Consider the following 51,134-nt stretch of genomic DNA (forward strand, 5'->3'; position numbering starts at 1 on the left):
AACCTGAGCCTGACTTTATTCCCAAGACAATCCCCAACACTATCTCCAACCATAACTCTGACGCTTACCCTTACATTAACCCTGATTCCAAGCCCAATACAGACTCCAACCTAAAACCTAACTCTATCCCTAACCCCACTAACCCAAATGACAACCCAAACCCAGGCACTGCCGACAAAAGTAACCCCAACACTAACGTCAACCAAATCCATGTTTATAATCCCATCTCTCTCACTAACTCCACCCCTAACCAAGACAACCCTAATGACAATGCTAACCCTGACTCTGAACCCAACACAAGCCGCAATGCTAACTCCAACCAAAGCCCTGGTTCAAACCTCAAGTTTAACCCTAACTCTGACTCGAACCCAAACCCCGACTCTAATTCCAACACTGACAATAACCCCAATACCAACCCTGACCCTGATACCAACTCTAGCCTCAAACCCACCAACCCAAATGACAACTCAAGCCCTGACACTAATGACAAAAGTAACCCCAACACTAACTTCAACCAAAACCCCGACAATAACCCTGACTCTAAGCCCAACACGGACTCCTACCCTAACCCTGAATGTAACCGCAAGCCCACCAACCCATTTGACAACCCACGCCCAGACACGGACACCAACAGTAACCCAAACAATGAAATCATCCAAAACCCGGTTTCTAACCCCAAATATATCACTAACATTAACTCCAAACCCACCCCTGACTCTGACCCCAATGCTCAACGCAGCACTGATTCCAATCCTATCCTTGATTCTTACCCCAACCCCAGTGACAAACCTGAGCCTGACTTCAAATCCGAGACAATCCCCAACACTAACTCCAACCATAACTCTGATGCTTACCCCTACATTAACCCTGATTCTAAGCCCAATACAGACTCCAACCCTGAAGCTGACTCGAACAGTAAACCCACTAACCCAAATAACAACCCAAGCCCAGACACTGGCGTCAAAAGTAACCCAAACACTAACTTCAACCAAATCCTTGATTACAACCCCATCTCTATCACTAACTCCATCCCTAACCAAGACAACCCTAATGACAAAGCTATTCCTGACTCTGAACCCAACACAAGCCGCAACACTAACTCCAACCAAAGCCCTGGTTCAAACGTCAAGTTTCACCCTAACTCTGACTTTAACCCAAACCCCGATTCTAATTCCAACACTGACAATAACCCCAATCCCAACCCTAGCCCTGATACCAACTCTAACCTCAAACTCACTAACCCAAAAGACAACTCAAGCCCTAATTCTAATGACAAAAGTAACCCTAACACTGACTTCAACCAAAACGCCGATAATAACCCTGACTCTAAGCCTAACACCGACTCCGACCCTAAGCCTGAATCTAACCGCGACCCCACCAACCCAATCGACAACCCACGCTCAGACACGGACACCAACAGTAACCCAAACTATGATATCATCCAAAACCCGGTTTCTAACCCCATATCTCTCCCTAACTTTAACTCCAAACCCATCCGTGACTCTGATCCAAATGCTCAACGCAGCACTGATTCCAACCCTAACCTTGATTATTACCCCAACCCCACTGGCAAACCTGAGCCTGACTTTATACCCAAGACAATCCCCAACACTAACTCCAACCAAAACTCTGACGCTTACACCTACATTAACTCTGATTCTAAGCCCAATACAGACTCCAACCCTAATCCTGACTCGATCCGTAACCCCACTAACCCAAATGACAACCCAAGCCCAGACACTGGCGACAAAAGTAACCCCAACACTAACGTCAACCAAATCGATGATTATAATCCCATCTCTCTCACTAACTCCACCCATAACCAAGACAACCCTAATGACAAAGCTATTCCTGACTCTGAACCCAACACAAACCGAAACAATAACTCCAACCAAAGCCCTGGTTCAAACCTCAAGTTTAACCCTAACTCTGACTCGAACCCAAACCCCGACTCTAATTCCAACACTGATAATAACCCCAATACCAACCCTGACCCTGATACCAACTCTAACCTCAAACTCACCAACCGAAATGACAACTCAAGCCCTGACATTAATGACAAAAGTAACCCCAACACTAACTTCAACCAAAACCCCGACAATAACCCTTACTCTAAGCCCAACACGGACTCCTACCCTAAGCCTGAATCTAACCGCGAACCCACCAACCCAATTGACAACCCACGCCCAGACACGGACACCAACAGTTACCCAAACTATGAAATCATCCAAAACCCGGTTTCTAACCCCAAATATATCCCTAACTTTAACTCCAAACCCATCCCTGACACTGACCCCAATGCTCAACGCAGCACTGATTCCAACCCTAACCTTGATTCTTACCCCAACACTACTGGCACACCTGAGCCTGATTTTATTCCCAAGACAATCCCCAACACTATCTCCAACCATAACTCTGACGCTTACCCTTACATTAACCCTGATTCCAAGCCCAATACAGACTCCAACCCTAAACCTAACTCTATCCCGAACCCCACTAACCCAAATGACAACCCAAACCCAGGCACTGGCGACAAAAGTAACCCCAACACTAACGTTAACCAAATCCATGATTATAATCCCATCTCTCTCACTAACTCCACCCCTAACCAAGACAACCCTAATGACAAAGCTATTCCTGACTCTGAACCCAACACAAACCGAAACACTAACTCCAACCAAAGCCCTGGTTCAAACCTCAAGTTTAACCCTAACTCTGACTCGAACCCAAACCCTGACTCTAATTCCAACACTGATAATAACCCCAATACCAACCCTGACCCTGATACCAACTCTAACCTCAAACCCACCAACCGAAATGACAACTCAAGCCCTGACACTAATGACAAAAGTAACCCCAACATTAACTTCAACCAAAACCCCGACAATAACCCTGACTCTAAGCCCAACACGGACTCCTACCCTAACCCTGAATGTAACCGCAACCCCACCAACCCATTTGACAACCCACGCCCAGACACGGACACCAACACTAACCCAAACAATGAAATCATCCAAAACACGGTTTCTAACCCCAAATCTATCACTAACTTTAACTCCAAACCCACCCCTGACTCTGACCCCAATGCTCAACGCAGCACTGATTCCAATCCTATCCTTGATTCTTACCCAAACCCCAGTGGCAAACCTGAGCCTGACTTCAAATCCGAGACAATCCCCAACACTAACTCCAACCATAACTCTGATGCTTACCCCTACATTAACCCTGATTCTAAGCCAAATACAGACTCCAACCCTAAAACTGACTCGATCAGTAAACCCACTAACCCAAATAACAACCCAAGCCCAGACACTGGCGGCAAAAGTAACCCAAACACTAACTTCAACCAAATCCTTGATTACAACCCAATCTCTATCACTAACTTCACCCCTAACCAAGACAACCCTAATGACAAAGCTATTCCTGACTCTGAACCCAACACAAGCCGCAACACTAACTCCAACCAAAGCCCTGGTTCAAACGTCAAGTTTAACCCTAACTCTGACTCTATCCCAAACCCCGACTCTAATTCCAACACTGACAATAACCCCAATCCCAACCCTAGCCCTGATACCAACTCTAACCTCAAACCCACCAACCCAAATGACAACTCAAGCCCTAATTCTAATGACAAAGGTAAGCCTAACACTGACTTCAACCAAAACTCCGACGATAACCGTGACTCTAAGCCCAACACCGACTCCTACCCTAACCCTGAATCTAACCGCGACCCCACCAACCCAATCGACAACCCACGCTCAGACACGGACACCAACAGTAACCCAAACTATGATATCATCCAAAACCCGGTTTCTAACCCCAAATCTCTCCCTAACTTTAACTCCAAACCCATCCCTGACTCTGATCCCAATGCTCAACGCAGCACTGATTCCAACCCTAACCTTGATTATATCCCCAACCCCACTGGCAAACCTGAGCCTGACTTTATACCCAAGACAATCCCCAACACTAACTCCAACCATAACTCTGACGCTTACACCTACATTAACCCTGATTCTAAGCCCAATACTGACTCCAACCCTAATCCTGACTCGATCCGTAACCCCACTAACCCAAATGACAACCCAAGCCCAGACACTGGCGACAAAATTAACCCCAACACTAACTTCAACCAAATCCCTTATTACTACCCCAACTCTATCACTAACTCCACCCCTAACCAAGACAACACTAATGACAAAGCTATCCCTGACTCTGAACCAAGCACAAGCCGCAACACTAACTCCAACCAAAGCCCTGGTTCAAAGCTCAAGTTTAACCCTACCTCTGACTATAACCCAAACCCCGACTCTAATTCCAACACTGACAAGAACTCCAAAACCAAGCCTAGCCCTGATACCAACTCTAACCCCAAAAACACCATCCCAAATGACAACTCAAGCCCTGACACCAATGACAAAAGTAACACCAACGTCAACCAAAACCCTGACAATAACCCTGACTCTAAGCGCAACACGGACTCCTACCCTAAGCCTGAATCTAAACGCGAACCCACCAACCCAATTGACAACCCACGCCCAGACACGGACACCAACAGTTACCCAAACTATGAAATCATCCAAAACCCGATTTCTAACCCCAAAAATATCCCTAACTTTAACTCCAAACCCATCCCTGACTCTGACCCCAACGCTCAACGCAGCACTGATTCCAATCCTAACCTTGCTTCTTACCCCAACACTGCTGGCAAACCTGAGCCTGACTTTATACCCAAGACAATCCCCAACACTAACTCCAACCATAATTCTGACGCTTACACCTACATTAACCCTGATTCTAAGCCCAATACTGACTCCAACCCTAATCCTGACTCGATCCGTAACCCCACTAACCCAAATGACAACCCAAGCCCAGACACTGGCGACAAAAGTTACCCCAACACTAACTTCAACCAAATCCCTGATCACTACCCCAACTCTATCACTAACTCCACCCCTAACCACGACAACGCTAATGACAAAGCTAACCCTGACTCTGAACCCAACACAAGCCACAACATTATCTCCAACAAAAGCCCTGGTTCAATCCTCAAGTCTAACCCTAACTCTGACTCTAACCCAAACCCCGACTCTAATTCCTACACTGTCAAGAACCCCAATACCAACCCTAGCCCTGATACCGACTCTAACCTCAAACCCACCAACCCAAATGACAACTCAAGCAGTGATACTAATGACAAAAGTAACCCCAACACTAACTTGAACCAAATCCCTGATTATAACCCCAACTCTATCACTAACTCCACCCCTAACCAAGACAACACTAATGACAAAGCTAACCCTGACTCTGAACCCAACACAAGCCGCAACACTAACTCCAACCAAAGCCCTGGTTCAAACCTCAAGTCTAACCCTACCTCTGACTCTAACCCAAACCCCGACTCTAATTACAACCCTGAAAAGAACTCCAATACCACGCCTAGCCCTGATACGAACTTTAACCTCAACCTCACCAACCCAAATGGCAACTCAAGCCCTGACACCAATGACAAAAGTAACACTAACGTCAACCAAAACCCCGACAAGAACCCTGACTCTAAGCCCAACACGGACTCCTTCCCTAACCCTGAATCTAACCGCAACCCTACCAAACCAAATGACAACCCACGCCCAGACACAGACACCAACAATAACCCAAATTATGAATTTATCCAAAACCCGGATTATAACCCCAAATCTATCGCTAACTTAAACTCCAAACCCATTCCTGACTCTGAACCCAATGCTCAACGCAGCACTGATTCCAACCCTAACCTTGATTCTTACCCCAACCCCACTGGCAAACCTGAGCCTGACTTTAGACCCAAGACAATCCCCAACACTAACTCCAACCATAATTCTGATGCTTACACCTACATTGACCCTGATTCTCAGCCCAAAACAGACTCCAACCCAAATCCTGACTCGATCCGTAAACCCACTAACCCAAATGACAACCCAAGCCCAGACACTGGCGACAAAAGTAACCCCAACACTAACTTCAACCAAAACCCTGATTTCTCAAGCCTTGGCATTAATGACAAAAGTAAACCCAACACTAACTTCAACCAAAACCCCGACAATAACCCTGACTCTAAGCCCAACACGGACTCTTACCCTAACCTTGAATCTAACCGCAACCCCACCAACCCAAATGCCAACCCACGCCCAGACACGGACACCAACAGTAACCCAAACTATGAATTTATCCAAAACCTGGTTTCTAACCCCAAATCTATCCCTAACTTTAACTGCAAACCCATCCCTGACTTTTACCCCAATGCTCAACGCAGTACCGATTCCAACCCTAATCTTGATTCTTACCCCAACCTCACTGGCAAACCTGAGCCTGACATTACACCCGAGACAATCCCCAACACTTACTCCAACTATAATTCTGACTCTTACCCCTACATTAACCCTGATTCTCAGCCCAACACAGACTCCAATCCTAAACCTGACTCTATCCGTAACCCCACCAACACAAATAAAAACCCAAGCCCAGACACTGGCGGCAAAAGTAACGCCAACACTAATTTCTACCAAATCCTTGATTACAACCCCAAATCTATCACTGACTCCACCCCTAACCAAGACAACCCTAATGACAAAGCTAACCCTCACTCTGAACCCAACACAAGCCGCAACATTGTCTCCAACCAAAGCCCTGGTTTAAACCTCAAGTTTAACCCTAACTCTGACTCTAACCCAAAACCTGACACTAATTCCCACACTGACAAGAACCCCAATACCAACCTTAGCCCTGATACCAACTCTAACCCCAAAAACACCATCCCAAATGACAACTCAAGCCCTGACACCAATGACAAAAGTAACACCAACGTCAACCAAAACCCTGACAATAACCCTGACTCTAAGCCCAACACGGACTCCTACCCTAACCCTGAATCTAACCGCAACGCCACCAACTCAATTGACAACCCACGCCCAGACACGCACCCCAACAGGAACCCAAACTATGAAATCATCCAAAACCCGGTTTCTAACCGAAAATCTATCCCTAATTTTAACTCCAAACCCATCCCTGACTCTGGCCCCAATGCTCAAGGCAGCACTGATTCCAACCCTATCCTTCATTCTTTTCCCAACCCCATTGGCAAACCTGAGCCTGACTTTATACCCGAAAGATTCCCCAACACTAACTCCAACGATAACTCTGACGCTTACCCCTACATTAACCCTGATAAGCCCAACACAGACTCCAACAGTATACCTGACTCGATTCGTAACCCCACTAACCCAATTAACAACCCAAGCCCAGACACTGGCGACAAAAGTAACCCCAACACTAACTTCAACCAAATCCCTGATTACTACCCCAACTCTCTCACTAACTCCACCCCTAACCAAGACAACACTAATGACAAAGCTAACCCTGACTCTGAACCCAACACAAGCCGCAACACTAACTCCAACCAAAGCCCTGGTTCAAACGTCAAGTTTAACCCTAACTCTGACTCTAACCCAAACCCCAACTCTAATTCCAACATTGACAATAACCCCAATACCATTCCTGACCCTGACACCAACTCTAACCTCAAACCCTCCAACACAAATGACAACTCAAGCCCTGACACTAATGACAAAAGTGACCCCAACACTAACTCCAACCAAAACCCCGACAATCACCCTGAGTCTAAGCCCAACAAGGGCTCCTACCCTAAACCTGTATCTAACCGTAACCCCACCAACCCATTTGACAACCCACGCCCAGACACGGACACCAACAGTAACCCAAACTATGAAATCATCCAAAACCCGGTTTCTAACCCAAAATCTATCCCTAACTTTAACTCCAAACCCATCCCTGACTCTGACCCCAATGCTCAACGCAGCACTGATTCCAACCCTATCCTTTATTCTTTCCCCAACCCCATTGGCAAACCTGAGCCTGACTTTATACCCGAGGCAATCCCCAACACTAACTCCAACCATAACTCTGACGCTTACCCCTACATTAACCCTGATTCTAAGCCCAACACAGACTCCAACCCTAAACCTGACTCGATCGGTAACCCCACTAACCCAAATAACAACCCAAGCCCAGACACTGGTGACAAAAGTAACCCCAACACTAACTTCAACCAAATCCTTGATTACAACCCCAACTCTATCACTAACTCCACCCCTAACCAAAGCAACCCTAATGACAAAGCTAACTTTGACTCTAACCCAAACCCCGACTATAATTCCAACACTGACAATAACCCCAATACCAACCCTAGCCCTGATACCAACTCTAACCTCAAACCCACCGACCCAAATGACAACTCACGCCCTGACCCTAACGACAGAAGTAACCCCATCAATATCTCCAACACTTACCGTGACCCTTACCCTAACCTCCAAAATAATCCTAATGACAAACCTGACTCTGAACCCAAGACAAACCCCAATACTAAATCAAACCAAAACCGTGATTCATATGCAAATGCTCTCACAAACACTGCATCCAATGGTAACCCTGATTCTAACCACAACCCTGACGAGAACCCCAATTTCATCAACTCAGAATCTAGCCCGAGCAATAACTCCAACCATAATCCTGACACTAGTCCTAATAGTATCCCCAATACTAACTTCAACCATGACCCTGATTATAACACTAACTCTAAACCTCATTCTAACTCCAAGAATAACCCTGACTTTAACCAAAACCCCAAAACTAACTCCAATGACAACACGAACCCTGGCTTTTTTCACGACACTAACCCCAACACTTACTCCAACCCTAATCCGGACTCTTATCCCAATCCTCAAAACAACCATAATTACAAACCTAACCTTGACTCTGAACCCATCGGGAACCCTAACTCTGATTCCAACCTCAATCCTGACTCTAACTCCAACGCGGACAAAAATTCCAAATCCAACCCTAGCTTTGACATGAACTCTGATTCTAAACCCAGCACTCGCTCCAACCAAAACCTTTACTCTATCACTAACTCCACCCCTAACCAAGACAACCCTAATGACCAAGCTAACCCTGACTCTGAACCCAAAACAAGCCGCAACATTAACTCCAACCAAAGCCCTGGTTCAAACCTCAAATCCAACTCCAACTCTGACTCTAACCCAAACCCCGACTCTAATTCCAACACTGACAAGAACTTCAATACCAAACCTAGCCCTGATATCAACTCTAACCTCAACCCCACCAACCCAAATGACAAGTCAGGCCCTGGCACTAATGACAAACGTAACCCTAACACTGACTTCAACCAAAACCCCGACGATAACCGTGACTCTAAGCCCAACACCGACTCCTATCCTAAGCCTGAATCTAACCGCGACCCCACCAACCCAATCGACAACCCACGCTCAGACACGGACACCAACAGTAACCCAAACTATGATATCATCCAAAACCCGGTTTCTAACCCCAAATCTCTCCCTAACTTTAACTCCAAACCCATCCCTGACTCTGATCCCAATGCTCAACGCAGCACTGATTCCAACCCTAACCTTGATTATTACCCCAACCCCACTGGCAAACCTGAGCCTGACTTTATACCCAAGACAATCCCGAACACTAACTCCAACCATAACTCTGATGCTTACACCTACATTAACCCTGATTCTAAGCCCAATATAGACTCCAACCCTAATCCTGACTCGATCCGTAACCCCACTAACCCAAATGACAACCCAAGCCCAGACACTGGCGACAAAATTAACCCCAACACTAACTTCAACCAAATCCCTGATTACTACCCCAACTCTATCACTAACTCCACCCCTAACCAAGGCAACACTAATGACAAAGCTAACCCTGACTCTGAACCCAACACAAGCCGCAACACTAACTACAACCAAAGCCCTGGTTCAAACCTCAATTCTAACCCTATCTCTGACTCTAACCCAAACCCCGACTCTAATTCCAACACTGACAAGAACTCCAATACCAAACCTAGCCCTGATATCAACTCTAACCTCAACCCCACCAACCCAAATGACAAGTCAGGCCCTGGCACTAATGACAAAAGTAACCCCAAAACTAGCTTCAACCAAAACCCCAACATTAACCGTAACTCTAACCCTGACTCCATCCACAACCCCACCAACCCAAATGACTACCCAAGCCCAGACACTGATGCTAAAAGTAACCCCAACTGTGAATTCATCCACAACCCAGATTCTAAGCAGAATTCTATCCCTCCCTTTAAGTCCAACCAAAACCCTGACTCTTATCCAAAAAATAACCCTGACTATAAGCCCAACACTGACTCCAACCCTAACCCTGACTCTATCCGTAACCCCTCCAACCTCAAATCCAACCCTAGCGCTGACACCAACTCCGCCTCTCACCCCAATACTAACTATAAACATATTCCTGCCTCTAGCACAAATAATAACCTCAATACTAACTCCAACCATGACCGTGACACTTACCCAAGCCCGCATGGCAAACCTGAGCCTGAATTTAAACACAACACAAACCTCGATACTAACTTCAACCAAAACCCTAATTTTAACCCCAACTCTAACCCTAACATTAACTCCAAAGATAACCCTGACTCAAATGACAATGCAATCCGAAACACTGACTCAAACCCTAAAGCCGACTTTAACCAGAACCCTGACCAGAACCCCAAATCCAACCCTCGTCCTGAAACCCACTCTGACTCAAACCCCAGCACTAACTCCCACCTTAACCCTGACTCTAGCCCTCACGATTACCCCAATACTATCTCCAACCATGGCCCTGATTATTACACTTACAGTAAACCTAATTCTCACTCTAACAATAACCCTGACTCAAACCAAAAGCCCAACAAGAACTCCAATGACAACCCTAACCCAGAATATTTTGCCGACTCTAACCCCAACACTAACTCCGACCCTAAACAGGACTCTTACCCCAACACTAACCCTAACTCCAACAATAACCCTGACGCAAACCCCAATGTTACCCCAGGCACTGACGCCAAACACAACACTAACTCTTACCCCAACGCCCAAGACAACTCCTATGGCAGAGCTAAACTTGACTCTGAACCCAACACCAACCCCAACACTAACTCATACAAAAGTCCTGATTATAGCCCAGACGTAAATTATAACTCTCAATCCAACCATAACCCTGACTCTAATGCTAACGCTCAAACCAACATTGACTCGAACCTTAACCGTGACTCTTACCCCAATCCCACTGGCAAACCTGAACCTCACTTTAAACCCAACACGAATCCCAACACTAACTCCAACCAAAACCCTGATTCTAACCCCAACTCTAACTTAAACTTTAACTCCAAAAAGAAACCTGACTCAAACCCCAATACTGACTATTATCCTGATTATAACCACAACCCCAACAACAACGCAAATGACAACCCTAGATCTGAAACTAACGACAAAAGTCACCCCAGAAAATACTACAACCCTAACCGTGACTCTTACCCCAGCCCCAAAAACAATCCTAATGGCAAACCTAACTCTGAGTATGAACCCAACACGACCCTCAATAGTTATTCAAACCAAAACCCTGATTATAACCCTGACAATAACCCTATTTCGAACTCCAACCGCAATGAAAAATCTGAGCCTGAATTTAAACCCAATACCAACCTCAACACTAAGTCCAAGCAAAACCCTGACTCATACGCAAATATGAACCCTGACTCTATCTCCAAAAATAACCCCGAATCTAAGCCCAACACCGACTACAAACCTAATCCTAGCTCTAACCCTAACCCCATCAACCACAATGACAACCCTAGCCTTGACACTAATGCCAGAAGTAACCCCAACACTAACTTCAACGAAATCCCTGATTCTAACCCCAACTCTATCACTAACTCCAACCGTAACCAAGACATCCCTAATGACAAACCTAACCCTGACTCTAAACCCAACTCAAACTCCAACACTAACTCCGACCAAAACTCTGACTCTTACTCCAACATTAACGATGACTCTAACTTAAAAAACAACCTTGACTCTAACACCAACCCTGACTCCAACCCTAACCCTGACTTTAACCGCAACCCCAACAAGAACCCCAGTGCTAACCCTAATTCTGATTCAAACTCCAACGTTCACTCCAATACTGACTCCAGCCCTATACGTGTCTTTTTCCCCAACCCCAATAACCCCAATGGAAATCCTAGCCCTGACTCTAATTCCAAAACAAACCCTAACACCAACCAAAACCCTGATTATAATCCCAACTCCAAGTCTGACTCTTACCACAACACTTTCACTTCACAGGATAAGAAAGCTGGGGAATTTGGTATCACAATTGTCCCAATGCAGGAGGCTTTAAGAAATGAACAATTACTTGACAATAAGGAGACACATTTCTATGAAATAAATACGAAGTCTGATGAAATAAATACAAAAGAAGAAAGTCTGATTTATAAAAATTATACACAAACCAACACTTTGAATAGAGCGTTTAAGGAGCAGACAGACACATTATCACGTAACATTTCTAAAACAATAGGCATATTTCAGGTTCCAACAATTGTTTCCACTCTGGATTCTGATCAATCTTGGGATTTATTTGAAAAGACAAGTCCTAAGCTGCAGATCTTTGTGAAAGATGTGAATTCACAAAATCATGCTCATCCAGAAACCACAAATTTGCCAGATGCAATACATTGGCTGGAAACTGCAGATCGGGCAGAAACACCAACTACAGCACCCACAGGCAATGTGACAGAGTGTAAGGTTTGGTACAAGTCGAGGTGTATTGAACGTAAACATGTTTCTTCTGAAATTAAAACAATTGGGAAAGAACTTCCTATGAATAGGAGTGAATTGTTTGATGGAATACCAAACAAAGCAAGATATTTTGAAAATCCTATATCACCAGCCATGGGTTGGATAAAACCAGAAACTGGTACAGATTCTAGATGGCTAACAGATTTTACAGCGGGGGAAAAGTCACCCAAAGAGACAGGAAAAATATTGGAAAAGACACGTGGCACAGAACAATCAAATGAGCGTGGAGAAAAAAGTCAGGGAAAGCATTTAGAGGTAAATGAGCTTTACCAAGTTGCCACATCAAACAAAGACATTAATCTTCCTTTGTTCAGCAACAATGTCAGTGGACATCTGAAAGCTCGGAAAGAACCAGAAATTGTGAAGAAAACTAGTGTATTAAATCTATCAAGTGAATACAAATACACACAACAGGAGGAGGATGAGGAGGATGCAGAAGAAGGAAGCCCACAGAAGATTTCTGTACAAAGCAGACAAAATGAGGAAATTGGAAATAATGGAAAAAATGGAATTAATCCTTTAAAAGATGGGTGGAAAGATGTTGTCAAGGCCACTGTTGATATTTTAGTTCAGGCCAAATCCAAATTTCTTTCAGCTGCACAGAAAAAAAACACTGCTGTCACGTCAAAGTCAACATGTGATGATTCACCGACGAAAAATGATGAAAAGGTGCTTACGATTCATGAGCCAACATTAACAAACTATGACAAAAACACGACCTCTAAACCGCCACCATTGAAGGAACAGCCACTATCAAGTCCAAGCCAAGGTGACCAAAAACCAAATTTGCAACTGGAGTCGACAACGGAGCATTTTTCAGAAAAAGTGGCAAAGCAAGTTGAGTCACCAACAAAAGTGCCGAAGGTTTTAGAAGGAATACGTGGTGGTGATTTAAGTCAGGCTTGGAGGGAAACAGTCGCCTTAACAGGAATAGAACACGAAGTCAAGGAGACTGGAAGTGCGATATTAAAGCCAACAACAGCAGAGGCACATGGAATTGACATCAGAGCAACTCCAACAATAGCACTAAAACATGGCAGTGATGTCAGGTTTGTGCCGACAAGAGCAGCCCAAGAGGAATTCGACATCAAGGCAACTCCAACAACAGCACCAAAACGTGGAAGTCATATCAGGTTTGTGCCAACAAGAGCAGGTAAACAGGAAATCGATATTAGGGCAACTTCAACAGCAGAACCAAAACTTGAAAGTGATGTCAGGTTTGTGCCGACAAGGGTATCCGAACAGGAAATCGAAATCACGACAACTCCAACACCAGTAGTAAAACATGAAAATTATGTCAGGTTTTTGCCAACAAGAGCAGCCAAACAGGACATCGACATCGAGGCACCTCCAACAACAGAACCAAAACATATAAATGCTGTCATGTTTGTGCCAACAAGGGTAGCCAAAGAGGAATTTGACATCAGGGCAGTCCCAACAATAGCACCAAAACATGGAAGTGACGTCAGGTCTGTGCCAACAAAAGAAGGTAAACAAGAAATCGAAATCATGACAACTCCAACAACAGCACCAAAACGTGGAAGTTTCGTCAGGTTTGCGCCAACAATGGAAGCTAAACAGGTAATCAACATCAGGGCAACTCCAACAACGGCACCAAAACGTGGAACTGATGTCAGGTTTGTGCCAACCAGACCAGGCAAACATGAAATGGACATGGGGGCAACTCCAACAACAGCACCAAAACGTGGAAGTGATGTCAGGTTTGTGTCGACAAGGTTATCCGAACAGCAAATCGAAATCACGACAACTCCAACACCAGCAGAAAAACATGAAAATGATGACAGGTTTGGGCCAACAAGAGTAGCCAAACAGGAAATCGACAGCAGCGCAACCCCAAAAACAGCACCAAAACATGGAAGTGACATCAGATTTGCGCCAACAATGGAAGCTAAACAGGTAATCGACATCAGGGCAACTCCAACAACAGCACAAAAACGTGGAACTGATGTCAGGTTTGTGCCGACAAGGGAATCCAAACAGGAAATCGAAATCACCGCAACTCCAACACCAGCAGTAAAACATGAAAGTGACGTCAGGTTTGTGCCGACAAAAGCAGCCAAAGAGGAAATCGACAGCAGTGCAACACCAACAACAGCACCAAAAAAACATGGAAGTAACATCAGTTTAATGCCAACAAGAGCAGGCAAACGGAAGATCGACATCAGGGCAACTCCAACAACAGTACCAAAACATAGAAGTGACATCAGGTCTGTGCCAACAAAAGAAGGTAAACATGAAATCGACATCAGGGCAACTCCAACAACAGCACCAAAACGTGGAAGTGATGTCAGGTTTGGGCCAACAAGAGCTGCCAAACAGGAATTTAACATAACGGCAACTCCAACATTAGCACTAAAACATGAAAATGATGTCGAGTTTGGGCCAACAAGCGCAGCCAAACATGAAATTGACGTCAATGCAACTCCAACCAAAGAACCAAAAAAACATGGAAGTGACATCATGTTTGTGCCAACAAAAGAAGATAAACAGGAAATCGACATCAAAGCAACTCCAACAACAGCAACAAAACATGTAGGTGACGTCAGGTTTGTGCCAACAAGAGCAGCCCAACAGGAATTCGATATCAGTGCAACTCCAACAACACCACCAAAACGTGTAAGTGACGTCATGTTTGTGCCAACAAAAGACGCTAAACAGGAAATCGACATCAAGCCAATTCCAACAACAGCAACAAAACATGTAAGTGACGTCAGGTTTGTGCCAACAAGAGCAGGCAAACATGGAATCGACATCATGGCAACTTCAACAAGAGCACCAAAACATGGAAGTGATGCCAGGTTTGTGCCAACAAGAGTAGCCCAAAAGGAATTCGATATCAGGGCAACTCAAACAACAGCACCAAAACCTGGAAGTGACATCAGGTTTGCGCCAACAAGAGAAGCTATACAAGTAATCGACATCAGCACAATTCCAACAACAGCACGAAAACATGGAACTGACGTCAGCCTTGTGCCAACGAGAGCAGGAAAACAGGAAATCGACATCAGGGAAACTTCAACAAGAGCACCAAAACAAGGAAGTGATGTCAGGTTTGTGCCGACAAGAGCAGCCCAAGAAGAATTCGACATTAGGGCAACTCCAACAACAGCACCAAAACGTGGAAGTGACGTCATGTTTGTGCCAACAAAAGCAAGCAAACAGGAAATCGACATCAGGGAAACTTCAACAAGAGCACCAAAACATGGAAGTGATGTCAGGTTTGTGCCAACAAGAGCGGCCCAAGAGGAATTCGACATCAGGGCAACTCCAGCAACACTGCCAAAACGTGGAAGTGACGTCAGGTTTATTCCAACAAAAGAAGCTGAACAGGAAATCTACAAAAAGGCAACTCCAACAACATCACCAAAACATGAAAGTGATGTCAGATTCATGCCAACAAAAGAAGCTAAACAGGAAATCGACATCAAAGCAACTCCAACAACAGCACCAAAACATGGAAGTGACATCAAGGCAACTCCAGCAACAGCACCAGCACGTGGAAGTGATGTCTGGTTCGTGCCAACAAGAGTAGCTAAACAGGCATTCGACATCACGGCAACTCCAACAACAGCACCGATATCTGACGATAACATCAGCTTAGTTGTTGTATCAGTATTGACGACATCCAGGGAAGAAACAATAAAAAAAGAACAAAATATTTCTGCACCAACTACACAAGCAGAAGTCACAAGCACACGAGATGTGAATTCATCTGGGAAAATAGATAAGACCGAAGAAAGAGGAAAACACAAATATAATGACATGAACTACAACAAATATTCCAGATTGCCTTTTGTGTATGAAAAAATATCAGTCGCTAATGTCCCTGGTGTTCACAGTGCAACAAATGCACGTGATTTGGTTGATTTTAGTCACAATGAGAGTAAAGATGACGTCACACATGATGCCAAAACAAATAGTCAAGAAGAACCAGGAAGTGCACGTGAGAAAGAACAAGGAGGCTCAAAAGAGAAAATTGGCAGAGGATCGCAGGAAGAAAAGGAGGACGAAAAAATAAAGCTCAAACACGACAAACATAAGATAAAAGAGGAATCGCTGACTGAAGAGTCACGTGAGATTAACAATGTAAAAGACAAAAAGATCAAGGGAAGTGGAAAACTCGGAGACAGCAACATAAACCTTAGTGAAATACATTTTGAGGGCAGACAAAACAATGAAGCCAAACAAAGTGGAATGAGCTCTAAAGAGCAAGAAACGAGGCCCACAAATGTGCAGGATGGCAATGTAAAAGAAAGGGATAATGGTATAGAAGACACAACATTCACAGTTGGGAGAGGAGGCAAATCAGAAGGAGATGAGCAGAGTAGTCAGGATAAGAAAGGAAGTCAAGCAAACAGGCATGCTAATAAAACGAGTAAAGAGATGGAACATGAAGAAGCAAAAAAGGGAAAGAAGAAACAAATAATGAAAGGAGCTGGTGATATTCATGACACTGAAGATAAAAATAACAAACTTAATGAATTCGTAAAGAAACCAGAAAAAAAAGTGAATATACATGACAGCCGGGGTCAGATTGGTAAGAAACAGGAGAGTAAAGAAATAGGTCCTAAACAAAGTGAAGGGAAGACAGAAAAAGACCGCAGAAAGAAAGAGAAAACAAAAGATATAAAGGGCAAGAAATCTGAGCAAGGGAGCGGAGATCGCCACGATGCTGATGTTGAGTCCAGTAGGGAAGGGAACAACATTGAAAAGTTAACTGACATCAGAGTTAACTTAGAAACTGAGCATAATAATTTAATCAAAGGTAAACAAGAACATCATATAAAATATAGAGATGATGGAATGGTTAAAGATATGGGCAGCAATACAACAAATAATAAAAATAAGATTAATGGGAAGAATGTAAATGAAGGAATTAGAGATGTTAAGGAGAGTGCAAAAGAAGACCACCCAAATCGAGGAGTTATTCTGGAATCTTTAGGTTACAGTTCTCAAGAAGACAACAAAGAGATAAATGGGCATGAAAAGGTGGGTAATAAGGAAGCAGGAAGAAAAAAAACGGAGATTAGTAAAAAGCAGAGAGGCAACACAGAGGGAAGAGGGAGTCAACATGGTCGAGGAAGTGAAGTGAAAACCAAAAGTGAAGAAAGTACGCGTGGCGGTGATGAAGAAGAAGGCAGTGAGCAGGAGAGACGTGATGAATTTGAAACTGTGGATAATGATTGGGTTGCACGTGAAAAAGAAAGTCATAAAATATATAGGGAAGATGGGACAAGCAAGAGGAGGAGGAAGAAGAAGACGAAACATGGCAAGGAAGTAAATGAATGGATTGGAGATGGTGATGAGAGTGAAGAAGATGCCTATGCAGATCATGATGACACAAAACTGATAATTAATTTGAAATCTCATAGTTCCGAGGAAGACAGCAAAGAGAGACATTGGCAAAACAAGGTGGGAAGCAATGAATCAAGAAGAAAAGTATCTAATGAAAGTAAAAAGCAGAGAGTGAAGACAGAAGGAAGGGGGGGTGAACATCATATTGGAAATGCAGGTTCTGTAAAGAGTGAAAACATTTTACGTGATTGGGATGAAAATGAAGAAGGCAGGGAGCAAGAAAGGGTTCATTTTGAAACTCTGGATGAAGTTGTCACCACGGAGAAAAAGCAAAAGTACACCAAGGATGGCAAATCAAACAAGGGCACTAAAGTTGTTGCTGGAGAGAAAGACAAAGAGCAAGACAACACCAAGGGAGACAAATCAAAGAATGGCACAAAAGTTGCCACTGGAAATGAAGAGAAAGAGCAAGACCACCCCAAGGCAGATAAATCAAACAAAGATACCAAAGTTGCCACCAGAGAGAAAGACAAAGAGCATGTGAAAACCAAAGAAGACACATCAAACAAGGGCACTAAAGTTGCCATTGGAGAGAAAGATCAAGACGACACCAAGGAAGACAAATCGAGAAAGGGCACTAAAGGTGCCATTGGAGAGAAAGACAAAGAGCAAGTGAAGACCAAGGAAGACAAATCAAAGAAGGGCACTGAAGTTGCCACTGGAGAGAAAGATAAAGAGCAAGTGAAAACCAAGGAGGACAAATCAAACAAAGGCACGAAAGTGGCCACCGCAGAGAAAGACAAAGAGCAAGGAAACACCAATGAGTATAAATCAAACAAGGACACTAAAGTTGTCACTGGAGAGAAAGACAAAAAGCAAGATGACACCAAGGAAGACAAATCAAACGAGGGCACTAAAGTTGCCAGCGGACATAAAGAAAAAGAGCAAGAGAACACCAAAGAGGACAAATCAAACAAAGGCACTAAAGTTGTAACCGGAGAAAGAGACAAAGAGCAAGATGACATCAAGGAAGACAAATCAAACAAGCACACTAAACTTGTCACTGGAGAGAAAGAAAAAGATCAAGACGACACCAAGGAAGACAAATCAAAGGAAGGCACTAAAGTTGTCACTGGAGACAAAGACAAAGAGCAAGTGAATACCAAGGAGGGGAAATCAAACAAGGACACTAAACTTGTCACTGGAGAGAATGAAAAAGATCAAGATGACACCAAGGAAGACAAATCAAAGGACACTGAAATTGTCACGAGAGGGAAAGACAAAGAGCAAGACCACACCAAGGAAGACAAATCAAGCAAAGGCACTAAAGTGGCCACCTTCGAGAAAGACAAAGAGGAAGCAAACACCGAGGAGGGTAAATCCAACAAGGACACTAAAGTTGTCACTCCAGAGAAAGACAAAAAGAATGAGAAGACCAAGGAGGACAAATCAAACAAGGACATTAAAGTTTCCAATGAAGAGAAAGACAAAAAGCAAGATGACACCAAGGAAGACAAATCAAACAATGGTAGTAAATTTGTCACTGGGGAGAAACAAAAAGATCAAGACGACACCAAGGAAGACAAATCAAACAAAGGCACTAAAGTTGTCACCGGAGAAAGAGACAAAGAGCAAGTGAAAACCAAGGAGGACAAATCAGAGAAGGGCACCGAAGTTGCCACCAGCGAGAAAGACAAAGAGCAAGGGAAGACCAAAGACGACAAAACAAATAAGGGCGCTAAAGTTGCCACGGGAGGGAAAGACAAAGATCAAGACGATACAACTGAAGACAAATTAAAGAAGAACACTAAAGTTGCCACCGGAGAAAAAGACAAAAAGCAAGATGACACCGAGAAAGACAAATCAAACAGCGACAATAAAGTTGCCACTGAAGCGGAATTTGAAGAGCAAGACAACACCAAGGAAGACAAATCAAATAAAGGCAGTAAAATTGTCACTGAACAAAGAGACAAAGAGCAAGTGAAAACGAAAGAGGACAAATCCAAAAAGGACACGAAAGTTTCCACTGACACCAAGGAAGACAAATCAAACAATGGTAGTAAACTTGTCACTGGAGAGAAACAAAACGATCAAGACGATTCCAAGGAAGAAAAAGCAAAGGAGGGCACTAAAGTTGCCACCAGTGAGAAAGACAAAGAGCAAGAGAACACCAATGAGGACAAATCAAACAAAGGCACTAAAGTTGTCACTGGAGAAAGAGGCAAAGAGCAAGTGAAAACCAAGGACGACAAATCAAACAAGGGCACTGAAGTTGCCACCAGCGAGACAGACAAAGAGCAAGGGAAGACCAAAGAGGACAAAACAAAGAAGGGCACTAAAGTTTCCACCGGAGAAAAAGACAAAAAGCAAGATGACACTGAGAAAGACAAATCAAACAGGGACACTAAAGTTGCCACCAAAGCGAAATTTGAAGAGCAAGCTAACACCAAGGACGAGAATTCTAACAAGGACACTATACTTATCACTGTAGAGAAAGTAAAAGATCAAGACGACACCCAGGAAGACAAATCAAACAAAGGCAGTAAAGTTGTCACTGGAGAAAGAGAGAAAGAGCAAGTGAAAACCAAGGAGGATAAATCAAACAAGGGCACTGAAGTTGCCACCAGCGAGAAAGACAAAGAGCAAGGGAAGACCAAAGAGGACAAAACAAATAAGGGCACTGAAGTTGCCACGGGAGGGAAAGACAAAGAGCAAGATGACACAACTGAAGACAAATCAAAGAAGGGCACTAAAATTGCCCCAGGTGAGAAAGACAAAAAGCAAGATGACACCGAGAAAGACAAATCAAACAAGGACACTAAAGTTGCCACCGAAGCAAAATTTGAAGAGCAAGCCAACATCAAGGAAGATAATTCTAACAAGGACACTAAACTTGTCACTGGAGATATAGAAAAAGGTCAAGAGGACACCAAGGAAGAAAAATCAAACATAGGCACTAAAGTTGTCACTGGAGAAAGAGAGAAAGAGCAAGTGAAAACCAAGGAGGACAAATCAAAGAAGGGCACTGAAGTTGCCACCGGCGAGAAAGACAAAGAGCAAGGGAAGACAAAAGAGGACAAAACAAACAAGGACCCTAAAGTTGCCATCGACGCGAAATTTAAAGAGCAAGACAACACCAAGGAAGAGAATTCAAACAAGGACACTAAACTAGTCACTGAAGAGAAAGAAAAAGGTCAAGACGACACCAAGGAGGACAAATCAAACAAGGGCACTGAAGTTGCAACGGGAGGGAAAGACAAAGAGCAATATGACACAACTGAAGACAAATCAAAGAAGGGCACTAAAATTGCCCCAGGAGAGAAAGACAAAAAGCAAGATGACACCGAGAAAGACAAATCAAACAAGGACACTAAAGTTGCCACCGAAGCAAAATTTGAAGAGCAAGCCAACATCAAGGAAGAGAATTCTAACAAGGACACTAAACTTGTCACTGGAGATATAGAAAAAGATCAAGAGGACACCAAGGAAGACAAATCAAACATAGGCACTAAAGTTGTCACTGAAGAGAGAGAGAAAGAGCAAGTGAAAACCAAGGAGGACAAATCAAAGAAGGGCACTGAAGTTGCCACCGGCGAGAAAGACAAAGAGCAAGGGAAGACCAAAGAGGACAAAACAAATAAGGGCGCTAAAGTTGCCACGGGGGGGAAAGACAAAGAGCAAGACGATACAACTGAAGACAAATTAAAGAAGGGCACTAAAGTTGCCACCGGAGAAAAAGACAAAAAGCAAGATGACACCGAGAAAGACAAATCAAACAGGGACAATAAAGTTGCCACCGAAGCGAAATTTGAAGAGCAAGCCAACACCAAGGACGAGAATTCTAACAAGGACACTATACTTGTCACTGTAGAGAAAGAAAAAGATCAAGACGACACCAAGGAAGACAAATCAAACAAAGGCACTAAAGTTGTCACTGGAGAAAGAGACAAAGAGCAAGTGAAAACCAAGGAGGACAAATCAAAGAAGGGCACTGAAGTTGCCACCGGTGAGAAAGACAAAGATCAAGGGAAGACCAAAGAGGATAAAACAAATAAGGGCACTGAAATTGCCACGGGAGGGAAAGACAAAGAGCAAGACGACACAACTGAAAACAAATCAAAGACTGGCACTAAAGGTGTCACTGCAGAAAAAGAGAATGAGCAAGATGACACCAAGGAAGACAAATCAAAGAAGGGCACTAAAGTTGTCACTGGAGAGAAAGACAAAGAGCAAGTAAAGACCAAGGAGGACAAAACAAATAAGGGCACTAAAGTGGACAATGCAGATAAAGACAAAGAGCAAGATGACACCAAGGAAGATTTTTCAAACAAGAACACTAAACTTTTCACTGGAGACAAAGAAAAAGATCAAGACGACACCAAGGAAGATAGATCAAACAAAGGCACTAAAGTAGTCACTGGAGAAAGAGAGAAAGAGCAAGTGAAAACCAAGGAGAACAAATCAAACAAGGGCACCGAAGTTGCCACCAGCGATAAAGACAAAGAGCAAGGGAAGACCAAAGAGGACAAAACAAATAAGGGCGCTAAAGTTGCCACGGGAGGGAAACACAAAGAGCAAGACGACACAACTGAAGACAAATTAAAGAAGGGAACTAAAGTGGCCACCGGAGAAAAAGAGAAAGAGCAAGATGACACCGAGAAAGACAAATCAAACAGGGACACTGAAGTTGCCACCGAAGCGAAATTTGAAGAGCAAGCCAACACCAAGGACGAGAATCCTAACAAGGACACTATACGTTTCACTGTAGAGAAAGAAAAAGATCAAGACGACACAAAGGAAGACAAATCAAACAAAGGCACTAAAGTTGTCACTGGAGAAAGAGACAAAGAGCAAGTGAAAACCGAGGAGGACAAATCAAAGAAGGGCACTGTTGTTGCCACCGGTGAGAAAGACAAAGATCAAGGGAAGACCAAAGAGGACAAAACAAATAAGGGCACTGAAATTGCCACGGGAGGGAAAGACAAAGAGCAAGACGACACAACTGAAACCAAATCAAAGACTGGCACTAAAGGTGTCACTGCAGAAAAAGAGAATGAGCAAGATGACACCAAGGAAGACAAATCAAAGAAGGGCACTAAAGTTGTCACTGGAGAGAAAGACAAAGAGCAAGTAAAGACCAAGGAGGACAAAACAAACAAGGGCACTAAAGTTTCCACCGAAGCGACATTTAAAGAGCAAGACAACACCAAGGAAGATAATTCAAACAAGAACACTAAAATTTTCACTGGAGAGAAAGAAAAAGATCAAGACGACACCCAGGAAGGTAAATCTAACAAAGGCACTAAAGTTGTCACTGGAGAAAGAGACAAAGAGCAAGCAAAAACCGAGGAGGACAAATCAAAGAAGGGCACCGAAGTTGCCACCAGCGAGAAAGACAAAGAGAAAGGGAAGACCAAAGAGGACAAAACAAATAACGGCGCTAAAGTTGCCACGGGAGGGAAAGACAAAGAGCAAGACGACACAACTGAAAACAAATCAAAGACTGGCACTAAAGGTGTCACTGGAGAAAAAGAGAATGAGCAAGATGACACCAAGGAAGACAAATCAAAGAAGGGCACGAAAGTTGTCACTGGAGAGAAAGACAAAAAGCAAGATGACACCGAGAAAGACAAATCAAACAGGGACACTAAAGTTGCCACCGAAGCGAAATTTGAAGAGCAAGCCAACACCAAGGACGAGAATTCTAACAAGGACACTATACTTGTCACTGTAGAGAAAGAAAAAGATCAAGACGATACCAAGGAAGACAAATCAAACAAAGGCACTAAAGTTGTCACTGGAGAAAGAGACAAAGAGCAAGTGAAAACCAAGGAGGACAAATCAAAGAAGGGCACCGAAGTTGCCACCAGCGAGAAAGACAAAGGGCAAGGGAAGACCAAAGAGGATAAAACAAAAAAGGGCTCTGAAATTGCCACGGGAGGGAAAGACAAAGAGCAAGACGACACAACTGAAAACAAATCAAAGACTGGCACTAAAGGTGTCACTGGAGAAAAAGAGAATGAGCAAGATGACACCAAGGAAGACAAATCAAAGAAGGGCACTAAAGTTGTCACTGGAGAGAAAGACAAAGAGCAAGTAAAGACCAAGGAGGACAAAACAAATAAGGGCACTAAAGTGGACAATGCAGATAAAGACAAAGAGCAAGACGACACCAAGGAAGATAATTCAAACAAGAAAACTAAACTTTTCACTGGAGAGAAAGAAAAAGATCAAGACGACACCAAGGAAGACAAATCAAACAAAGGCACTAAAGTTGTCACTGGAGAAAGAGACAAAGAGCAAGTGAAAACCAAGGAGGACAAATCAAACAAGGGCACTGAAGTTGCCACCAGCGAGAAATTAAAAAAGCAAGATGACACCGAGAAAGACAAAACAAACAAGGACACTAAAGTTTCCACTGAAGCGAAATTTAAAGAGCAAGACAACACCAAGGAAGATAATTCTAAGAAGGACACTAAACTTGTCACTGTAGAGAAAGAAAAAGATCAAGACGACACAAAGGAAGACAAATCAAACAAAGGCACTAAAGTTGTCACTGGAGAAAGAGACAAAGAGCAAGTGAAAACCGAGGAGGACAAATCAAAGAAGGGCACTGTTGTTGCCACCGGTGAGAAAGACAAAGATCAAGGGAAGACCAAAGAGGACAAAACAAATAAGGGCACTGAAATTGCCACGGGAGGGAAAGACAAAGAGCAAGACGACACAACTGAAACCAAATCAAAGACTGGCACTAAAGGTGTCACTGCAGAAAAAGAGAATGAGCAAGATGACACCAAGGAAGACAAATCAAAGAAGGGCACTAAAGTTGTCACTGGAGAGAAAGACAAAGAGCAAGTAAAGACCAAGGAGGACAAAACAAACAAGGGCACTAAAGTTTCCACCGAAGCGACATTTAAAGAGCAAGACAACACCAAGGAAGATAATTCAAACAAGAACACTAACATTTTCACTGGAGAGAAAGAAAAAGATCAAGACGACACCCAGGAAGGTAAATCTAACAAAGGCACTAAAGTTGTCACTGGAGAAAGAGACAAAGAGCAAGCAAAAACCGAGGAGGATAAATCAAAGAAGGGCACCGAAGTTGCCACCAGCGAGAAAGACAAAGAGAAAGGGAAGACCAAAGAGGACAAAACAAATAACGGCGCTAAAGTTGCCACGGGAGGGAAAGACAAAGAGCAAGACGACACAACTGAAAACAAATCAAAGACTGGCACTAAAGGTGTCACTGGAGAAAAAGAGAATGAGCAAGATGACACCAAGGAAGACAAATCAAAGAAGGGCACGAAAGTTGTCACTGGAGAGAAAGACAAAAAGCAAGATGACACCGAGAAAGACAAATCAAACAGGGACACTAAAGTTGCCATCGAAGCGACATTTGAAGAGCAAGCCAACACCAAGGACGAGAATTCTAACAAGGACACTATACTTGTCACTGTAGAGAAAGAAAAAGATCAAGACGATACCAAGGAAGACAAATCAAACAAAGGCACTAAAGTTGTCACTGGAGAAAGAGACAAAGAGCAAGTGAAAACCAAGGAGGACAAATCAAAGAAGGGCACCGAAGTTGCCACCAGCGAGAAAGACAAAGAGCAAGGGAAGACCAAAGAGGATAAAACAAAAAAGGGCACTGAAATTGCCACGGGAGGGAAAGACAAAGAGCAAGACGACACAACTGAAAACAAATCAAAGACTGGCACTAAAGGTGTCACTGGAGAAAAAGAGAATGAGCAAGATGACACCAAGGAAGACAAATCAAAGAAGGGCACTAAAGTTGTCACTGGAGAGAAAGACAAAGAGCAAGTAAAGACCAAGGAGGACAAAACAAATAAGGGCACTAAAGTGGACAATGCAGATAAAGACAAAGAGCAAGACGACACCAAGGAAGATAATTCAAACAAGAAAACTAAACTTTTCACTGGAGAGAAAGAAAAAGATCAAGACGACACCAAGGAAGACAAATCAAACAAAGGCACTAAAGTTGTCACTGGAGAAAGAGACAAAGAGCAAGTGAAAACCAAGGAGGACAAATCAAACAAGGGCACTGAAGTTGCCACCAGCGAGAAATTAAAAAAGCAAGATGACACCGAGAAAGACAAAACAAACAAGGACACTAAAGTTTCCACTGAAGCGAAATTTAAAGAGCAAGACAACACCAAGGAAGATAATTCTAAGAAGGACACTATACTTGTCACTGTAGAGAAAGAAAAAGATCAAGACGACACAAAGGAAGACAAATCAAACAAAGGCACTAAAGTTGTCACTGGAGAAAGAGACAAAGAGCAAGTGAAAACCGAGGAGGACAAATCAAAGAAGGGCACTGTTGTTGCCACCGGTGAGAAAGACAAAGATCAAGGGAAGACCAAAGAGGACAAAACAAATAAGGGCACTGAAATTGCCACGGGAGGGAAAGACAAAGAGCAAGACGACACAACTGAAACCAAATCAAAGACTGGCACTAAAGGTGTCACTGCAGAAAAAGAGAATGAGCAAGATGACACCAAGGAAGACAAATCAAAGAAGGGCACTAAAGTTGTCACTGGAGAGAAAGACAAAGAGCAAGTAAAGACCAAGGAGGACAAAACAAACAAGGGCACTAAAGTTTCCACCGAAGCGACATTTAAAGAGCAAGACAACACCAAGGAAGATAATTTAAACAAGAACACTACATTTTTCACTGGAGAGAAAGAAAAAGATCAAGACGACACCCAGGAAGATAAATCTAACAAAGGCACTAAAGTTGTCACTGGAGAAAGAGACAAAGAGCAAGCAAAAACCGAGGAGGACAAATCAAAGAAGGGCACCGAAGTTGCCACCAGCGAGAAAGACAAAGAGAAAGGGAAAACCAAAGAGGACAAATCAAAGAAGGGCACTGAAGTTGCCACCAGCGAGAAAGACAAAGAGCAAGGGAAGACCAAAGAGGACAAAACAAATAAGGGCACTAAAGTTACCACGGTAGGGAAAGACAAAGAGCAAGACGACACAGCAGACGACAAATCAAAGACTGGCACTAAAGATGTCACTGGAGAAAAAGAGAATGAGCAAGATGACACCAAGGAAGACAAATCAAAGAAGGGAACTAAAGTTGTCACTGGAGAGAAAGACAAAGAGCAAGTAAAGACCAAGGAGGACAAAACAAATAAGGGCACTAAAGTGGACAATGCAGATAAAGACAAAGAGCAAGACGACACCAAGGAAGATAATTCAAACAAGAACACTAAACTTTTCACTGGAGAGAAAGAAAAAGATCAAGACGACACCAAGGAAGATAGATCAAACAAAGGCACTAAAGTAGTCACTGGAGAAAGAGAGAAAGAGCAAGTGAAAACAAAGGAGGACAAATCAAACAAGGGCACTGTTGTTGCCACCGGTGAGAAAGACAAAGATCAAGGGAAGACCAAAGAGGACAAAACAAATAAGGGCACTGAAATTGCCACGGGAGGGAAAGACAAAGAGCAAGACGACACAACTGAAGACAAATCAAAGACTGGCACTAAAGGTGTCACTGGGGAAAAAGAGAATGAGCAAGATGACACCAAGGAAGACAAATCAAAGAAGGGCACTAAAGTTGTCACTGGAGAGAAAGACAAAGAGCAAGTAAAGACCAAGGAGGACAAAACAAATAAGGGCACTAAAGTGGACAATGCAGATAAAGACAAAGAGCAAGACGACACCAAGGAAGATAATTCAAACAAGAACACTAAACTTTTCACTGGAGAGAAAAAAAAAGATCAAGACGACACCAAGGAAGATAAATCTAACAAAGGCACTAAAGTTGTCAATGGAGAAAGAGACAAAGAGCAAGTGAAAACCAAGGACGACAAATCAAACAAGGGCACTGAAGGTGCCACCAGCGAGAAAGTAAAAAAGCAAGATGACACCGAGAAAGACAAAACAAACAAGGACACTAAAGTTTCCACTGAAGCGAAATTTAAAGAGCAAGACAACACCAAGGAAGATAATTCTAAGAAGGACACTAAAGTTGTCACTGGAGAGAAAGAAAAAGATCAAGACGACACCAAGGAAGACAAATCAAACAAAGGCACTAAAGTAGTCAATGGAGAAAGAGAGAAAGAGCAAGTGAAAACCAAAGAGGACAAATCAAAGAAGGGCACTGAAGTTGCCACCAGCGAGAAAGACAAAGAGCAAGGGAAGACCAAAGAGGACAAAACAAATAAGGGCACTAAAGTTATCACGGTAGGGAAAGACAAAGAGCAAGACGACACAGCAGACGACAAATCAAAGACTGGCACTAAAGGTGTCACTGGAGAAAAAGAGAATGAGCAAGATGACACCAAGGAAGACAAATCAAAGAAGGTCACTAACGTTGTCACTGGAGAGAAAGACAAAGAGCAAGTAAAGACCAGGGAGGACAAAACAAATGAGGGCACTAAAGTGGACAATGCAGATAAAGACAAAGAGCAAGACGACACCAAGGAAGATAATTCAAACAAGAACACTAAACTTTTCACTGGAGAGAAAGAAAAAGATCAAGACGACACCAAGGAAGATAGATCAAACAAAGGCACAAAAGTAGTCGCTGGAGAAAGAGACAAAGAGCAAGTGAAAACAAAGGAGGACAAATCAAAGAAGGGCACCGAAGTTGCCACCAGCGAGAAAGACAAAGAGCAAGGGAAAACCAAAGAGGACAAAACAAATAAGGACGCTAAAGTTGCCACGGGAGGGAAAGACAAAGAGCAAGACGACACAACTGAAGACAAATTAAAGAAGGGCACTAAAGTTGCCACCGGAGAAAAAGACAAAAAGCAAGATGACACCGAGAAAGACAAATCAAACAGGGACACTAAAGTTGCCACCGATGCGAAATTTGAAGAGCAAGACAACACCAAGGAAGATTATTCAAACAAGGACACTAAACTTGTCACTGTAGAGAAAGAAAAAGATCAAGACGACACCAAGGAAGACAAATCAAACAAAGGCACTAAAGTAGTCACTGGAGAAAGAGAGAAAGAGCAAGTGAAAACCGAGGAGGACAAATCAATGAAGGGCACTGTTGTTGCCACCGGTGAGAAAGACAAAGATCAAGGGAAGACCAAAGAGGACAAAACAAATAAAGGCACTGAAATTGCCACGGGAGGGAAAGACAAAGAGCAAGACGACACAACTGAAAACAAATCAAAGACTGGCACTAAACATGTCACTGGAGAAAAAGAGAATGAGCAAGATGACACCAAGGAAGACAAATCAAAGAAGGGCACTAAAGTTGTCACTGGAGAGAAAGACAAAGAGCAAGTAAAGACCAAGGAGGACAAAACAAATAAGGGCACTAAAGTGGACAATGCAGATAAAGACAAAGAGCAAGACCACACCAAGGAAGATAATTCAAACAAGAACACTAAACTTTTCACTGGAGAGAAAGAAAAAGATCAAGACGACACCAAGGAAGATAAATCTAACAAAGGCACTAAAGTTGTCAATGGAGAAAGAGACAAAGAGCAAGTGAAAACCAAGGAGGACAAATCAAACAAGGGCACTGAAGGTGCCACCAGCGAGAAAGTAAAAAAGCAAGATGACACCGAGAAAGACAAAACAAACAAGGACACTAAAGTTTCCACTGAAGCGAAATTTAAAGAGCAAGACAACACCAAGGAAGATAATTCTAAGAAGGACACTAAAGTTGTCACTGGAGAGAAAGAAAAAGATCAAGACGATACCAAGGAAGATAGATCAAACAAAGACACTAAAGTAGTCACTGGAGAAAGAGAGAAAGAGCAAGTGAAAACCAAGGAGGACAAATCAAAGAAGGACACTGAAGTTGCCACCAGCGATAAAGACAAAGAGCAAGGGAAGACCAAAGAGGACAAAACAAATAAGGGCACTAAAGTTACCACGGTAGGGAAAGACAAAGAGCAAGACGACACAGCAGACGACAAATCAAAGACTGGCACTAAAGTTGTCACTGGAGATAAAAACAAAGAGCAAGTGAAGACCAAGGACGACAAAACAAATAAGGGCACTAAAGTGGACAACGCAGAGAAAGAAAAAGATCAAGACGACACCAAGGAAGGCAAATCAAACAAAGGCAGTAAAGTTGTCACTGGAGAGAGAGACAAAGAGCAAGTGAAAACGAAGGAGGACAAATCCAACAAGGACACTAAAGTTGCCACTCCAGAGAAAGACAAAAAGAATGAGAAGACTAAAGACAACAACAAGAATGAGAAGACCAAAGACAACAAAGAGATAAATGGGCATGAAAATGTGGGTAATAAGGAAGCACTAAGAAAAAAAACGGAGATTAGTAAAAAGCAGAGAGGCAACACAGAGGGAAGAGGGAGTCAACATGGTCGAGGAAGTGAAGTGAAAACCAAAAGTGAAGAAAGTACGCGTGGCGGTGATGAAGAAGAAGGCAGTGAGCAGGAGAGACTGGATGAATTTGAAACTGTGGATAATGATTGGGTTGCACGTGAAAAAGAAAGTCATAAAATATATAGGGAAGATGGGACAAGCAAGAGGAGGAGGAAGAAGAAGACGAAACATGGCAAGGAAGTAAATGAATGGATTGGAGATGGTGATGAGAGTGAAGAAGATGCCTATGCAGATCACGATGACACAAAACTGATAATTATTTTGAAATCTCATAGTTCCGAAGAAAACAGCAAAGAGAGACATTGGCAAAACAAGGTGGGGAACAAAGAATCAAGAAGAAAAGTATCTAATGAAAGTAAAAAGCAGAGAGTGAAGACAGAAGGAAGGGGGGGTGAACATCATATTGGAAGTGCAGGTTCTATAAAGAGTGAAAACATTTTACATGATTGGGATGAAAATGAAGAAGGCAGTGAGCAAGAAAGGGTTCATTTTGAAACTCTGGATGAAGTTGTCACCACGGAGAAAAAGCAAAAATACACCAAGGATGGCAAATCAAACAAGGGTACTAAAGTTGTTACTGGAGAAAAAGACAAAGAGCAAGACAGCACCAAGGGAGACAAATCAAAGAAGGACACTAAAGTTGCCACTGGAAAGGAAGAGAAAGAGCAAGAACACACCAAGGCAGATAAATCAAACAAGGACACTAAAGTTGCCACCAGAGAGAAAGACAAAGAGCATGTGAAAACCAAAGAAGACAAATCAAACAAGGGCCCTAAAGTTGCCATTGGAGCGAAAGATCAGGACGACACCAAGGAAGACAAATCGAGGAAGGGCACTAAAGTTTTAATTGGAGAGAAAGATAAAGAGCAAGTGAAAACCAAGGAGGACAAATCAAACAAAGGCACGAAAGTGGCCACCGCAGAGAAAGACAAAGAGCAAGGAAACACCAATGAGTATAAATCAAACAAGGACACTAAAGTTGTCACTGGAGAGAAAGACAAAAAGCAAGATGACATCAAGGAAGACAAATCAAACGAGGGCACTAAAGTTGCCAGCGGAAAGAAAGAAAAAGAGCAAGAGAACACCAAAGAGGACAAATCAAACAAAGGCACTAAAGTTGTAACCGGAGAAAGAGACAAAGAGCAAGATGACACCAAGGAAGACAAATCAAACAAGAACACTAAACTTGTCACTGGAAAGAAACAAAAAGATCAAGACGATTCCAAGGAAGACAAATCAAAGGAGGGCACTAAAGTTGCCACCGGTGAGAAAGACAAAGAGCAAGAGAACACCAAAGAGGACAAATCAAACAAAGGCACTAAAGTTGTGACTGGAGAAAGCGACAAAGAGCAAGTGAAATCCAAGGAGGACAAATCAAAGAAGGGCACTGAAGTTGCCACGGGAGGGAAAGACAAAGAGCAAGATGACACAACTGAAGACAAATCAAAGAAGGGCACTAAAATTTCCACCGGAGCAAAAAACAAAAAGCAAGATGACACCGAGAAAGACAAATCAAACAAAGACACTAAACTTGTCACTGGAGAGAAAGAAAAAGATCATGATGACACCAAGGAAGACAACTCAAACAAGGACACTAAAGTTGCCACCGGTGAGAAAGACAAAGAGCACGATGACACCGAGAAAGACAAATCAAACAAGAACACTAAATTTGCCACCGAAGCGAAATTTAAAGAGCAAGACAACACCAAGGAAGATCATTCAAACAAGGACACTAAACTTGCCACTGGAGAGAATGAAAAAGATCAAGATGACACCAAGGAAGACAAATCAACGAAAGGCACTAAAGTTGTCACTGGAGAGAAAGGCAACGAGCAAGTGAACACCAAGGAGGACAAAACCAATAAGCGCACTAAAGTGGACAATGCAGAGAAAGACAAAGAGCAAGACGACACCAAGGAAGACAAATTCAAGAAGGGCACTAAAGTTGTGACTGGAGAGAAAGAAAAAGATCAAGACGACACCAAGGAAGACAAATCAAAGAAGGGCGCTAACGTTGCCACCGGAGAAACAGACAAAGAGCAAGACAACACGAAGGAAAAGAAATCAAACAAGGGGACTAAACTTGTCACTGGAGAGAAAGAAAAAGATCAAGATGACAGCAAGGAAGACAAATCATACAAAGGCAGTAAAGTTGTCACTGGAGAAAGAGACAAAGAGCAAGTGAAAACGAAGGAGGGCAAATCCAACAAGGACACTAAAGTTGCCACTCCAGAGAAAGACAAAAAGCAAGATGACACCAAGAAAGACAAATCCAACAAGGGTAGTAACTTTGTAACTGGACAGAAGCAAAAAGATCAAGACGATTCCAAGGAAGACCAATCAAACAAGGACACTAAAGTTGTCACCGGAGAAAGAGACAACGAGCAAGGGAAGACCAAAGAGGACAAAACAAATCAGGGCGCTAAAGTTGCCACGGGAGGGAAAGACAAAGAGCAAGACGACACAACTGAAAACAAATCAAAGACTGGCACTAAAGGTGTCACTGGAGAAAAAGAGAATGAGCAAGATGACACCAAGGAAGACAAATCAAAGAAGGGCACTACAATTTCCACCGGAGAAAAAGACAAAAAGCAACATGACACCGAGAAAGATAAATCAAACAAAGACACTAAACTTGTCACTGGAGAGAAAGAAAAAGATCATGACGACACCAAGGAAGACAAATCAAACAAGAACACTAAAGTTGCCACCGAAGCGAAATTTAAAGAGCAAGACAACACCAAGGAAAATCATTCAAACAAGGACACTAAACTTGTCACTGGAGAGAAAGTAAAAGATCAAGATGACACCAAGGAAGACAAATCAACGAAAGGCACTAAAGTTGTCACTGGAGAGAAAGGCAACGAGCAAGTGAACACCAAGGAGGACAAAACAAATAAGGGCATTAAAGTGGACAATGCAGAGAAAGACAAAGAGCAAGACGACACCAAGGAAGACAAATCCAAGAAGAGCACTAAAGTTGCCACTGGAGAGAAAGATGAAAAGAAAGATGACACCGAGGAAGACAAATCAAACAAGGACACTAAAGTTGGTACCGGAGACATAGACAAAGAACAAGGGAAGACCAAGGAGGACAAATCACACAAGGACGCTAAAGTTACCACCGGAGAGAAAGATAAAGAGCAAGAGAAGGCCAAGGAGGATGAAACAAAGGAAGGCACTAAAATTTCCATAGGAGAGAAAGACAAAGAACAAGACGACACCAAAGAAGACAAATCAAACAAGGGCACTAAAGTTGACACCACAGAGAAAGACAAAGAGCGCGAGAAGACCAAGGAGGACATTTCAAACAAGGACACTAAAGTTGCCACCGGAGAGAAAGACAAAGAACAAGGGAAGACCAAGGAGGACAAATCACACAAGGATACTAAAGTTTCCACCGGAGAGAAAGATAAAGAGCAAGAGAAGGCCAAGGAGGATGAAACAAAGGAAGGCACTAAAATTTCCATAGGAGAGAAAGACAACGAGCAAGCGAAGACCAAGGAGGAAAAATCAAACAAGAGCACTAAAGTTGCCACCGGAGAGAAAGACAAAGAACAAGACGACACCAAAGAAGACAAATCAAACAAGGGCACTAAAGTTGACACCACAGAGAAAGACAATGAGCACGAGAAGACCAAGGAGGAAAAATCAAACAAGAGCACTAAAGTTGCCACCGGAGAGAAAGACAAAGAACAAGACGACACCAAAGAAGACAAATCAAACAAGGGCACTAAAGTTGACACCACAGAGAAAGACAAAGAGCGCGAGAAGACCAAGGAGGACATTTCAAACAAGGGCACTAAAGTTGCCACCGGAGAGAAAGACAAAGGGCAAGATAAGACCAAGGAGGATAAATCAAACAAGGACACTAAAGTTGCCAACCGAGAAAAAGACAAACAGCAAGACACCAATAATGATGTCAAATCAAGCAATAGCAGTAACGTTGCTAACGGAGAGAAAGACAAAAAGCAAGATAAGACCAAGGAGGAAAAATCAAACAAGGACACTAAAGTGGTCACTGTAGACAAAGAACAAGCGGAGGGCAAAGGCACGAAGCAGAATCGAGTTGAAACATCTGCTCCTGGCAAAGGTGATAGCAGCAGTCAAAAGAAAGAGTTGCTTTGTGTAGGGTAGTTGGAGTAATAATTAGTACAAATCCTCCTCCCCACACCCCACCCTACCCGACTGTTGATCCATTATCGTAAAACAGGGTCGAAATTCGACCCCTGAATCAATTTTGTTTTCATCTTTTCGGCATATATATTGGTTTCTAATGGCTGCTGGGGTCTTTTGTTCCCATTGCTTACTCCATATAATCATAATAGAAGCTTAAGACCATTTTTCACTCCACTGCTGAATGAACACTTGGCCGCGTTGCTCACACCAGCTGTTTTACCACGACGCTAGTCAGTGCAGATCGGTAATTTCTCCACTTGGTATGTAACTTCGGAGAGGAAATGCGTAAGCAGTGGTCATATTAGAACAAATGAAATGCAAATTTTGTGTATTTGTGAAAAATAAAATGAAATGAAAGGACAACTCTGTTCAGATGTTTTTATTTGCGTTTTCATGCTTTTTGCGTCCATCCACCAGTCACACATCCTTTAGTCCCCGCAGGTTGCCTGTTGCAAAATCTTGCACAGGGCATTTGGCCTTCTTCAAGCAGTCGGTAGACCAAGTGGTATGCCGTCTCTCGCCATGGTCGCAGGTCTCTTTATTTGTATTAAATGTATTTTAGTATTGTCATTATTCAGGTGCACGAAATGGTTATGGGAAAGTGGAGTGCATGTTTTCATGTTGGCAGAACGTGGGATTGCTGATTGCCACTTCATTCTATGTATGGTGGGTTTCTCTCCGGGTTATTGATGTCCTCTGTTAATACGCTAAACAATTATGGAATTGAATATAAGAATCGGTTTTCCCCTTTTTTCTGGCAACAAAACAGGTGTTAATACATTCATATTCTTGGATCTTTCGGTAAAGTCACGTTGAGGGGAAACAATAAATTAATAATATATATTGTTTCCCTTCAACGTGACTTTACCGAAAGAACCAAGAATATGAATCACTGCAGTCACGAAAGCTTTAAATCAAAATTTAGGTGTTAAGATGTTAAAACACCAAACTAAACTTTTTACAAGGAATCATATCTGCATTAACCACAGATACTTGCGGTGAAAATACAAACAAAAAACATGTTCTGACACTTATGGAAGTGACCAAACATCACAATGCATGATCCTTCTGAAAGAGTTTTTGGAATCAGTGAGGCTTTTCTGGGTTAAACATTAGTTTTATTACTAGTATTATATTTGTTTTAGTATCGTTCATGTTGTTTCGTAGACTGTTTTGTGTTCTTTTAAATCACTTCTCTTTCAATAAAAAGAGTAAGTGAAATGACGCAACGTATTGGAATTTAAACTGGCCAAGTAATTATTTGTATGGGTTGAGAGGTGTCTGCTTGGAATTCCATTGAAAGAAAGATTAATAAAGAGTAATGGATTACAGTACACACGCACGTTAGGTGCATCATATTTAGCTCGTGAAAAGTGCGTGGACTTCGGCGAAGGATAAATGGGGATTGTGAATGCTGGTCGAGACTTAACCAAAACATCTCCCACGTCTGACACCATGCCTTTTGTCCAGCAGTCGACCGAGAAAGGAGCTGCACAATTGTTGATTTGTTGTATTATTTTACGGTGATTTTCGGAACAAATTCGCGAATTTGAAACCCAGTAAGAGACCATGCAGTAGACTGGCATATAATATTCGTTTCTTTATTCATACACTCGTGATGCGTATACAGGATCAGACGCTTAAGGGACAATTATAGGAACGGGACAGAGTAGGAACGAACATATGATGCAAACAATAGAATATGGATAGTGGAAACGAGATAGCGTAAACTAGGCATATGATTAATACAAAATCGTAGAAATTTGGAAATATTTTCGACCGACAATCGTAACGCGACAAGCAGCACATTAAAGTACAAGGCAGATACAACGGAGATGCAAAAAAGCCAGCCAGAACGAACAACACAAACAATATAAACAAGACGGTTGCAATGAGAAAGCATGTATGAGCCACGCAGTGCAAACCAAGATGGTACAAGCAAAACAAAACAAATTAGATGCGCCGCATGTTTAAGATGGAATAATATGCACGACGCAACAGCACCAAATCATCGAATCTTTTTATGTCAGAATAGGCCGAATGCAGAGAAGTGATCAGCAATCGGCAGTTTGGCTTTACTACGCTGGAGGCCACAAGTTCACAATAATGTATCGTGAGTTATATTTACATTATTTTGGCGCGTTATTCGTGCAATTCACTGTTGCCTTTGCTAAGGCATTGCTTGATTTACTCAAATCACTCAAATTTGACCAGCTGTTTCGGCATGCGGTGGCTGGGCATGCGGGCTACATGACCCAGCCAGTAACACACACACAAAGTAACACACACTCCCACTAATGCACACTCCCAGTAACGTATACACAGCAACGAACACACATTAACGCACACTCCCAGTAACGCATACTCCCACTAATGCACACACAGTAACGCACAATCCCATTAACACACACTCCCAGTAACGCACACTCCCATTAAGGCACCCCCATCAATGCAAACACAGTAACACACACTCCCACTAACGCACACTCCCAGTAACACACACTCCCAGTAACGCACACTCCCATTAACGGACAACCCCGTAAGAAGCTCGTTCTTCGGCCGTTGCGAATTTATTTAATGATTTATCTGGGCGTGGTCCCTTGTCCCTTGCGTGACCCCCCCCCACACTCAATCCTGGCCGTGTCCCCGCCCGACCTCTACACTTTGATGACGTGAGTTCACGTGAGCCACAACCCCCCACAACAAAATACAACTATGAAACAATCGATGTATTTAAAATGACCGTTCGTCGAATCGATCCGTAAGCCCCTATTTTGACGACCCGATTAAGAAACAGCCCTGGTCTCCTCACTGCTCCCACAACAGCGAGACGACCCGATGAAGAAACAGCCCTGGTCTCCTCACTGCTCCCACAACAGCGAGAACAGCTTTCAACCGAGTTCCCACACCACCAATACGCAGTGGAAGAAGATGTGGTTTGGGCATTTCCTCCATCAATAGAACGATCAGGGACTCCGCCAGACTGAGAATGTGCTGGTGAGGAGGTGCAAGATAATATTCAACCTTTGGTTCTTTCGGTAAAGTCACGTAGGTAAAAAAATAATGAAAATCAAATCAAATCACGACGTTTCGGGCGCATCGTGATTTGATTTTGATTTGATTTTTTACCTACGTGACTGTACCGAAAGAACCAAAGCGTATGGATCCTTGCAGTCACGAAAACTTCAAATCTAGAAGATGCAAGACAATCAGGCCGAATATCACTCGCTCGCTAACTCACTCCCCCATCGATCACTCACTCACCCAGCGAATGCACTGGTGAGGAGGTGCAAGATAATATTCAACCTTCCCTATAATTCCCATACCTCGACCCTTCTCGTGCAACTGCACTGGCTCCATGTCTACGACTGCTGCCTGTTCAAATGCCGACAAATCCCTTCATGGACTTGCACCACAATACCTTGCCACGCTTGTATCTTTCTACGTGCCTTCTCGCCCTCTACGTTCTCAATCCTTGCTCTCTCTCTCTCTCTGTCCCTCCTTCTCCTTGTGCTCAATCCACGCCCCACTTCACAGGAACAAACTTTCCCTCCACATTAACAGTCACCTTCGCTCACTAGTTTTCGCTCCACACTCAGAACTCACTAATTTTCCCTCGCTCACCCTCCCGCGGACGACCCTTCCTTAATATCCGCCTCATATGAGACCACCACCGTTATTTTCTCCTCTTAATATTCTCATTATATGGCTATCACTCATTCCTCATTCATTCAATCCATTCATCATCATTTACTGTCATCAATTTCGCTTTCACCAAATTCACGCATCACAGATTTGCCCATTCCTTCCTCTCATATATTTCATCCACCTCATCTCCACCAATACATCCATATGTACCGTTGTTAATTATTTGTTAAAACGCCTTGCATGCGCCATATACATTTATTTAAGATAAGGTAAGACAATAAGGCAAAATATCACTCGCTCGTTAGCTCACTCACCCATTGTTCATTCGCTCGCTCACCCATTGCGCACCCCTCCATCAATGGAATGATCAGGGACTCTGCCAGACTGCGGACGCGCTGGTGAGGAGGTTCAAGATAATTAGGCAGAATATCACTCGCTCGATCACTCACCCATCGCTCACTCACTCGCTCACTCAAGCAGGCGTAATATCACTGGTGACTGCCCCAATAGAACGCGGCTGTTATGCTTGTGGAACAAAATAACTCCTCCACTCAGCAGGGACGTGTCTGTTCAATTGGCCGAGTCTTTCAGGTTGAACAGATCGGCGTTCCGGTAGGTGGACGAGGAGACCCGGCAGGTGAAGATGAGCCGGAAGGCACCGCGGAAGGAACGGTTGAAAGAGGCGAAGAGCACGGGGTTTATGGCCGAGTTCACGTACGCGATCCAGTTGGCCACGTCCCAGCTCGTGGCGCTCGTCTGGTAGCCAATTATTGGGTCGATCACCGCCACGGAGCAATAGGGCAACCAGAAGATCAGGAAGACTCCCATGATGATTCCGAGTGTCTTCGTGGCGTTGTGCTCGCGCCTCATCGCCGCCCACTGCTGGCGGGTGGAGGATGAGGAGAACTCGACCCCGGGGACGTGCGCGCTGTTGGCGCGGATCTTGTTCACCTGCTCGCGGGCAATGCGGAATATCTTGGCGTAGGAGGTGACCATGATGCAGAGCGGGATGAGGTAGGCGAAGAAGGCGTTCGTGAAGGCGAAGGCCATGTTGCCCACCACCGGGCACGCGTCCCGGCACGAGCCCCGCGCGATCACCTGCTCGATCCCGAGCACGGTCCAGCCGGAGAAGAACGGCAGCCCGTAGGCCAGTGTGGTGCTCCAGCAGACCACCAGCATCAGCGCTACCTTGATCACACAGCAGCACCAACAATAGAAGACGATGCACGGGGAGAGCGAAGTGGAGAGGTAACGTTTCTGCATCGATGTGAGCGGTGTGGACGGGCACGCCGAGCTCGTTCCGACTCATTCCGCGTGCTTGGGGTGATCGACGAAGATCTCACAAGGCAAAGGCGCATCTCTGCAATTGCCGGCTGATGACACTGCTGGCGGAAGAACTTTCTCCTCTAGACGGAGCTCTACACACTCCTCTCTCCCCCCCCCCCACCTTCTCTAGAGTGTATTTAACCTACTCTCCCATGCTGGACAGAAATCTTGGAAGAGGTGGGAGTGCCCACACTTTACCCAACCAGGTGCGATCTGCCTAACGACTAACTATGGAGTACCCATATATATTGCTCGCTTGGATATCATTTCGGGGGAGGGTTTCAACTACTGCGTCCGGAGATCAAATTGAACTGGCGAGCGTAACTCATATTTGCAAGTCCAGTGTGCTATTCATTACATTGTAATGTGGCTATCCATTACATTTTAATGGATAGCCATATCGCGACAAACTAATCCTTTTGCTCACCAGATCTATCTACTGTCACACATTTTAAGGCAGTAGGCATTTTAAGACACAAGCCACAGTAGTGTGCTTGTGGTCATGCAACCCAAATAATGGAGTGGAGATCAAACCCATAGAGATGCATAGAGATACACAGAGACTCAAAGAGAAACATAGACACCCGTAGAGATACATGAAGACCCAACAGGAAACAGTGACAAACTAAAGACCAGCCACAGTATTGACCATGCAACCCATTTACTGGACCGTATAGTAAACCCATCGAGACGCTTAGATACACGAGGTACTCAGAGATACATAGAGTCCTATTGAGCTACACAGAGAAACAGATAAACCCATAGAGACCCACCAAGATAGATAGAGACTCGTTGAGGTACATAGACACCCATAGAGACCCATAGATACGATAAAGTAAACCACTGCAGTCTGCGCTCATTCAGCGGAGGAGGAACTTCAAAACGACACGAACTCTCTCTCCTGAAGCCCTCTCGTCGTGACCATCAGCAGAACCTCGACATTGGTATCCGTCCCCTGAACATCTAGCTGCTACCATCATAATTTTCTTCTTTCCCCGATACCTCCGATTAGCACGGTTGGCTACGTAAGGTGCCATAAGAGACTAGAATTGAATCGAATAGCGTATCTCATGAGTTGCTGGAAATACCTTCGACGGCCCGAGCCGCTTCGGGTATCGCAGCGGGTCGCTGACGGCGATGTAGCGGTCGATGGAAATGCAGCTGAGGTGGATGACGGACGACGACGTGAACGTGAAGTCGAACCACGTGTGCACCTTGCAGAATAAGCTGCCGTAGAACCAGCAGCTGTAGACGGCGCGCATCATGCTGTAGGGCATCACCAGCAGGCCCACTAGCATGTCAGCGAGGGCGAGGGAGAGCGTGAAGGCGTTGGTGCGCGTCTGCAGCTGCCGGAAGTAGAGGATGGAGAGGACGATGAGCGAGTTGCCCACGACGGTGCAGGCGCTGAACGAGATGAGCACCACCAGAGCGAGAGTGCGCTGCGGCGCGGGCAGGCGAGGGCTCGAGCAGCTGAGGTTGTTGTACGAGTTGACGCAGAGCAGCCTAGGAGCCTCGACATCCGATTGGTTGTCCATGCTTGTCCTGATATGTAACCAAAACATTTATACGTATTAGGGTAAGTACGTATGTGTATATATGTATGTGTGTTAGTGGTCGACTCAGCCTCGAATGAGTACCTGGTGCGGTGTGTAAATTACGCCAATAAGGAGACAAAGGTGGCCGGGTGTAGTATTGGCCTCCCACCCCCTCGTGCTCCGTGCCGGCCTTCATAGGTGCTCGCTAACATCACTTGCCCCAAAAAGTTTGTTAAAGTTATACGGGGGATCTTTGTTTTTGTTGAGGAGCGCGCTGTGCCCTGAACCCGGCGACCCGAGTTAGATTACCGCTCGCGACCACCAACACCAGTAACGAGTAACTAAAGCGGTCCTGGACATCCCCTACGTTGACTCAAATGAGTACCTGGTGCGGTGTGTATATGGTGCTGGTCACCCACCCCCTTGTGTACCGTACCGACTTTGAAAGGTTGTCGCTTACAGTACTTGACCCAAACGTCTGTTTAGGCTATATGGCGGTTATTAGTCTTTGTTTTCCATTTGTATTTTCTGTATGTTAATCTGTACGTCTGACTAAATACCTGGTGATGAGTGTGAGTACTTGGTAATGCGTCTGCCTTAGTACCCATTGATAATATTCAAATATGAGCACTATTAACGTGACTTCGATAGTAAAGAACTGTGTTATGTCACCTTCTGGGGGCTGCACTTAGGACACAAGGTGGTACACATCTTAATGCGTCTTGGAAAATGTATGATCACTCACATTTTACCCCACCACACGCGAACTGCCAACTGTGTTTTTTACATACTGCTCTGCGGACAGAAAAGCGAGATTTTAAATAAACTCGCGCCGTAATTTCACCTCCCGCAACCGGGAGATATGCACTGGGCTTCTTTGGATGAAAATTGGTTTGTGGAGTTTGTGACTCTGTCTTCATTGGTGCAAATAGCACCTAGGAGGGCCGGGCGGTACACTAGGGGTTGGGTGGCCAGCACCACGCCCGGCCTCCTTTGTCTCCCCAGTGGCAATGTTTTCACACTGCACTTATTTGAGGCTGAGTCGACCGAGGAAAGTCCCAGAACCGGTTCAGATAATCGTCAATGGCGTTGGCCGTGAGCGGGAATCGAACTTGAGTCGCTGGGTTTGTAGTGCATCGCGCTAACCGCCCTTGGCCCAAATATCTAAGGATATACATACATGGAATCTGACACTTTTCTGCGCCCATTTCAAGCCATTATAAACTGTTTAGTTGGAGGCTTTCCCCCCTTTTCTCTCCGCCTGATGACGACCGCTTGTGTTGCGATCACAACGTCGTGAGTTTTTGGCTTTTATTAATTATTTTATTTATTTATAATTTATTTTAAAAATATTCATTATTTTCTATCTACGTGACTTAACGAAAGAACCAAAGAATATATACATGGATGTTTGTATTTATCTTGTGCTGAGCCACCAAAATAGGTGCTCGCTCACGGTACTTTCCCCAATAGTCTATGTAGGCTACATGGGGACGGTCTATGAATGCATGTGTGTCTGCGCCATATTTGTTTGCATGTGTGTATGTTCCCTTTTCATGTTCTGTTAGGTTGACTCAGCCTTATATATACCCGGTACTTTGTGTAAGATTAACGATGGGGAGACAAATAGTGGTCAAGCCGACCTCAATATGCACTCGCTAACGCAGAGTTTCCTACACTCCAGTCCTCGCGACCCAATTTACTGTCCATTCAAATGCTAATTAACTTCTTCCACGCTACACGCACCATGATTATTAAATACGTTCCACGTGACGCGCTAAGCAATTAATACTGTGATCCGTGTGTCCAAGTGTTGTATGTGTACACGTGTTCCTTTCCTGACTACGGATAGAGTTGATATTCGAATCTGGCATGTGCCTCTCCTCGGTCGCCTCAGCCTTAAATGCGCGCGTGGGGGGTTAGGGTTAACATTATTGTTATGGGTAGGGCTATGGGTAGAGTTATAGGGTAGGTTAGCAGTAGTGTTAGGGGTAACATTAAGGGTAGGGTTATGGGTAGACTTATAGGTATATTAACGTTAGATTTTGATTTAAAGCTTTCGTGACTGCAGAGATTCATATTCTTGGTTCTTTCGGTAAAGTCACGTAGAAGGGAAACAATAAAATAATAAAAATATAAAACAATAAAATTCTCACGACGTTTCGACTGCAACACAAGCAATCATCATCAGGTGATGAAGAATATATATTAACATTAGGTTTAGGGGTAACTTTATGGTTATGGGTAGGGCTATGGGTAGAGTTATATGTAGGTTATCGATAGGGCATGGGGTAACAGCATGGGTATGTGTAGGGTTATGGGTAGGACTGTGGCTATGGTTGGGGCCAGGGCTATGGTTCGATGAAGTGCTCGGTCGAACACAAAGCACATCGTGCTGCGGTTCTAGCATCGAGGACAAAAATCGGTCTGGACTGTACAACGCGAAGAAGATATCACTTTCACGAGAATACTACAGAGCAATGGCACGAGACATCGTTAAGTGTCTAGATCTTCAGTTCGTACAAACTATTGATCGATTGAACGAGGACAGACGGAAACGATCTATTACGAACGAGGTGGACAGCACAGACAGTACAGACAGAGCGTGCGAGTCCGTACAAACGAGGCGACCCAATCCTCAAGCTAGAACCTAGCCTCGAATCCAGGTGGCCGGCCGCCCCGTCTGTACGATTGCCTGCGCAGGGTCTAAGACACGACCATTATAAACCCCCTCAGAGTCACACGGTCACCCAGCATCCGTCACTCGTACTCATATGTCAACACCTTCGAGGACGTTACGATCATTGAGTGACGTAACTCGTCCCGTGAAATCCGTATTGGAAACCCGGTCAACTCGCATCTCACCGTACGTAGCCCAAACGATTAGCACGGTTGGCCACGTAGACGGTGCGAAATAGGTTAAACATGCGGTACATAATAGGTAAAAGGTGCAGCCCTGCAATGGCTTTACTCGCACCACTACTGGCCAAAGTACCTTCACCAGAGGGGAGCTCGAGCGAGAACCCCTCTGGGGATATTTTTCTGGCCTCCACTTCGACACTGGCCAGACTCCTCGGCAGAGGTGGAATTTACCCACGCTTTACCGCACCACACGCGACCCCCTGCCGATCGGCTGGACCTTGTGGTGAAGCAATTGAAACTTGCTCCATTGTCTGTCTCATTAACCTGCCGCGCCGGGAGATCGGTTTGATCCGGCGACCTGTGAGGAGCCTCACCTCAAACCGCGTCTTTATTTTGTTCCGGAACACGCAGACGTGTTGTTGATAATATCGATACGATTGAAATGATTACGACTATGGTTGTATACATATATATGGACTGATCTCCAGCTACAATCTCAGACAAGCGCCCCTATCTAGGTGGGATCCTATCCAGATGGGGCCCGATCCAGGTGCCTCTATTTATGAGTTGGAGAGTACCCCCCTCCTCCCTCCCCCTTATGAGTGACGTTTTGAACCCTCTTGGTGATGTCGAAATAGCCCCTCCCTGCACCCCCCCCCCCCAAATAAAAACAAACGAAATGTCCCACCCCAAAATGTGAGACCAGACAGTTCACACTTCCCTAATACACTTGGGGAATGTGAAAATTAGCGAGCGACTAGTGGGTGGGACCAATTAGCGGTGGCGTTGTTGTTTCTGGCTGTTGTTATAATTATAGAGCACTTGGCACTATTTGCTATGTGACGTCTCACGGGGTCACAGTGAGATAACAGGGTGGACTGTGTATAATTATAAGTTATTAATAGTCTTGTGTGGGCGTGGTGAGCGGGTGGGTATGTGGATCTGTGTATCGGTGTGTGTGTCCATTCGGTGTATTAATGTGTGTGTTACATTGCCGTGGTGCTGGCCACCCACCCCCTGGTGTGTCGTGCCTGCCTTCATAGGTGCAACTCGCTAACATCACTTTGCCCAAAAGTCCGTTAAGGCTATACGGGGGATCTTTGTCTTGTTAACATCGCCACTAGAGAGACAAAGGCGGCCGGGCGTGGTGATGCTGTCCTTCATGGGTGCTACTCGTGAACAGCACTTGTCCCAACAGTCGGTTAAGGCTACACTTTGTCAAGATTTAACTGGGGATATTGATCTCCGTTCACAGGTTTGTTGATATGTGCATGTGTAGTGACATCGCTGGATGTCAACATGTTGGGTGCAGTACCGGCCCTCGAGGGGCACGGTGAACGCTGAATGATAGCGCTAGATGTCACCACGCTTTTCATGCAGTGCCGACCCTACAGGACAGGGTGTGTGGGAGCCGGCCGAAGGATGAGGTTATTCGAGGCCATGGCACTCTGGTTGACCCGGGAAGACATGTGACCAGTTGAGTCTACAAAGGGGCCCCAAGAGTGGGCTAGGGGTGGTCACTTGATTGGGACCCAGATCCTTCCCGTTGATTCTGGAAGGTGGACGTGGCCAAGGGCGGAGCCGGCCACGCCACAGATAATATAAGCCGGGTCCCAGGAGGAAGAAACCCTTCATCTACGTTCTCCGTTCAACGAGTCTCCAACACGTGGACCCGGGCCGAAGCTATTGGTCCCAATCCATCATAGCAGTTACGTTGTAACTAGTGTAGTTAGCCTGGTAGTCACCACCATAGGTTGTTATTCTGTTAAGGGGAAATTTACCCCGTGTGTTGGAACAGAATAAATGTGTTGCCTCCATGTCTACGACTGCGACTTAGTTGAACCCATTACACATGCATGTGTGTGGGTGCGGTGGTGCAGTGGTAGCGCGCTGCGCTACAAATCTCTCTACCCTAGTTAGATTCTCTCTCATGGCCAACGCCATTGACGATTATCTGAACCGGTCATGGGCGTCCCCTAAGTCAACTCAGCCTCAAATGGGAACCCACACTTTACCCGCAATCTCACGCGATCTGCCGATGGACTAATTGTACCGTGCTCGTTCATGCTGCTGGCGGGTCAGAGGAGCGAGGGAGAGATTTAAGAACATCGCCAATGTATTCAACAGCCGCGCCGGGAGGTCGAATTGAATCGGCGGCCCGTGGATTGAAATGCCACTGTACTGACCATTACACACACTCCCCACCTGACCCACTTCTGATTATTTTGAAATAACAATTAACAATACCGAAGTCGCCATTATTTATTAACGTATGCAACTTTTATCAAGACACACCGACGACATTCTACAGAGATTCAAATCAACACAGCCATCAAGTCGTTAAATATCAAAATCCAAAGCGATTCCGTGACCACACAAGCAAGCAATGGGGCGGCATGCATTGTGCTCTGAGCCATATCAGAATTAGCATCATCATCTTGGGCCACGATCGATTCACTGCTGGATGAAGGCCTCCATCTCCACACCGACGCCAACCCTCATTCTTGCGCGATGCAAAAACCTGCAAAAAGATTATCGTCGCATTCCCTTCCTCTTGGATTGTTACGACGGTTAGCATAGCCAGTACTAAAAAATACCGTTTAAGAAACATCCCTTAGTAGATTATGGTTCTGGATTCGAACTTATCATGACAATTTCCATTGCTGACTGCCCTACAGCGCCAGGTTTGGCTGAACAAGACGTGCAGCTGTGTAAAGCTTTGGAATCACTTAGCAGCAATCATTTGCCTTTCGAAGCCATATTGAAGTGTTGTCGAAGTCCCCCCCCCCCCCCCCCCCCCCGATGCTCCACCACTTTCGCTCTCCCACCGTGCCAACTGGCCGTGTTGTATCTGCCTGGCGTTCCGTACGTTGTTGTGAGCGTCGCTCCTTCGCTGCAGCGGGGGTCTCGCCGACAGCTTCCCAACAGCTTCTTTACACTCGGGCAGCTATGGCATCATACTGACTGATGCCAACGCGTCCCGTAATTATGTTGTCGCGTGTCTCGTCAGTCCAGTAGTTTGGGGCGCCACCGTGGTGAGATGTTAACTACCTCTCCTCGTATACAGGACGTCGTGGGTTTTAACTCGACCCTGACGTCTGTATATTTAGAGTTTGCGTGTTTCTCTCCACGTGGTCATGTGGGGTTTTTTTTTCTCCTGGTCCTCCAATCTTTCTCTCTACATTTAGAAACAACATGCATTCACCTCTTTCCTAAAATCCGGCAATCAAATGCTAATTTTTATGCTAATTTCTTTGTCAGAACACCTTGTTTGTGCGCACACAGGTCCGATGTCTGAGCGTGGTTGTGTTTCGCTAAATTCTCCTGTTTGATGAGTACTAGGTGCCTCGGTGAATGTATGTGCTCTAACTTTAACATAGCTATTTCTGTGACCAGTTACAAGCTAATCACTCAGCTATTTCAATGCTAAATTCGATGCTAATTCCTTTGTCAAGGGGTACCTCTGCGGATGTGTATACTTTAACTTAGCTATTTCAATAAGCCATTTCAATGCTAAATTATATGCTAATTCCTTTGTCAAGGCACTTGGCCTTTTTCTTCTCACACAGCTTAAAGGTCGTGATCTAAGCGTGGCTTCTTCCACTCCAGCGCTAATTCCTTTGTCAAGGGGTACCTCTGCGGATGTGTATACTTTAACTTAGCTATTTCAATGAGCCATTTCAATGCTAAATTATATGCTAATTCCTTTGTCAAGCAGCGCTAATTCCTTTGTCAAGGGGTACCTCTGCGGATGTGTATACTTTAACTTAGCTATTTCAATGAGCCATTTCAATGCTAAATTATATGCTAATTCCTTTGTCAAGGCGCGTGGTCTTTTTCTTCTCACACAGCTTAAAGGTCGTGATCTAAGCGTGGCTTCTTCCACTCCAGCGCTGTCCCCCAGACAGTCTCATCCCTTCACCTGATGAAGGCCGCTTGTGTTGTGGCCGAAACGTCGTGATTTTTTGTTATTTTATTTTCACCTACGTGACTTTACTCAATAGAACCAAAGAGTATTACCTGTTTTTCTTTTGTCGGGTTGGTGACCCCCGGCTCACTCTGGCAAGAAATGAGACCCCCAACCTGCTCTCTGGTCGAACAAAACACGCTTGAAACTTGATTATAAGGCGCAGAATGAAAAATTTAGCTTTACATTTCCGAAACCCAGCCTATCCCTCGTCTTCCCGGACAGAAATGCATGGTAGGGGCCAGGGACATATTTTTCAGTTCCGGCAGCAATTAAACCCTGATCTATGATATATATTTACACAGAGTAAATTACATTTCTATCATTAAACTAAATTAATTCAAACGGAAAATTGACCAGCATTGAGTTGCGTGCCTAGACACCTTTGTGTGGGCACTGTAGGACTAAAAAACGCTGGAGAATGGCATCTGGCCAGATCAATAAAGAGCCACTGATCGTAAGCGTTGCTACAAAGGGATCGATCTGTTCAGCTTCATACACCTAGTGGTGAACATGATGAGAATGCTATAGCTGAGATGGATTTGTGGAGTTTAGCAACAACAACAAAAATGGCAGTCTGAAAAATGGAAGAGGTTGAGATGACGAGTGTGGGGGAGGGGAGAAGAGTGAGAATAGATCGCGATGGTTTTCACGAACGTTGTCAGAACGTGGAGAGACTACGTCAGAAGGATAGTTACGTGAAAGGAAAAGATGGGGGTGGAGGGGGGGAGATTGAATTCGACGTTGTCAACGACATGGAGATGGGTCAAAGATTGTTGGGGGGGGGGGGGGGGGGAGGCTCGTGTAAGAGAGTCCACATGAGTTGTCCTGGTTTTGGGAACTTCCCTGTTCCAGAAACAAAAAGATCCCCTGTATAGTCTCAACAGACCATTGTAGAAAGTGCGTTTAGCGATCACCTATGAAAGCCGGCTCTGACACGCGAGAAGGTGGGTGGCCAGCACCATGCCCAGCCGCATTTTTGCCCAGTGCTGATGTGTACACACCGTGCCAAATACTCATTTGACGCTGAGTCGACCCAATAGATTGATTAACGATTGCTTACAGTCCTTTGTGAGTCCACTGTTAGTTGCGGGGCCTCACCACACGGTGCGGGCCGTGGTGCTGTTTGGCCGATTCTTCACTCTGTCGATTGGTGTTGATTGTTATGATGACGTTCCCAGGACAGCCGTCAGATGTCACTCTCGACAAAAGTTAGCCATGGCCCGGAATCAAACTAAACTGGCCAGGTTCATAGCTACCGTGGCGATATGGTATTACAACTCTACGTGCACACAGTCACTTCTGAATTACCCGGGTTCCGGATTAACGGCGCTTGAAAAACAATGCATCTCTTGTTTCATGCGCTGGCTTAATAACTGCTGCCAATGAATGAATAAATAAATAATACACTACTCTCAACTCATCGTGGGCCATTGACTCACGTGATCCGGAACACATTGGCCAGGAAAACCGATTCCGTCAACGAGCAATACACTAGAGCCACGTTTACACATTGTGTCCTCTCCTCCTCGAATACTCTGGAGAATCCAGAGTTTATTTTAATTGCAAGAATAATCTTTTTATCTTGTTACAAAGTGTTAGCAAAAAAAACCCTCATTACGCCCACAAAGCAACGATAATTACTCCACACCATCCAGGATTTTTTTCACGAAATTACCGAACGCTGTCTTGGTGGTTTAAGCAAGAAATCGATCGCCACTGAAAAGAAAAAGACATTCAACCACGCAGATACGATTAGCAAGGTTGGCTACGTATGGTGCCAAATAAGTTCAACACACATACAAAACAACCATCTTCCCAAGTACAAATCCGAATGCTCATGCCATCTCAGCCACTTCGCTTCCGCGTTTAAAACTGAACAGATCCGTCCCTCTGTAGCTTCCACGCAGGATTTTGCCGCTCACGATCAGATAGAACGCGTTGCGGAACGAGCGATTGAATGCCGCGAAGAGGATGGGGTTCATTGTGGAGTTGATGTAGGTGAACCAGTTGGCCACGTCCCACACCACTGGGTCGGACGCGTAGCCGAGCAGTGGCTCGGAGGCGGCGACGACGAAGAAGGGGACCCAGAAAACGACGAACGCCCCCATGATGATTCCCAGCGTCTTGGTGGCGCTGTGCTCTCGCTTCATGGCGCTCCACCGGCTGCGCACCGCCGCGTCGGCCGATCGCGTCTGGAGCATCGCGATGCTGATCTTTCTCGCCTGGGCCCGAGCCATCGTGTACACCTTGGTATACGCAGCTAGCATGAGCATCATCGGGGTGACGTAGGCGCACAGCGTGTTGGTCAGCGCGAACTGCACGTTCATGAAGACAGGGCAGTTGTGCGGACAGGTGCTGCTGGCCACTATGTCCTCGATGCCCGCGATGTTCCACTCGAGCATGTATGAGAGGCCGTAGATTATAAAGCTGGTCCAGCAAAAAACGAGCATCCTGCCCACCAGTTTCTTGGTCACTCGCTGCTCGTAGTGCAGGGGGTCGCTGATGGCCACGTAGCGGTCGATGGAGATACACGCCAGATGGAGGATGGACGAGGTGGTGAGAGTGTAGTCGAACCACGTATGCATCTTGCAGAAGGTTTTTCCATAGAACCAGCACGTGTAGGCGGTGCGTGTCACCGCGTAGGGCATCACCATGACGCCCACCAAGAAGTCGGCGGTGGCCAAGGATATGGCGAAGGCGTTGGTGCGCGTCTGGAGCTGTCGGAAGTAGAGGATTGAGGTGATGGTGAGGATGTTCCCCAGGGCCGTGGTGGCGATGACGAGGGCAAAGCCCCAGATGATGACGTTTCTCTCGCTGTCGCCCAAATCCGGGGGACTGCAGTTGAAGTTGAAAAATGTCACGACGCACACAGGGGCCACCGATGTGTTGCTCGCGTTGTGAGTTTTCATGGTTTGTTGTATTTCTTTCGGAAATGCGCGATGCGAACACGAGATGGAGAGTTATCCGTCAACTCGTTCCCGCGGTGCTCATCATCTGTTGAGAAAGCACGGGGGGGGGGGGGGAGGGTGGGATCGTGCGATATACAGCGGGTGAATCGCCAGCCGTGTGAGTACAACAGCAGCACGGCTTAACTTCTCACTCGATATTTGTTATCGTTGGCTCGGAGCAGAAGATTAACGGCATAAGGCTCTACCACGAGACAAGTGCTAGGTACAGTACGCCCATCCACGATCATCCCATATTATT

At 44.6% G+C, this 51,134-nt stretch overlaps 3 protein-coding genes across 3 annotated transcripts; 1 reads left to right on the forward strand and 2 right to left on the reverse strand.

The window, feature by feature from the left end:
- Positions 1 to 12,749: 12,749 nt before the first annotated feature.
- Positions 12,750 to 34,949, forward strand: LOC116944354 (uncharacterized). The gene has a single exon (XM_076068406.1). The coding sequence runs from the start codon at positions 12,768 to 12,770 to the stop codon at positions 34,542 to 34,544; it is 21,777 nt and encodes a 7,258-aa protein (XP_075924521.1). The 5' UTR covers positions 12,750 to 12,767; the 3' UTR covers positions 34,545 to 34,949.
- A 3,855-nt stretch (positions 34,950 to 38,804) lies between these two features.
- LOC116944539 (trace amine-associated receptor 365-like) lies at positions 38,805 to 41,095 on the reverse strand. The gene is made up of 2 exons (XM_032958194.2): positions 40,649 to 41,095; positions 38,805 to 39,422 (listed from the first exon to the last, which is right to left on the reverse strand). Exons 1-2 carry the CDS (start codon positions 41,093 to 41,095, stop codon positions 38,805 to 38,807), a joined length of 1,065 nt encoding a protein of 354 aa, XP_032814085.2.
- An 8,667-nt stretch (positions 41,096 to 49,762) lies between these two features.
- Positions 49,763 to 50,836, reverse strand: LOC116944538 (trace amine-associated receptor 365-like). The gene has a single exon (XM_032958193.2). The coding sequence runs from the start codon at positions 50,834 to 50,836 to the stop codon at positions 49,763 to 49,765; it is 1,074 nt and encodes a 357-aa protein (XP_032814084.1).
- Positions 50,837 to 51,134: the final 298 nt, after the last annotated feature.

This window comes from Petromyzon marinus, chromosome 21 (assembly GCF_048934315.1).
Source record: "Petromyzon marinus isolate PM22_M1 ecotype Great Lakes invasive population chromosome 21, UKy_Petmar_22M1.pri1.0, whole genome shotgun sequence".
NCBI lineage: Eukaryota > Metazoa > Chordata > Hyperoartia > Petromyzontiformes > Petromyzontidae > Petromyzon > Petromyzon marinus.

Excerpts from the sequence above, each read along its gene's own strand:
- LOC116944354 (XM_076068406.1), top strand. The coding sequence starts at position 12,768 with ATGAATAGGAGTGAATTGTTTGATGGAATACCAAACAAAGCAAGATAT.
- LOC116944539 (XM_032958194.2), bottom strand. The coding sequence starts at position 41,095 with ATGGACAACCAATCGGATGTCGAGGCTCCTAGGCTGCTCTGCGTCAAC. Across the intron at positions 39,423-40,648 it reads AGCGGCTCGGGCCGTCGAAG|GTAGCGCTGATGCTGGTGGT; the intron begins GTATTTCCAGCA and ends TGTGTGATCAAG.
- LOC116944538 (XM_032958193.2), bottom strand. The coding sequence starts at position 50,836 with ATGAAAACTCACAACGCGAGCAACACATCGGTGGCCCCTGTGTGCGTC.